This window comes from Piliocolobus tephrosceles, chromosome 9 (genome assembly GCF_002776525.5).
Source record: "Piliocolobus tephrosceles isolate RC106 chromosome 9, ASM277652v3, whole genome shotgun sequence".
NCBI lineage: Eukaryota > Metazoa > Chordata > Mammalia > Primates > Cercopithecidae > Piliocolobus > Piliocolobus tephrosceles.
In genome coordinates, this window is record NC_045442.1 from 83,940,581 (window position 1) to 83,996,377 (window position 55,797).

Genomic DNA, 55,797 nt, shown 5'->3' on the forward strand with positions numbered 1-55,797 from the left:
GGGAATGGTTGGCCTGTGGTGGATGGGTGGCCTGTGATGAATGGGTGGCCTGTAGTGGACAGGTAGTCTGTGGTGGATACATGTTCTGTGATGGATGGGTGTTCTATGGTAAATGGGTGCTCTGTGGTGAATGGGTGGCCTGTGGTGGATGAATGTTCTGTGGTGGATGGGTGCTGTGTGGTGAATGGGTGGCCTGTAGTGGATGGGTGTTCTGTGGTGGATGGGTGATCTGTGGTGAATGGGTGCTGTGTGGTGGATGGGTGCTCTGTGGTAAATGGGTGGCCTGTGATGGATGGGTGGCCTGTGGTGGACGGGTGTTCTATAATGAATGGGTGCTCTGGGGTGGATGAGTGGCCTGTAGTGGACAGGTAGTCTGTGATGGATGCGTGTTCTGTGACAGATGGGTTGCCTGTGGTGAATGGTGGTCTGTGGTGGACTGGCACCCTGTAGGAGAAAGGTATTAACGTGCACTATGCCTGGTAGACAACGCAAATGTCAGTGGCCTGGGCGGCCTCTTCCCAGTGCCCACCATTTGGTGACCGATCTGCCCACTCCTCACTCTCCCTAGCTGGTCCCTCCTCCATGTACCAAAGTGAGGCTAGTGGCCAGGGCTGGTCCCCAGAGAGTTACAGACTCCTCCTTCGGTCCTGCTCAAAGGTGCTGCCCTAAAGTATTGCCAAGAAAGTCCCAGAAGTTTCTGTGATCTGATGAACCTAGCCTCACTGAACACCTCGCTTGCAGCACAGGGCTTCTTTGAGGACAACTAAATCTACAGGTACAAAGATAAGTGAGGGCGGGGGTACCGTGGCTGAGAGAGGTGCAGGTGCAGGAGCAGGGGCAGGAGACCCGGGTCCATCCCCCACAGCCTCTCTCCCCACTTCCAGGCTCTGCACCGTGGGCACATCCACGCACCGCTCTGAGCCTCAGCCTCCACACCTGTGCAAAGGGAATGAGCCGCCCTCCCTGGGGACACTTGTGAGGTTTACAGAGCTCAGAGAAAGGCCTGGCTCAGAACCTGGGATACATGGGGTGTAAGCAACAGGAACTTCTCTGGCTGTTCTTCACAGTAAAGGGACTTTGGGCGGCATCCGTGGGAATGCAGGCTGCCCAGGCCTTCCACCTCTGCTTAGAAAGAAGGCTAGGGAGGGGAGAAGAGAGAACCTGTGCTGGCCTGAGCTGGGCCTGAGCCTGGCCTGTGTGCCTGACAGCCTCCCCATCAGCAGCAGGAGGGGACATACTGCAGGGCTCGGGGAGGGAGCAGAGAGGGGCAGCTCCGGGGCCCGAGCGGGGAGGAGAGGCAGAAAGGAGGCTGACAGAATCTGGGAAATGACAGCAGATGACCACCAGGCAGGCTGGGGTGATGGGGTTGTAAGGGGGTTTAGGATCAGATTAGCAGCTGGGGCACTGGTTCGGCGGCACGCACATCCTGAAGGTAGTGCGTGGAATTCTCCAGATCCCCTGGACCTGGGAGGCCCATGTGGAGAAGCTGGAGACTCTAGAGGTCCTGGATTCTGGTTCCTGGCACACAGCCTCCAAGCCGCACCCCCCTGTGCCAGCTGGAACAGGATCAAGCAGGCTCAGGTGTCTGCTGCACATGCTACTTTTCTGGGACTGCCTAGGAACTGTGTGCTATTTCTGTCCTCCCCAGGGTGTATCTCATTCTAGTGCGGGGACTCTGGACAGCCCAGGTTGGTGGCATCCCCACCCTGGTACTCACACAGGTGGTGCTCTTCAAAGTGATGTCATTAGAAAAGACATTTCTGCCATTGTTCAGGCTGGCTTCAACAAAGACCTCCCTAAAGCACAGAAAGCGAAGACGGTGAGAGCCAGCCCAGGGAGATGCAGTTCTTGCCCTCGGTGAGTGGACAGCATGGGCAATGCTCTCATTCCCCAAAGCACTATGAGGTCTACCTCAGCAACGATGGCCAAGGGGGATGTGGGTCCAGCAGCGAGGGGCCTTGCATGAGATCTCATGTCATTGTGACTGTGTCCTAAGTAACCACGAATGGCTGCTTGGTGTCAACCATTCTGCCTCTTCTGTATTTACAGAGTCCGTTGGCTTAACTCTGAAAGGTGACCTGGAGCAACGGTACCATTCCTCGGGCAATCATCTCCTGCATCTTGCCCTCACAGACCCTAGGATACTGCAGATCTCTAGGACACTGCAGATCCCTAGGACACTGCGGATCCCTGAACACCTTGGGGGCCACCAACAAGGGAGGTGAGCAGTGTGTCCTTAGACCAGCCGCAGACATGTGCTGCCCCAGCAGGGGGACATCCACATTCTGTACGCCTCATGGTGCCCAACCGTGACCCCTGGCCTCCTGCCCTCTAGGGCCTCCTGCCAGGGATTCTTACTGTCCAGGTTGTTTTTAATCTTTGGTCCAGGGCAAGTCATGAAAGTCTTGTCCATACTGATTTTTTTTTTTTTTTTCTAAAAGGAAATGACGTGGGAAGAATGTTGATGCACATGTTCGTCCACTGTCCCTCCCACCTCCGGTCCTCATCACACAGAGCTGACCCCGTGGTCCACGACCGGCATCTGGGCTCTGCTTTCCTATTGCAGAGACCCCTGTGAGCACCCAGCACACCCAGGCCCTGTGCAGCGCTCTGCTGTGTAACAGGAACAGGCAGGCAGAGTCCCTGCTCTCAAGGACTCACCTTTAAGGACTGCGTGGGAGACAGACAACAAAACTAAAAATAGAGAACAAAATAGATGGCAGAGTGCGATGTGCTGTGATGTCCATGAGCAGAGGGAAGGAGAGGCATGGAGGGAAAGGATCAGCCGCTTCGTCACAGGCGACCAGAAACATTCGTGTGATGCTCCACAGTTTCTTCAATCCCATTTCATTTTCTTTTTCTTCCATCATATTTAAGCAAAATTAAATTTATTATGCTGTAGTTGAAAATGTTAATAGCATTTGTCTTTGGGTTTGGGATTTGGGGTAATGTTTTTATTCATTATGTTTTGTCTATGTTTCTTTTTTCTACATTGCATGATTTTTATAATAAAATATAATTAGCACTGTAAAATAATTGTACAAAAGTATACCAAAATATAATATAATTTTATAAATTAAAATTTCATGTATACATAAAAGTAATTTCTATTGTTTTTCTCTTTTTCATGTAGGTCAGGGTTACTATGGGCAAAATGATTAGTTTCCACATGGAACAACTTGTTGGCCTGAACCCAACTGTCAGATTAGCCATGAATTTCTAAACTGTTGACCTCTTCCTTGGTGCTGATAAAGATAACGATCAGGAAAACATGGTTAGGAAACAGATTTACTTTGAGAGATGGAAAGATTGGGATTACTGGGTTAAAAATCCCCAAGAGGTGTGATCTGACTGCAGTATGGCATTTGGGACAGCTCAGGGAGCTCCAGGGGAGGGCAGGTGGCACTGGCACTCTGAGGCCATGGTTCAGGGCCAAGATGGGCAGAGGGCCCAGCAATACCGGGCTGCTGGAAAAAGAGTTTTCAAACAGATTAACTGATTAAACCCATACTTCAGTCACCATATTAAAAAATTTCTTAAATTACAAAGATGTAGCCTAGAAAGACAGAAAACATGAAGCATATAAAAACATCAAGCTTTGTATATGTCTTCTTGCTTCCTTATTTCTAAAATGTTTCACAAATGTTTTCTTCAAAGGAAAATGTAATTAATGACAAAGTCACTCCTCAGTGTATCCGAGTTCCCTGCAATACACAGCTATGCCCAGTCACTTCTGCACAGTCACCAACCAGGAGCAGTGTGGCCGTCTGCAGAGGCACCCAGGACTGTGGCATGGGCTTTCCTATGTGAGACCTCGTGCTGGCCCACCTTGGAGAAAAAACTAGTGCCCTCCAGGAAACCAGTGCACCCACAGGCGGGCAGAGGACGCGTCTGATTGGACTTCCTGGGGATAGGCAGGGCCATGCCTTCCCCAAAAACCATCATCTCAGGGACACGGAAGGCCCCCACTGGGCAGACAGATCTCCTGGGTCTACTCTCCAGGTGTGTGGCACTGGGAAAGCTCTTCCGTCACCCCTGCCCTGGTTATCCACCCATGCAAAGGAAATGCAGTAAGGCTGCTTGGAGAATTCATGGAGACAGTGTGTAAGGCACTTGGCACAACACCTGATATAAGAAGTATTCAATACCCAGTAGCTCTCCTTAGGAAGGGGCTGCTCTGTCCCTAAGTCATTCCCACGAAAGTATACGTCAGTGGAATCTTAATGGCCTGAGACCACCTACACAACTCTGCCACATGAGACTGTGACAATGACAGCCTCTGCCCCATTCTATATACTCAGGGACAGGGGGAGAGAAGGCCGAGAAGCATCCTGCAGGGAGAGGAGTCATTCCAAGTTTGCCAGATGACCTTGAATAAGAGGCCATTGAACATAACATGATCAGATGGAATGAATGTATCAAGGGGTCAAGAGGGAGAATTGAGGGGGATGCAGACAATCCAAATGTACCTCAGGCACTCAGCGGGGAAGAGCACACTCCCTCGGTACCCAGGGCACAGTGTCTGCCTAGACTGGGCGCTTCCTCAGGCCACTCTCCAGTTGCAGAGGTCCCCCGATGCCTGAGTGTTGCCAAACAATAGGAGAGTTTAAAATATTATAAAGTCCATACTTGTGCCAGCTGCTCTACACAGGTGACCTTACTTAGGTTGAGTATCCCTAATCCGAAAATTCAAAATCCAAAGTACTCTGAAATCTGAAACTGTTTGAATGCCACCGTGATGCTCAAAGGAAAACCTCATTGGATCATTTCATATTTCAGAGGAGGCTACTTACCAATGACTTTTGTTTTGCTAAACTTGAATCTGCAAATAACTTGGTCCTGGCTCTTTGCATTATTAAAAATCATATCCATGAATAATCTCATGCTTGGATTCTGTAAGAACAACACTCAAAAGTCCAAGTGAGGAAGAGTGGAGGGCTGCCTCCACTCTGACCTCCCTGCTCCTGTGATCCATCCCCAAAACTGAATTCCCAGGGGGCTTCCCTACAAGGAAGTGGCTGTGTCTGAATGAATATCTGTGTGTCCACTGGACCAAATCCTCAGCTGGTGTCACTGAGGGTCCACAAGGAAGTGGTCGGGCCTTGAGCACACAGGAGGACTCCCACACCCTTCCTAATCCAAGGAACCCAGGAAAGGCACCCTGCCTCAGCCTCCGCACAGGGGCAGTTCAGCTGGAGCTTCCACCCTGAAATCCTACAGCGCTCCCTCAGGCCACAGGGGTCAAGTCCTTGCAGTCCTGAGCAGTGTTGTAGGGCTGACAACTTACCAGAAGGGCAACAGGACACAGATGGAAGTCACCTGTGCTGGGGGAATGGGGCAGTGGGGCCTGGGACTCCCGCACACTGCTTCGTGTGGCCTCCTGGACAGATAAGCAACACTACTGAAGAACGTTTCACAAGTGTGTGCACTTAATGCAACAATTCCACTTATTGTCTCAATCCCAGGGAGCTACTGAGCCACACGCACAGAGAGCTCTGAGGGGATTTTCTGGGGCGATGGTAACATTCCACATCTTCACAGGGTTTGCGGTTACACAGATGCGGTGTGCTCTCGTCAAAACTCATACAGATGACACACTTAAGATTTGTGCGCTGTAAAAAGAGAACTTAACAAATGCTGTTCCCTAGTGAAAGATATACGAACTGAAGGGTTTAGGGATAAAGTACCCTGAGGACTATAAAATACTTTGAATGCATCCAAAAATAAGATGAATTGGTGGAGAGAAAGATAGACAGAGAGAGGAAGGAACACATAGAGACAGGATAAAGCAAGCATGGTCAAGCATTAATTAAAAATCTCCATGACGCAAACAGGCGTGTACATTGCACAATCCTTTCCACTTGGCTGTAAAGTTTGAAAAATTTAATAATGAAAGATTAGAAGAAAGACAAAGAACTAAATAAGAAAATTATACTTGGACGTAGACAACCAGAAGTCATGGTACATCCTGGGTGACAAGTGACTGACGAGAGGGACAGACCAAGCCCTTGGGCTGCAGGGAGTCAGAGGGGCTGGTCATCAGGGAAGGCTTCCAGGATGAGGTGTCCTTTGAGCAGGACTGCCAAGGGCAGGTGGGCTCAGCTCTTCAAGTTGAGGCAGGGCTTGCAGAGTGCCTATGCCTCACCTGGTCCCACCTCTGCACAGGGCGCCCAGAGCAAGGAGTGGCCCCTGGAGAGCCTCACTGCTCCAGGCTGGTTCTGAGCCCAGCAGAGGCCTCTGCCAGGCTGGATATGAGGCCCAGGGCTAAATGGGGGAGTCTGGGCTGCGTGCCTCCCTCCCTGGCCTCCTTCCTGGGCTCCCCGGAGCCCTCGTGGCTTCTTGGTGGCAGCCTGCTGAGAGGTCTCACTGTGTTGCATTTGGGTTCCAGGCTCCTGCCTTGGTCTTTCCCTGCTGTGACTGTCACCCTCCATGTGGGGTGGCTTTGTACAAGTCGGCCAACAGCTGACAGGTCAGGGCTGTGACTGCCAGGTCACATGGGCAGAGGCAGCGGGCCAAGCTGGTGGGCAGGGGGCACCTGTCATCTCAACTCAGTTGCCTCCAGCTGAAGAGTGACGACTCACATCCTCACCTGGGGTTGACAGGGCTGCTGGGACGCCACAGCCTGTGCATGTCCAGGGGACATCATCAGAGGAGCACAGCTGTCACAACTGCTGCACAGCTGAGCGGCTTTAAACCAGAAGCAGCAGAAAGAGACCCCGAGGGGGAGGGGAGCTCTCTGCTCCACCCCCACCCTCAGCTCTGCGTGACGGAGAGGCGTGGTGGGAGACCAGAGCCCAGGACCAATCATGGAAGTGTCAGCGTAGTTCTTGCTTTGGGGTCCTACCAGCTTTCAGCCTTGTGCCAGGCCCAGCACAGCCCAGTGCCTTGGGACTCACGACAGGCCTGACAGCGTCCTTTCTGTTCATGGGAGGCACCTCTGGAGCTCGCTGGAATTGGACTATTTGCTCCTGGTTGTGTGCCCATGGAGAGCAGAGCTCAGATATGGACCATGTGTCTGCCCCCACAGCATATTGCCAGGGTGCTCTGTAGTGAGGAACAGGGAGGCCAGAGTGCAACCGCTGGAGGTCCTGGTGGTCTTGCTAAGGGCCTCGTGCTGTTCCCCTGGAGGGAGTACGCCCAGGGCTCTCTTCCTCTGCAGCAGCTGCAGTTGTACAAATGTCAGCCATGCCCAGCCCCAGCCCATGCAGACAGAGCTCAGGACAGACAGGGGTCATCACAGAAGCCCTCACAGAGCTGTCACCACCCATGCTGGGACCCTGGCTGGCAAGAGGACATTCTCTCCACATCCCAGACAGCACGGATGGGTGCTAGGATTTATCCTTTGGGACCGAGAAGAACCAAGGGTGTTTGTGTGGATGACTTTTTCAGGCTATGGAGGTTTCCTTCTGCTCCCAGGGTGCTGTAGGATGTTGACACCCCCACTTCTTGTTCCTCATGCCCTATTACCTGGTTCCTCTTTCCCGTTTTGTTTATGTGGTAAATTACACAGATATTTCAGCTCCCACACCCACCTGGCATTCCTGAGATGAACCCTGGCTGCTCCTGGTCTATGGGCCAGGTTAGCTGTTATGCATGCCCACACCACATACACACAGATACAACACCCACACCACAAACACACTATACCGCATACAACTAGCACACATATACCACAGACACAACATATATATACTGTACCAGAAACATGCATGATCTACACACCATATACATACCGTACACACCACACACCATACATGATGTGCAACACACACTCACACAGCACATACACACACACAAACCCCACATGCATCCAAACACAACTTCTACAGCACACACCACACCACACCACGCACACACACACCATATACCCCTATGGCCAACACACACACACACACACATCACAAAACACACCACACACACCATATACCCACTATAGCCAACACACACACATCACAAAACACACCACACACATCACATACCGCACATGCAGCACACACCCTTCTTACTACAGCGGGGCCTCCTCAGCTCTCACCTCCTGCACGCACAACGGAGGGCTCCACCCAGACTTCACCTCGAGAAACCTGTGTTCTGATGTGGAATAGAGAGTAGGGTACAAAGGGGCAGGGAGTGTGAGCCTCAGGGCACGGGAGCCAGGCCCCCACCACCTCTCAAATCCACCCCACTCACTCTGTCCACTAGGTCATGCTGTTCAGAAACTCCATGGCCCACTGCAAACACGCGGTCCGGGCTGTGTGCAATTACTGTTATCAGGTGCTGGGGGTGGTTTGGTCCCCTGCCCGGGAGGTGAGGATGCAGCAGGTCACAGGCCCAGGGGCCAGTGTCTTGCCCCCATGCTTTTGGGGCAGCAGAATATCAGGCTCTGAGGGCCACAACCTTCTGTAGCCTGCAGCCCACTATCAGGGAGTGGGGAACTCTTCCACCCTCCCGTTTGGTGTGGTGGGATTTATACAACACGCTGTCAATCACTTTTGCAGTGGCCATGGGTTGGCCCAAATCACTTGGGGCAAGTTAGATGACTGTCCTCTGGGTGGCCCTGGGAAAGCCACCTGGGACGCCTTTCCCCACTCGGCTCCAGAGTGGTGCCTGGTTACCAGTTGAGAATGACCTGGTCTATCTTATAATCAGCCACACCCGGGGTGTAAATGGTGGCCCCCAGGCTCCAAGCCTTTCAGCCTAAGGCAAAGAGGCATTGAGTATTAGTCATCAAAATAGATGGAGCAAAATGCTGGTAACTGAACCCAGCTGGCTTCTTTGAGAGTCTCCTGAAACGCATTTGAAGGCATTAAGTATTAGTCATCAAAATAGGTGGAGCAAAATGCTGGTAACTGTGAACCTGACTGGCTTCTTTGAGAATGTCCTGAAATGCATTTAGCACCAGTGTTCCATCCGTCATAGCAATAATCATGCTTGTTGTCTGCAGAAGAAGCAAGGAGTGATCTGCTCAGCAAAGGCACCAGGAGTGACCTCTAGAAGCTCCAGTACCCCTACAGTTGGCTGGGCCCGCAGCACAGCTCATTCCAAGGCATGACCAGGTACCCCCATTTCATCCTCCAGGGCAGAGGCTACTAAGACCCAAGCACCTGCCACCCAGAGACCCCTAGAGTGATGGGGGGCCTCGGCCTGGTACCCGTTTTACAGAGGAGGGATGGAGAGGGGTAGGGTCCTTCCCATCACTCCGCCTGAACCCTCACCCACTAGCAGCCTGCACCACCTCTGCCTGAGGGCAGCTCCAGCCAGGACTCCACAAGCACAGGCCTGTCCCACAGGCAGGTGGAGGAGCAGCAGGGCTGTCCTGTGGGCAGAGCCTGCTGGCAGCCCTGCTGGCAGCCCTGCTGGCATCTCTGGGTCCAGGAGTTCAGGACTCCAGGTCAGTGGCACCTGGGCAGGGAACCCCATGGCCACCTCAATGCTTTCCCCATGAGCCCCGCCTTTTCCTGACCAGAGCTGCAGCCCTGCAGTGGGGAGGGGAGTCGGGGACTGTGGGCAGTCTTCTGTACCATCTGAGATACGGTCAGGGGATGAAAGTCACTTGGAGGGGAGACGAGGAAGAGAGAAGGAAGACTAAGGTGTGTGCAAGGGGGCAAACCCCTTGGCTCTTCTCTTTTCCTTTTCACACAGCCCAGCTGGAGGGCAAGCACCTCAGGGTTATGAACACCAGGGGTGCACACACAGGACCCCACACAGTTCTCAGTACTCCATGGGGCGGGGGCTTACTATGCTCATTACACCGGGGAGGGACCTGGAGTACAGAACAGGTTGAGCAACTTGCTACAAGAAGCAGGGCAGGAATCTGCACACAGAGCTCTCTGAGGCCCACGCCCAGCTCTGTTCCCCCTGCGGGACCAACAGGGGGAGAGCAGGAGCGCTTACCTCTGGAGTTGACACATTGAATCTGCTAATTTGCTTGTAAGGAAATGAAGACGTTTTAAGAATGCACAGTGAGGCGACCCCAGTAATACTCTAAGAGCCTGAGGAACCAGAACACATTCTGTGAGCTCTAGTGGTCTGTACCATTTTACCTCCTTCCTGCACGACCGTGTACCCGTGAGACTCAAGCTCCTCTGTTAAGGTAAGATGTTCATGGATTGTTTTTCTGAGAAAAATTTAAAAAGGGGACTGAGGTGGACAGGGATGGAATGTTACAAAACAGCTCCTGAGCTCTCCTGGAGCCACTGTCTACTGTGAAGACCTCCCTGAATGGAGGAGGGTACCAGCCACAAGCAGTGTCGTGCTCATTCATTGCTGTGAATTGACTAGAGATATTTTTGTTTTCTCTGTCTCTGATCAGGTAAGCATAGTGGGAGGGAGGGTGTGGGGTTAGGAGCTGCTCAGCTGGTACTCTGGGTATGGCCAGGCTTTCCCTGAGCTCATGCCTGTCTCAGGGCCCTTAGGCTTTGGAGAGCTCATAAAGGTCCAGCATGACCCTTCCATGTGGGAGCATCCCATAGATGTGCAACTACAAATCAGGCCATTCCAATGGGACCAACTTTCTTAACCCAAACCCTAACCCTAACCCCTAACCCTAACCCTAACCCCTAACCCCTAACCCTAACCCCTAACCCTAACCCCTAACCTTAACCCTAACCCCTAACCCTAACCCTAAGGCATGCAACTGAGATTCAGATTCAACCCAAGGGCATGCAACTGAGATTCAGGGACGGGCAATGGGACTGGCATTCCTAATCTTAACTCTAATCCTAATCCTAAACCTAACCCTATGGGCTTCCCTTGTGTTGGACACTCTATCCTTCAATATGCAGGGCTGAGTTTGGAAAAGGTCATCCTGCTAAGACCCCAGCCCTGCACCCAGCACCCACAGCTCCAGATCCCTGACCCTGACTCAATCTCCCCCACTCTCTTTATCCTACCAAAGTAGCAAATCTGCTTAATAAGAGTGCTACGGCTCCTTGACTTTCTGTGCTCCTGAAAGAAAAAGACCAAAGGCTGAGAGAAGCGGCCCCGAAGGGTGTGCAGGCAGCTAAGTACTGCAGGCTGGCTCGGGGATTTGGCCTGTCAGCCTCTGTTAAAGCAGACAGGACTGGTTGGGCCAGGCAGAGCTGGCTCTGGTGGCAGGACTGAGACAGGCTAATCCAATGTGATGGGCTGAGCCAGCACAGCAAGGCTGGCCGAGCATGGACCCCGAAGGCTGACTTCACACTGCGGGCGAAGAGTCACTGCCATGTGGGGGAGCTCTAAGAGCCCTGGCTCAGGAGGGAAGGTGGCCAGGCCCTGCTCAGCCCCTGCTGCCCCTCTTGGCCAACACCCAGAGTCCTTCCTCATGAACTTGCTTTCTTCGCCCTCATGCCCACCTAGGTCTCCCTCTCCCAAACCCACAGCACACGATGCACAAACTCAAGCCTCCCCCCAGCTCAGGGAGCAGCTCTTCATCAAAGCTATAAGTGGGGCCCAGACTCCCATCCAGTCCTCAGGATCCTTGCCTCTCTTCTGCGCTTCACCCTCTCGGTGCCCAGTTCCAGGCATTTGCATCCGAAGTGTTCTTACCTCCTGCCAATCAGGAGCTGTGCAGTGCCTCCTGCTGGGCCTGGGCTCCCCTCTAGGCCAACTCCAGCTGCCTGAGCTTTCTCCTTCTGCCTCCCTCCAGCTCCCCAGCCTGGCCTGGGGCTCAGGACAACACCCATGGGCTCCCCTGTCTGAGACCCACCTGGGGACCAAGCTCTTCTGCACTAAACTCTTCAGCACTCCCCCTGACCCTGACCCTGTCTCCCTCCCATAGAGAGGGCCAGAGCAGAGAGGGCACACAGACAGCAGCGGCCAGCACAGGCAGATGTTTACAGGACACACACACCTGCCCACGGGCCCCTACACTCTGGGAAGGAGGCAGGGCAGAGGAAGGGCAGGGGACAGAGAAGGTCCGGGAGGCCAAGAAAGTCAGGAGCACAGGGAATACAGGTAACAGTGCAACTAGGGGTCAGAGGGTTCAGGGGAACAGGCATTGGGGTCAGGGTGGGTACTGTGAGATGCCCTAGCCAACCTGCCCTGTGTGCTGTCAGGTTCCCAACCAAGGTCTCAGGGACCCCCTCAGCTCCCTGGAGCTCCCTCTGACCCAACCTCTCAGGCCTCCCTTAGGGGCTCAAAGCAGCACTCCCCTGCCTGGGATGAATGTGAGCTGTGGGACGATGCTGCCCTGTGTGGAGTAGGCAATGAAGAACAGCTGCATTCTCAGGTTGGGGAGGAAGCACGTGGCCCTGAGAAGCCAGAGGCACCTGCTGAACAGGACCCAAGCGCAGCCAGGGCAGTGAGGCGCACTCCCCACCTCCCACCCCAACTCTTCCGTCCTGGGGCGCCTTGCTGGACACAGTGAGGTGAGATAAATGCAGTGAAGGACTCTGAGGCCTATGGAGATGAGGGATCCACAAAAGGAAGTCAGGATGGCAACTTGCTGCATCCTCGCAATCCTAACACTCCCCAAAGAAATTCGAACTCACACACACGCACTCACACACACACACCCCACATACGCATACAGACACATGCACGTACACATATGCGCACACATGCATGCATACCACACACACAGTTACACATGCACACACACACACACCCTATGCTGAACAAGTGGGGAGATGCACACACAGCCCTCCCAGCTGGCCTCCTTTCTACTAGAAAATTCTTTGCCTCTTCACCCCATTCCCTCCTTCCCCTCCTCTCCCGCATCCCTCCTTCATCTCAGAGGAGTGACTCTCCCTATTGGCAGCCTTGCACATGGCCTCCCTTTCCTTTCCCTGACCCTCCTTTCTGCTGGCTAACCCTCAGTGGCCCTCAGTGACAGTGATACCATATGTCCCCAACGGAGCTCCCCATGACTCCTGCCCTTGTTGCCCATTCATTTTACCCACAGTCATCAGACTTTTCTTCCTTAAGTGCCACCTTGATCATGCCACTCCCCTGCTCAAGAGCCTTCTCTGGCTCTCCATGGCTCACAGCAGGAAATCTCAGCTCCTTGGCCTGGCACAATGAGCCCCTGTGGCTTTGTCCTCAAGCTGACCTGCCCAGTCCTCTCCCAGCCCTCCCTGAGCTAACCTCATTCCCAGCCAAGCAAGACCACTCACTCCACCACAGGTCCCCTGTGGTGGGAAATCTTTCAGGTTTTGCTGGGAAAATGTGAAGCTTGTGAATTAAATGTTTTGTCTTTTCCATCCTGCAAGACCCAGTTCAAAGACCCACGTCCCTGGAAGCCACCCTTGACTTTGTCTTTAGGAGTTCCTGCTTTTTCCTTTAACCTTCCATGTGAGTTCTTTGTCCCTTTCCTTGAGCCCTCAGCACTGTGTAACCCGGGGTTCTGAGACCGAGTCAGTGATTTACCTGCCTAATGTCCCTTCCCAGCCTGTGATGTCCCCAAGGGCAGACTGTAATATTCCTGGGGCTCACAGGCAGGAGCCAGCCAAGGCTGCAGAGACCCAATGGAACCAGTGAGCGCTGGCCTCATTCCTGCTTCAGAATGCCACCTTGTGCTCTGTGTTCCCCATCGAGGGACTCCCACGTCCACCCCATCTGACAGGATGTGCTTTCTGCCTGCCAGAGGAAAAGCTTCCTGCAGTGCAGGGGAGGCTGCAGCCTTACTTTACATATTTCTCTGCAGTCTCTTCTGTATTGCAGAGCCATAAAGGCCAAGGCAGGAATTCAGGCTGCTGGGCCTGAAAACAAAGGAGACGTGTCAAGGAGTTGAGGCATATCTGTCCGGTGGGCAGGAGTCTGCCCACTCCAGCCTCCTAGCAGTCTCTTAACAAGCTCCTCTGACCTCAGCACAGCTTTGGCTGGGGTACACCCCCAGCAACCATAGTGGATCATCTTGGTGGTGACTTTCATTAGGGTGACCACCCAGACCTGTCTGTCTGGGACCAACAGGCTTTCAGGGATGAGGTGCATTTTTTGGCTAATAGTTGACTATTACCCTAGTCAGCTGACTAGGAGGATAGTTGACTGATTACCCCAGCTGGGGGCCGTGTAGATAAGAACTGTCGGAGGATGTCCCAGCTGAAAAGCCCTGAGCAATTCTGATATGCTGGCTCTCCTTATTCCCACTTACCCGGGGGTTTATCCATCCCCAACCGTCTGTGGTTGGATGGGGCAGAGCTCTTGGGAATCACCATCCATCAGAAGCCCCTTGAGAACAACAGACCCAGACCTGATCTGTCATTCGTCTGTTGGACTCTTGGATTCTTGGGCATCAGACCTGCCTCTTGGGTTGGGGATCCTCTGGCAGCCTGTGTGTGACCTGCTAACCCTATTCATGACACCTCCAGATCCTGCTCACTGCCCCACATTTCCCAGCACCCACAGAAGCAGGTAGTGATGTTCCCTGTGGGAGCCTGGGACTCAGGCAAGGGAGGATGTGCACTTTAGGCCATTTTGCTTCCCAGATTTCTTATCAGCCTGCAAAGCCAAGCCACTCTGGGCATAGAGAGCCTTCTCCAGCAGACATCACTGGAGAGGGAAGAAGCACACCTAGCCACTGCTGTCCTGGCGTCATCATTTCCCCAGCAGCAGGGACAGCCACATGCCCTTATTGTCCTGACTTTCAGATCTTACTGCTAATATTCTCCCACTTAGTCCCCAGACAGAGAGAAAGGAGCCTGAATGGCTCCTTGTGAGACTTCCATCTAGGTGGGGTTCAATCACACCTGCCCTAGCCGCCCAAGATGCAAAGGTCTTTGCAATCCCACAGCTCCGTTGGTATGTACAGCTTTGCAGAAATGGGAAATATTTCAAGTTTTGTAGGGAAAATGTGAGGCCTGTGAATTAAGTGTTTTGTCCAAGGTCTTGGAGATGGCATCAGTTAAAACTAAGGCTGGTGCCTTCATCTGAGTCCTTTCTCTGTATCTGCGATGCTTTATGGTCTTTTGTGTATTATGTGCTCAGGGGAGCCTACCAGGAGGCTCTTTACCCCTCCAGCAAAGACCATGTCTATAAATGTTTACCTCCTGAATATCATGCTTATATGTGGTGGTTCTAATGCATCCAAGAGCAGCCTTCTCCCCTCCACTGTTCTACTGCTTCCTCTTGCCTGCATCTAAATCCACATACTGTGTTTTCATTTTACTGATGAACAACTTGAGGCTCTGACTGGTCAAGCAATTTGTCACAATTTCCATAGCTGTGAGGCGCGTCTGTCTGCTAGGCAGATGTCTGTTCTTCCTCACCTACTCCACTGGGAAGGGGATCAGGGTAGGCACTGACCCCGTCATGGAGGATCTAGGCAGGGCCTTTCATAAGCTCTCCAAAGTCTGAGTGCCCTGAGACAGGCATGAACTCAGAGAAAGCCTGGCCATACCCAGAGTACCAGCCAAGCAGTCCCTAGCCCTACACGTTCCCTCCCACTGTGCTCACCAAATGTGGGATCTGCACACGCAGCTTGCTGAGGCCCACACCCAGAGGCAGATGCACCAACAGAGGCAGGTAGTGACATTCCCTTGTGGGAGCCTGGTCCTCCCTTGCCTGAGGATCTAGCTCCATAGGGAATGTCACTGCTTGCCTCCACTGGGGCAAAAGTAACTACGGTTTCAGACTGAATTTTAGATCATTATAACTAGGCTCAAAGACATCTTTATTATTTAAAATGGAAACCATTACAATCAACACATTTTTGCCAATGAGAAATAAGTTTGTTTATTCCTGCAGTGTAAAAATCCATGCTTTGCGATTGGACAAACTCTTGAAAAGCATTTTCTGCATCCTGCTGGTTGTGAAATCATTTTCCCTGCAAAAAGTTATCGAGATGCTCGAATAAGTGATAGTCAGAGGTCAGGTGAATATGGCGGATGAGGCAAAATTCTGCAGCCCAATTCCTTCAACTTTTGAAGAGCTGGTTGTGCGATGTGCAGTCCAGCATTGTCATGGAGAATTGGGCCCTTTCTGTTGATCAATGCCGGCTGCAGGCATTGCAGTTTTTGGTGCATCACAACCATGAGCTGAGCATACTTCTTAGATGTAGTGGTTTTGCCAGAATTCAGAAAGCTATAGTGTATCAGACCAGCAGCAGACCACCAAACCATGACCATGACTTTTTTTGGCTGCAAGTTTGGCTTTGGAAGTGCTTTGGAGCTTTTTCTTGGTCCAGCCACTGAGGTAGTCATCGCTGGTTGTCATACAAATTCCACTTTTTGTCACATGTCACAAGCAGATTGAGAAATGATTCATTATTGTATAGAATGAGAGAAGATGACACTTCAAAACGACCATTTTTTAAATTTTTGCTCAGCTCATGAGGCACCCACTTATCCAGCTTTTTCACTATTCCAATTTGCGTCAAACGCCAAATGACAGCAGAACAGTTGACGCTGAATTCTTTGGCAACCTCTCGCGTCATTGTAAGATCAGCTTTGATGACTGCTCTTAGTTGGTTGTTGTCTACTTCCAATGGCCAGCCTCTATGCTCCTCATCTTCAAGGCTCTTGTCTCCTTTGCAAAATTACTTGAACCACCACTACTCTGTGCATTCCTTAGCAGTCCCTGGGCCGAATACATTGCTGATGTTGCAAGTTGTCTTGGCTGCTTTATGACCCATTTTGAACTCAAATAAGAAAATCACCCAAATTTGCTTTTTGTCTAACATCAGTTCCAGAGTCTAAAATAAACATAAAATAAACAGCAAGTAATAAGTCATTAGCAAAAAACATAATGTGAGAAATGCACATTAAAATGATGTATAACATAGCCACATTTATTTAAGAATGTATTCCAACATCAAACAGCAAATTTTAAAATGCAAAAATCAGAATTACTTTTGCACCAACCTAATAGCATGGATCTGAACCCAGGTCTAGCTGCAAAAACCATACTTTACCCATTGCACTTAGGGTGTCTAGGTGACACTGTAGTACCCAACAATACTGGAAAACAAAGCACTGGACTCTCAAGACTCATCCACAACACAGACTTTGCCCTTGGCAGCTCCCACACTAACATGCAAGACAATACCTTTTCCTGACTAATGATAACAGTTTCCAATTTCCTTCTCTTTACAGTCTCCTCTCTTTTTCCTTCAGCAAAAAGGATCTTCCAATGAAGGTTTATGGGGAGTGAGAAGCTTCATCCCATTCACCTACTCTGGTAAAATTTCCAGTTTGAGATGATTTTGAAGAAGGGTCTACATTTTAGACCACAGAGGAAGCCAGTGCTCTTGGGTGGTGAAGGGCCACATGAACTGACAGGTCCCTAGAAGGAGGTGACATGGGCTTCTGGCACACAGAACTCTACTTATGGTTAAGTGCCCCAGTCTTTCATGAGAATAGAGAGAATGGGATCACCAAACATTTGAGAACACCTCTACCATTACAATGTGAGACCAAAACATCATAGTGATATAACCACACTGCAGAAATGGAAGTGGGTAGGATTGCATGGTGTAGGAAAACTCAGCTATGAGAAAGCTAAATACTCTTAGCCCATAGGAAGAAGTCAATAGAGAATACATAAGCTGCCAGCAGCAAGAAACAGCAGTCAGTACAAGCATATTTTTAAAAACAAGGATGTAAAATCAGAAGTAAAATCTAAAATACTTGCAAGTGGCTGCTTCTGGGGAGTGGGATCAGAAGTAGGAAAGAGTCAAATCAAGTAGGAGCCTTGGGTTTTGTTTTTTTTTTTTTTTTTTTTTCTGAGCCTTCATAGAGTATTTGATATTTACATTTACCTTCAAGCTTTTCCTTAATTAATGTAAAAATGAAATTACAAGCAAAAACTAGCAGCATGGAATGATGTCAGCAAAATGGTGGCTTGAATGCTCCAAGCCCTTGCTCCCCCATAGAAACATTGAAAGAAAAAAATCAGAATCTGTGTTTGTCAACTTTTCAGGGACTCAGGAAACCACTAATCAAAGATTTACTGCAATATACCAGGTGCCCAACTGAGAAAAAGCTACCTTCAAAATCACAGGAAAGTTTTGTGGTGTTTTTGTTGGGGAAAGGAAGAGAGATCAGACTGTTACTGTACCCTAGAACTTAAAGTATATATATATATATATATATATATATATATAAAAGAATAACAATAAAACAGAAACAGAAAAAAAAAAAAAAGGAAAAGGAAGACATAAGAAACTCCATTTTGATCCGTACTAAGAAAAATTGTTCTGCTTTGAGATGCTATTAATCTGTAACCTTAGCCCCAACCCTGTGCTCACAGAAACATGTGCTGTATTGAATCAACATTTAATGGATTTAGGGCTGTGCAGGATGTGCCTTGTTAACAATTTGTTTGCAGGCAGTATGCTTGGTAAAAGTCATCACCATTCTCCATTCTCGATTAACCAGGGATACAATGCACTGCAGAAAGCCTCAGGGACCTCTGCCCAAGAAAGCCTGGGTATTGTCCAGGTTTCCTCCCACTGAGACAGCCCGAGATATGGCCTTGTGGGAAGGGAAAGACCCAGCCCAACACCGTAAAGGGTCTGTGTTGAGGAGGATTAGTGAAAGAGAAAGGCCTCTTTGCAGTTGAGATAAAAGGAAAGTATCTGTCTCTTGCTCGTCCCTGGGAATGGAATGTCTCAGTGTAAAACCCGACCATACAATCTACTTACTGAGATAGGAGAAAACCTCCCTACGGCTGGAGGTGAGACATGCTGGCAGCAATACTGCTCTGCTACTCTTTACTGCACTGAGATGTTTGTGTAAAGTTAAACATACATCGGGCCTACGTGCACATCTAGGCACAGTAGATTTCCTTAAACTTATTTATGACACAGATTCCTTTACTCACATGTTTTCCTGCTGACGCTCTCCCTACCATTACCCTACAGTCCTGCCACATCCCCCTCACCGAGATAGTAAAGACAGTGATCAATAAATACTGAGGAAACTCAGAGACCAGTGCTGGTGCAGGTCGTCACTTGCTTAGTGCCGGTCCCCTGGACCCACTTTTCTTCCTCTGTACTTTGTCTCTGTGCCTTATTTCTTTTCTCAGTCTCTCATCTCCACCTTGTGAGAAATACCCTCAGGTGTGTAGGGGCACCCTCTTCAGTTTTCACATATCCTTTCCGCAACACTTTCACAGCATATTGGCAGTTTTGGTCTTGAGTAGTGACCCAGTTCCAAGTGGTTGTCTATGAACTAGAGGGAGCAGTGTAGCTCTTACTTACACATTTCTGTGTATATCTGTTCTAACCTGGCTGGAGGACACCAAAAAGACTAGCTCCTTCTACTCTATCTCATATAGCTCAGTGAGAACACAACTAGAAAACATGGTAGGCACTTCTTATAAAAGTGATGACAAATCTACAGGGGACAAAAAACCCCATAGAAGCCTGAGGAAAGAGAGTTTGGGTGAATACACAATAGAGCATCGAAGACCCCCAGGAGAAGCTAGGTGTGACTCTTTGGGAACTAGGATGTTTAGGATAAGTTGTGTACACAGGGGAATTTAGAAAGTCATGGAATGCCCAGGCAAGATGTGTGCTCAGAGAAGTCCACACTTGAAGCTTTCCATAGACTTAGAGCAAATCTAGTTAAGTTGTGAAGGAGTGCCCAGAACAAAACCAATCTGCAAAGACAGGGAAACGTGGCTGTTCTTTCTGTTAAATTTTTTAGTGGTTTTCCTTTTGTCTTAGCTCCTGGCATTCAAATAAACCTGTCAAAACATCACCTGAACATGAACAACGGAAGAAAAAATTTCAGTGATCCTACACAACCAGGAATGGTCTTTGTAAAAATAGTTTGAAAAATTATCAAAATAAACAAACTACTACAGGATTCTACAATTAAAAAGCAAAAAATAAAAACAAAAACAATCCATTAACTTATGGGGAAGTGGGAGGGATATAATTTTTAGAGTTACTACTTTATAATAATCAAACACCCAACTTTCAACAACAACAAAAACAAAAAACACAAGACTTAAAAAGAAGCAGGAAAACATAGCTCATTCAAAGGAACTAAATAAATGGACAAAAACTGCCCCCAAAGAAGCCAATACTTTAGACATACTGGACAAAGACTTGAAACATCTATCTTAGATATGCTCAAAGAGGTGAGGAAAAACAAGAAGAAAGAAAGAAAGAGGCTAGGCATGGTGGCTCACACCTATAATCCTAGCACTTTGGAAGATCAAGATGGGAGAATTGTTAATTGCAGGAGTTTGAGATCAGCCTGGGCAACATAGTCAGACCCCATCTCTAATTAAAAAAAATAAATAACTGGGTTTGGTGGTGCATCCCTCTAGCCCCAGCCACTTGGGAGGCTGAGGAGGGAGGATCGCTTGAGCCTGGGATGTTGAGGCTGCAGTGAACCATGATCATGCCACTGCACTTCAGCCTGGGAGACCGAATGAGACTTTCTCCGAACAAACAAACAAACAAAAAAGAAAGAAAAGAGAAATACAGGAAATCAGGAATTATTGATTTGTTTAAAGAACTGAGATAAAAAAGCTATTAATAAAGAATTCCATGCTCTGCAATACTGTCTTCTAAAAATAAGGAATACATTTGAGACATTAACAAATGAAAGCTGAGGGACTTCATTACCACTTGTCTTATAAGAAATGCTAAAGGGAATCTTTTAGGTGAAAATTCAACGGCACTAGACAATAGCTTGAAGCCATATGAACATAGGTTTCTGGTAAGAATAAATACAGGAGAAAATATAAAAGTCAGTAATATTGTAATCTTGGCTTGTAACTCTATTATTTTTCCATAGAATTTAAAAGGCAAATGCACAAAAATCATTATAAATCGGTTATTGGGCACATAAAGCATTGATAAAGAGGGGCACAAAGCTATACTCAAGTCTGCTGTTTACAATTAAAGTTAAGTTGAAGTTGGTAGCAACTCAAATTAGATAGTTATAACTTTAGGATGTTACATGTAATCACATGTAATAAAAAAGGAAATATCTATAATATGATATAATACAATATACACAAAAGGAAATAAGCAAGGTATCAAAATGTGTCATTGCAAAAAATTACCTAAACACAACTGAAGACAGAAATGGAGAAAATGAGGAATGGAAAATCTAGAAGATATACAGAGAACAAATATAAAATGACAGAAGTAAGTTCTTCTCTAGCAGTAACTCATGCTCTAACTACATGCTGTCCAGAGACTCATTTCAGATCTAAAAGCACAAATATGTTGAAAATTAAAGGATGGAAAAAGACATTACATTCAAATGAAGACCAAAAGAGAGTAAAGATGGTCACACTAATATTAGACAAAATGGAATTTAAGTTAAAAAAAAAACTGGCACAAGAGACAAAGAAGGACTTATATTAATAAAAGGTCAATTCACTAAGAAGATAAAACATATATAAACAGATATGTAGCAAAAATCAGAGCTCTGAAATTTATTAAACAAACATTGACAGAATTAAAGGGAGAAATAGAAAGACTTACGTTAATAGTTGGAGACTTCAGTACCCTACTTTAATCAGGTATAGAATCAGACAGAATGTAAGAAAATATAGAAGTAAGAAAATATAGAAATATGAAAATAGAGGACTTGAACATCTCTTTTAACTAGGTGTACATAACAAACATATACAAAACACTCTGCTCAAAGATAGCAGAACACATGCTTTTCTCAAGTGCACATAGGATATTCTCCCAGATCACATGTACAAGTCTTTAAAAATCTAGAAAGTTTTAAATCATACAGAACATCTTTTCCAATCACAATGGAATAAACTAGAAATCAATACCAGAGGGACAACTAAAAAATTCATCAATATGTAGAAATTAAACAAAATACTCTCAAATAAACAATAGGACAAAGAAGAAATCACAAAGAATATTAGAAAATACAAACGCTTCTTGGCGTACAATGGGGGTATATCCCATTAAACCCACTGCTAAGTCAAAAAGTCATTATTGGAACAATCATAAGTCAGGGACGGTCTGTACCTTGAGATTAATGACTATGAAAACACAACATACTAAAACTTATGAGATGCAAGGAAAGCAGTGCTAAGAGGGCAATTTATAGCTCTAAATGAATAAGTTAGGAAAGCTCTTCAATCAATAAACTGACTTTACATCTTATGTAACTAGAAAACCAAAAGAAAATTATATCCAAACATAGCAAAGGAAAAAAAAAGATTATAGCAGAGATAAATAGAAAAGAGAACAGAAAAATAGAGAATATCAATGAAATCAAAAGTTTGTGTGTGTTTTTGGAAAGGTCAACAAAATTGACAAACTTCTATCTTGGATAACTTAGAATAAAAGAAGGATTACTCAAATTACTAAAATCAGAAAATGAGAGTGGGACTATAACCACCAATTTAACAGAAGTGAAAAAGATTATAGGCACATATAATAAACATCTGTACACCAACAAATGGAATTAAATAGATAAAATATTTTTTATGAATTTGGGCGTTCTTTTAAATCTGGGTGCTTATGAAGAGTATTTTGCTCTTTTTGAATCTGGGTACTCATGAATAATATTTTGCTCTTTATGAATCTGGGTGCTCATAAAGAACATGAGTCAATTTTTATAGACTGTGTGTTTCTAGGAATTATCTCATTTCATCTATTTAATTCTATTTGTTGGTGTACAGATGTTCATAGCATGTCATTATAATCTTTTTTATTACGTTAAATTGGTAGTCATTTTCCCACTCTCATTTTCAGAAATAAGACTGCACACCTACAACCATCTGATCTTCGACAAAACTGTCAAAAACAAGCAAAGGGGAATAAATTCCCTATTTAATAAATGTTACTGGGATAGCTGGCTAACCATATGCAGAAAATTGAAACTGGACCCCTTTCTTACACCTTATACAAATATTAATTCAAGATGGACTAAATACTTAAATGTAAAACCCAAAACTCTAGAAGAAAATCTAGGCGATACCATTTGGACGTAGGCACGGGCAAATATTTCATGATGAAAACACCAAAAATAATTGCAACAGAAGAAAAACTTGACAAAAGAAACTATCATCAGAGTAAACAGACAACCTGCAGAATGGGAGAAAATTTTTGCAACCTATCCATCTTACAAAGGTTAAATATCCAGAGTCCACAAGGAACTTAAACAAATTCACAAGAAAAAAACAACCCTATTAAAAAGTGGGCAAAGGACATGAACAGACACTTCTCAGGAGAAGATATTCATGCAACCAACAAACATATGAAAAAAAGCTCAACATCACTGATCATTAGAGAAATGCAAATCAAAACCACAATGAGATACCATCTCATGCCAGTGAGAATGGTGATTATTTAAAAGTCAAAAAACAATAGATGCTGGCGAGGTTGCAGAGAAAAAGAAATGTTTTTATACTGTCCATGGGAGTGTAAATTAGTTCAACCATTGTGGAAGACAGTGTGGTGATTCCTCAAAGACATACAGGCAGAAATACCATTTGACCCCGCTGGTATTCCAGTACCGGCTGTATGCCCAAAGCTATATACATCATTCTACTTTAAAGTGTCTACTTTAAATGTGTCTACTTTAAAGACACATGCATGTGTATGTTCATTGCAGCACTATTCACAATAACAAAGACATGAAATCGACCTAAATGCTTATCAACGATAGACTGGAAAAAGAATATGTGGTACATATACACTATGGAATAATATGTTGCCATAAAAACAAATGAGATCATGTCCTTTGCAGGGACATGGTTGGAGTTGGAAACTATTATCCTTAGCAAACTAATGCAGGAACAGAAAATCAAACACCACATATTCTCACTTACAAGTGGGAGCTGAATGATAAGAACATATGGACACATGAGGGTGAACAGCACACGCTGGGGCCTGTCGGTGGGGTGAGGGAGGGAGAGGATCAGGAAGAATAACTCATGGATGCCGGGGTTACTACCTAGCTGATGGGATGATCTGTGCAGCAAACTACCACGGCACACATTTACCTGCGTAATAAACCTGCACATCCTGCACGTGTACCCCAGAACTTAAAATAAAAGTTGATGAAAAATGAAAAATAAAAAATTTTTAAAAATTGTGAAAAAATAGAAAATCAGAACAGACCTATAATAGCAAGGAGATTGAATTAGTGATAAAAACCTCTCAACAAAAAAAAAAGTCCAGGACCAGATGACTTCACTGGTAAATTTGGCCAAATATGTAGAGAAAAATCCTTTGCAAACTCTTTCAAAAATCTGTAGGTGCTGGAACACTTCTAAACAAAATCTATAAAGGCCAGCACTGCACTGATACACAAGCCAGACAAAGACACTGTACGAAAACTATACACCCAAATCCCTTATCAATATTAGTGCAAAAATCCTCAACAAAACATGCAAACTGAATTCCATAGCTTATTAAAAGATTTGTATATCCCCAACAATGAAATTTATTTCCATAATTTTAAAATGACTCAACATTAAAAATAAGTATTATACACTTCATTAGTAGAATGAAGAAAACTACATGATCTCCATTGATAAAGAAAAATATTTGATACAATTCAATACCTATTTTGATTAAGACACTCAAATTAAGGGTATAGAAAAGTTCTTCAACATGAAAAAGGCCATATATGAAAACACATAGCTAAAATACTCAAGGGTGAAAGATAAAAAATGTTTCCCTAAGATCAAGAGCAATACAAGGATGTCCATTTGCATTGTGTTCTTTCAACATAGTATGGAAATTCAAGCCAGAGCAATTAGGCAGGAAGTAAAAATAAAAGGCATCCAAAGTGAAAAGAAGAGACAAAATTGTCCCTGTTTATGAATGATATGATCTTACATGTAAAAACCCTAAAGATTCCACAAAAAACTGTTAGAGCCAGTAAACAAATTTAGTAAAGTAGCAAGATACAAAATTGGCATGCAAAAATTAGTTGCATTTCTATAGACTAAAAATAAAAAATCAAGTGAAATTAAGATAATAATTCTATTTACAATAGCACCACACAAATAAAATACTTAGGAATAAATTCAGTGAAGGAGGCAAAAATATATTGAGAACTATGAAACATTGTTAAAAGAATTTAAAGATAGAAATAAATTGAAAGACATTTTATGTTTAAAGATTAGAAGACTTAATGTTGTTAGACTGACAATAATAGCCAAAGACATCTACAGATTCAGTGTAATCTTTACCAAAATCTCAACAGCATTTTTGTTGCAGAAATAGAAAAATCCATATAAAATTCACATGGAATCTCAAGAGATTACAAATACTACCCCTTAGCCCCCCAAAAAATCTTTAAAAGGAGAAAGCAGAGTAATTGTATTTTCTGATTTCAGTATTTATTACAAAGCTACAGCAATCAAAACAGTGTGGTACTGGTCTAAAGACAGACATATAGACCAATGAACAGTATAGAAAGCATAGAAATAAATCTTTATCTATATGGTTGATTGAGTCTTTAAAAATGTTGCCAAGACTATCTAATCTGGAAAAGCACAGTAGTTTCAACAAATGTTGCTGTGAAAACTGCATGTCCGCATGTAAAAGAATGAAATTGGGCCCTTACTATATACCATTGCAGAAATTAATCCAAAATGAATCAAAATGTAAATATATGAGATAAAACTACCAAAATCTTAGTAGAGAACATAGGAGAACACCTTTATGACATTGGATTTGATAATAATTTTTTGGATATAACACCAAAAGCACAGATAATGAAAGAAAAAAGTCAAAAACTGAATTTGTCCATGGCAATTACATTTTTATGCATCAAAGGATAGTATCAAGAAAATGAAAAGACAGTCCACAGAATGGAAAAGAGCATTTACAAATTAAGTATCTGATAAGAGATTGATATCCATAATATATAAAGAACTCCTACACTTCAACAACAAAAATCAAACAAGTCCAACAAAAAATAAGCAAAAGACTTAAGTAGACATTTCTCCAAAGAAGATACACAAACGTCCAATAAGCACGTGAAAAGAGGCTCAACATCACTAGTCATTAGGGAAATGCCAATGAAAACCACAATGAGAAGCAACTTCACATCCATTGGGATGGCTAATATCAAAAAAGAGAAAATAATAAGTGTTGGAGAGACCATAGAAAAATTGTATCCATTGTGCATTGTTGCTAGGAGCGTAAAATGGTGCATCCACTGTGGTAAACAGCTTGGCAGTTCCTCAGAAAGTTAAACATAGAATTACCATATGATCCATGAATTCCACTTGTAAATATGTGTATGCCCAAAAGAAGGGACAGCAGAAACTCAAACAGATATGTGTATGCCAGTTTTCATAGCAGCATTATTCACAATAGCCAGATGGTAGAAGCAACCCAAATGTTCATCAACACATGAATGGGTAAACAAGAAGTGGTACATATACATACAGAGAAATATTATTCAGCCATAAAAACGGATGAAATTTGATAGATGGCATAACATGGCTATACCTTGAAAACCTTTTGCTAAGTGAAATAGGTCAGATAAAAGAAGTCAAATATTGTATGTTTGTATGTATGTATGTATACAATTGTATGTACGTATACAATTATATATTGTATAATTGTATAATATATACAATAACATATACAATTATGTATGTATAATATTGTATGTATGTATACAATTATATATCTTATAATTCCACTTATGTGAGATACCTACAGTGGACAATTCATACATACAGGAAACAGAATAGAGATTATCGGGGTCAGAGGAGGGAGAAATGGGTGGTAATTGTTTAGTGAGTAGAGACTTTCAGTATGTGAGGATGAGAAATTCTGGAGATGCATGGTGGTGATGGGTGCAAAACTGTGAATATACTTAATGTGAAGGATTGCACACTTAAAACTAGTTAAAATGATCAATTTTATGTTGTATATATTTTATCACAATTAATAACTTAAAAAATCTAATAGCATGGATTGTGGATCAGGCAGACACAAGTTAGAAGACCCAAGTCTGAATCTACTGAATGTCTAGGGCATGCTACTTAACCTCTCTGAGCCAGTTTCCTCCTCTCCCCAGGGCTAAACATCTTCCTCAACCCTACTTCATGGCTGGTGGTAAAGATAAGCGGGAAACGTGGGCTGGTGCAGGGGACCCCACAGCGCAGGCCCCACTGCACAGTCACTAGGTCAGCCTGAAATCAGAGACCCAGGCTGAAAGAAGTGAGCAAGGAAGCCAGTAGGTGAGGAAGGCGTGGAGGACTTGTCAGCCTGGAGCAGGAAACATTCCTGAGGAACACAACACTACTAAGCAGGAAAACAAAATGAAATGAAAAGGAAACTTCCTGCATTAATAAGAGGGCAACAAAGTCTATTTATTCTAGATGAGGTCTTTTTTGGGGAAGTATAAAAATGGTGCTTCGTGCAAGGAAGTATCTCTCCAAAAGAGTGGGCTGGCTCAGAAGGATGTATGCTATGCCCCAGGTCACTGGGTTGCGTGAGCAGAAATAAGGGGTCCCTGCCCCAAGCAGGATGGGAAGAGATTGGGCTTGACCAGCTTTGAGGCCCTCACAGTCTCCAGGCCCTAACCATTCCCTGAACTGTTAATCTTGAAATCCAGCAAACAAGGCAGAGCAGAGGGAACACCATTCAGGCAAAACCCACAGCTTCCCCCCACCATCTTCCCATCACCTGCATTTACTGAGGTCGGACCACAAAAGCCCTCTGGGGCCACCACCTAGTTAGGGAGTCCAGTGAGCTGTTGGGGTCCTGAGCAGTTTGGGGAGAGGCCCCTGGAATCTTGTGGGCAGCAACATCTGGTGCAATGGCAGCCTGGGGCAGGCCAATGTGTGGGGCAGCCAGCCAGCACCTGCCGTCCAGTACCTGAGGTTGGGAGCACTGGAGAAGAGAAGAACAACAGGGCTCAGCCAGGACCCAGGGCTCCATCCAGTCCTTACTCTGTGCACAGGCTGGAATACCCAGTGCCTCCCTACCTAGCACATAAGCATGGCTAGCTCCTTGAGGGGTTGGATGTGCTCAGCACCCTGCTTGGCATGTGGCAAGTGCTGAATGTTATTTCACATTCCCCACCTGTGCCCAGAGACCTTCCTCATCCATCCCAGGCCTGAGCTGTGCCCCCACTGGGGTCCCAGGCAGAACACTAGGGGAGGGGTAGGGGACATGTAGCAGGGAGCAGCTGAGAGGACCCTTTGGACCCTCACTACCACTCTGGAAGAATGGACTCAACAATGCTGCCAGCCCCTCATGAAGTCCATCCGTTGTCCAAGTCCAATCAGATGCCCAAGAGGGGAATCACCACCCCGAAGGATCAAGAGGCAAGGCCTGTCCAGGGCATCTGTGCTAAGGATCAAGGGGGCAAGACCTGTCCAGGGCATCTTGGAAGTCCCTAAGCTGAACAGGCAGGAGGGACTTCCAGCAAGCAGGAAGCCCCCGCCATTGTTGGCTTTCCTTAGGAGCTGGTGGGTTGGGGTCTGTGTTCCCCAAGCATCAGCATACAGGGGGAATTATAAAAATCAGAGGGAGTTCAACCTGCGATGCTGGAAACAACCCAGCACAGGAAGCCTGAGTCTTGTCCCACCACCTGCTTCTGGGGACTTCTCCAACCTCCAGGGGTCACCCCTGACCAGGAAGCCAGATAGAAAAATACTTGAGCTACTCATAGTCCAGGATTGTAGTGAGGTTGCCAGAAGGGCAGGGGAAGGTCTTTGGAGACCAGAAAGGGCTTCAAGATTCTCCTGAAGATTACACCACTGCTACTAGTGAATAAGCACAGAGTGTATTTCCACCCAGCAGGAAGAGTGGGAAAGGGAACCAAGACAATTTCTCCAAGGCTTAACACTGGCCCCGTTTCCTACTTTGAGAGCCAGAAGGTGCCTAATGCACCCAGCTTTCCCAAGGCCACCCCAAGACAGACCAAACTGTTCCTGAAAGTGCAGAGACTGTCACGTGGCTCTCCAAGTTGTAGAAGGAGCGCTATTATTGCAGCATTCCAGAATCTTCTCCTTGTGGCCTTAGCTATGGATTGCACTCCAGTCTTGATAGTCTTGGAGGTTTATGGAGACTGGGTGCGGGTGGTGGCAGAAGATTCTCCAGCCAGGGCTGCAGTACTTGAAGCTCCCCAAACTAAGTGGCAGAGAAAGCAGCAGCAACAGCAAGAAGAGTGCCAAGAAGGGCTCACTATGGCAGTAGCTCCCCATTTTCTGGCTGCTCCTGTGACCCCACCTCACTCTTGGGTCCCTGTGCCAGGGCCCAGGTTGGCTAAGCACAGGCTACCTCTGGCCACCTTCTCTGCTGCCTCCCCCTGTGCCCAAGGGCTGCAACCCTCATGCTCTGTCACCAGTGCACACTGAGGTCTTCCACGTGGAAACTGCCCAGGTCACAGAGACTAGGGTCAGCAGCTGGCTCTGGGAGACTTGCCTCCAGCTACCTGCCTGGCTCTCCCCCTACCCTGGGGGCAGAATTCTCTATTATGATTGACAGGAAGGGTGACATGGTGACTGTGACCTGCAGCTCTGCCCAATGTTCTGCATGTTGACAACACCAGGGGGAGTCATAGGATCTATAGAGGGGGTGTAAGACGAAACCTCTATTCCCCTTACAATAGCCCTAACACTGTCCCATAACCCCCCCCCAGATCCTGCCTTTTTGTTTACTGGAAGAGTTAGCCCAGGTGACGTAGGTGAGGACGTCACTGTGCATGAGGAGGTCAAGGACTGGGAGGTGAGAATGTTGGCAGCAAGAGGTCATTTGCATGATACTGAGGTCCCCCTGGGGATGGCAGACCTGGAGGGAGATGGAAACTGCAGTGTTACCAGTGTCCTTTGAATGAAGGACATTCTAGTTCTCTACTGCTGTGCACCAGACCACCCCACACTTAGGGACACAGAACAAGGCCCATTTTATTATACTCACAGGTTCTGAGGGTCAGGCACTCGGGCAGAGTGGGGAGGGCTCCACATGTCTGGAGCCCCCAATGGGAAAGCTTGAGCAGCCTGACATGACTTGAAGGATTGGACACTGGAATTTCTGGAGGCTCCTCCACTCACAAGTGTGGGTTCTAGGCAGGAGAACTCAAAAGCTGGGCTCAGCTGGAACTGTGAATGGAGACTTTGCATGTGGCCTCCTAGTATGACCTGGGCTTCCTCTCAGCATGGTGGCTTAAGGATGTTTGGGCTTTAACAGGTGGCTCAGAGTAAGTATTTTCAGTAAGCAAGTCAGAAATTGTAGCGCCTTTTATGGCACCACCTTGGGAATCACACAGTGTCACTTCCACTGTACTCTATTAATCCAGTCAATGGGATACAAGAGTCAATGGGAGGGAACACAGGCCCCATCTCTAGGGCAGGAGTGTGAATGAGTTCACATTCCAGTGTCAAAACTGCTGTATGACCAGGGCTTTGAACGGCAGAGAGGGTATAGTGGGTGGAAAAACACGAGCACAACCAAGTGGGATTCAGAAGTCAAACTGTTACTATAAAACATTTGTAGAGATACCTTAATCAATTTTATTTTCTCCATTTTTGTATGCACAAGAGTGACCTATAATTTTAGAAAATTTCTAGCAAGTCTATATGTTCTGGCTCTGTGTTCCTACCCAAATCTCATCTTGAATTATAATTCAAATTGTAACCCACATGTGTTGGGGGAGGGACCTCATAGGAGGTGGTTGAATCATGGGGGTGGTGTGCTGTTCTCCTGATAGTGAGTGAGTTCTCATGAGATCTGATGGTTTTGTGAGGGACTTTCCTCCCTTCATTCTGCATTTCTCCCATTATTCTCCTTCCTGCCATCATGTGAAGAAGGACGTGTTTGCCTCCCCTTTTGACATGATTGTAAGTTTCCTGAGGCCTCCCCAGCCACGCTGAACTGTGAGTCAATTAAATCTCTCTTTCCTTTATAAATTGCCCAGTTTTGAGCAGTTCTTTACAGCGTCATGAGAATGGACTAATGCAATAAATTGGTATCAGGTAGTGGGGTGCTGCTGTAAAGATACCAAAAAATATGGAAGTGACTTTGGAACTGGGTAACAGGCAGAGGTTGGAACAGTTTGGAGTGCTCACAAAAAGACAGGCAGGATGATGTGGGAAAGTTTGGAACTTCCTAGAGACTAGTTGAATGACTTTGACCAAAATGCTGGTAGTGATATGTACAATGAAGTCCAGGCTGAGGTGGTCTCAGATGGAGATAAGTAACTTGTTGGGGACTAGGATAAAGGTGTCTCTTGCTATATTTTAACTAAAAGGCTGGTGGCATTTTGCCCCTGCCCTGGAGATCTGTGGAACTTGGAACTTGAGAGAGATGATTTAGGATATCTGGTGGAAGAAATTTCTAAGCAACAAAGGGTTCAAGAGGAAGCAGAGCATAAAAGTTTAGAAAATTTGCAATCTGAAGATGTGATAGAAATGCAAAACCCATTTTCTGGGGGAAATACAAGCCCACTGCAGAAATTTGCATAAATAATGAGGAGATGAATGTTAATCATCAAGACAACGGGGAAAAATGTCTCCAGGTCATCTCAGAGACCTACAGCAGCTCCTCTCATCACAGGCCCAGAGACCTAGGAGATAAAAATGGTTTTGTGGGCCAGGCTCATTGGCCCTCACCTCCACTATGCAGCCTTGGGACACAGTGCTGTGCATCTCAGCTGCTTCAGCTCCTGCCATGGCTAAAAGGGGCCAAGGTAGAGCTTGGGCCATTGTTTCAGAGGGTTCAAGCCCCAAGACTTGGAAGTTTGCACATGGTGTTGGGCCTGTGGGTGCAGAGAAGTCAAGAACTGAGGTTTGGGGCCAGACGTGGTGGCTCGCACCTGTAATCCCAGCACTTTGGGAAGCCAAGGCTGGTGGATCACCTGAGGCCAGGAGTTCAAGACCAGCCTGGACAACATGGTGAAACTCTCTGAACTAAAAATACAAAAATTAGCCTGGCATGGTGGCAGGCGCCTGTAATCCCAGATACTTGGGAGGCTGAAGCAGAGAATCACTTAAACCCAGGAGGTGGAGGTCACAGTGAGCCAAGATCGTGCCACTGCACTCCAGCCTGGGTGACAGAGTGAGACTCCATGTCAGGAAAAGAAAAAAAAAAAAAAAGAATTGAGATTTGGGAATCTCTACCTAGATTTCAGAGGATGTGTGGAAACACCTGGATGACCAGGCAGAAGTTACTGCGAGGGCAGTGCCCTGATGGAACCTCTGTTAGGGCAGTGCAGAAGGGAAAAGTGGGGTTGGAGCTCCTACACAGAGTCCCCATTTGGGCACTGCCTAGTGGAGCTGTGAGAAGAGGACAACTGCCCTTCAAATCCAAGAATGGTAGATCCACTGACAACTCGCACCTTGTGCCTGGAAAAGCCACAGGCACTCAAAGGCAGCCCAAGAAAGCAGCTGGGAGGGGGGCTGCACCCTGCAAAGTCAAAGGGCCAGAGCTGCCCAAGGCCGTGGGAGTCCACATCTTGCACCAGCATGACCTGGGTGTGAGACATGGAGTCAAAGGAGGTCATTTTGGAACTTTAAGGTTTAATGACTGCCTTGTTGGGTTTCAGACTTCATGGGGCTTGTAGTCCCTTTGTTTTGGCCAATTTCTCCCATTTAGAATGGGTGTATTTACCCAATGCCTGTACTTGCATTGTATCTAGGAAATAACTAACTTTCTTTTGAGTTTACAGGTTCATAAGTGAAAGGACTTGCCTTGTCTCAGATGAGACTTTGAACTTGGACTTTCGGGTTAATGCTGGAATGAGTTAAGATTTTGGCAGACTGTTGGAAAGGCATGACTGTGTTTTGAAATATGAGGAAATGAGATTCGGGAGGGACCAGGGGTGGCATAATATGGCCTGCCTCTGTTTCCCCACCCAAATCTCATCTTGAATTGTAGTCCTAATTGTAATACCCATATGTAGGGGGAGGGACTTAGTGGGAGGTGATCGAATCATGAGGGTGGTTGCCCTGTGCTGTTCTCATGGTAGTATAAGTGAGTTCTCAGGCAATCGAATGAGTTTGTGAGGAGCTTTTACTCCCTTCACTCTGCACTTCACTCATTCTTCTCCTTCCTGCCACTCTGTGAAGAAGGACCTGTTTTGCTTCCCTTTCCACCACGATTGTAAGTTTCCCAAGGCCTCCCCAGCCACGCTGAACTGTGAGTCAGTTAAACCTCTTTCCTTTATAAATTACCCAGTCTCAGGCAGTTCTTTATAGCAGTGTGAGAATGGATTAATACAGTCTAAAATATATCTTTCTTTCTATAACTTAAAAATTACAAGTGATGAAAAGCATTGAGTTGGTTGGTTGTCAGTTTTTTCCCCCTCTTTTGGAGTTGTATTTAGCATAATAGAATATCTTAAATTAGTGTTGTTTTATAATCAATGAAATTGGGTGTACTTCTATGCTGTACTAGTATGGGTGTTACTAATATACTGGGGGCATATTAGGGTTCTCTTGCTTCATGCCTTCTGTGACACTTGTTATATTTTAACATTTATGCCTAATGATTAAACATCTCCTTGTGGTCTTAAATTGCATTTTCTAATTACTCTAGAGACTTCCTCCGTTCACACGATTTTGGTCGCTAAACGAACTTTGGTTCCTCCAAAGTGCCTATTCATGTCTGTGTCTATTCTTCGCTTCGGGTGTTCCTCTCTTTTATTAAAAGTATATATATTGGATACTAATCCTTTATCAATTGCTGCAAGTATCTTCTTTCAGTGTGTGGCTTGCTTTTGCACTCCGTTTGTTGTTTTTTAAATCAAAGTATAAGTTCTTGATTTTAATGCACTTGAACTGTCATTTTCCACCACCGCCCGAGTCGCGGAGCCCGCCTTCCTGGCAGAGCGCTGCGTGGTCACAGCTGGGGTCTGGGAGCAGAGGCTGCGGGCGCTCCCGGGAGTTGGGGGGGAGAGCTGGGCGACTTCGGCGTGGGGAGGTGCCGCTCGAGGGGCCGCCAGGCTGCGCGGGGAAGGAGGGCCAGGAGGCCGCGGGGGTCCTCGGCGCAGACTGGAGCCGCAGGCACCGCGCGCAGCCCCCGCCTCGCCGAGGCCCCGCGGGCCCAGGAGCGAGAGGTCTGGCGCCCAGGACCAGAGGGGGTCGGCGGGAGCAGGCGCCGCCTCCAAATGACGCCCTCTCTCTCCCGCAGGCGCTGGCTCCAGACTCTGACCAGCCAGCTGGGGGCGTCTCTGCGGAGCTGAGCCGGGGTAGGGCCGGGCAGCCCAGAGGATCAGAAGGGGGTTTTCTCCCGGGGTTGGGGGTTCTTTGGCCAGCGCCGCCCTCCCACGCCGGGGCCGCCCACCCGCAAGCCCCGCCCCGAAGGCTGGAGCTTCCCTGGGGGTGGGCGAAGCCGAGGCCACGCCCCGAAGGCGGGAGCGGCTTTGGGGAGGGACCTGGCCGCCCTCAGGGCTCCAGCGCCAAGTTCAGAGCCAGGCGCTGTGCTCTTGGCCAGGAGGAGGCTGTGCTGCCCCAGCACCTCTTGCTCCACATCTCCAGAGAGCCCAGGTGAGGCGCGCCCTCCTGTCTGCAGGGACAGAGCCGCGAGCGGGCGCGGGCGGCGGGATCCATCTCACTTCCACTGCCTTTCCCCAGGACAGGGTTGTTGAGTCCTGCCTTTGACTGTGGGGTCCTTTCCTTCCCAATGTCGCCAGCTTCCTCTAGCTCTCTCATGTCGTCTCCGAGTCCCATCCCCGTTTCTGTTCCCTTTCTCCTCTCTCACTTTTTCTCCTCTATCTCTTCTTTATTGTCTTCCTGTTTTCATTTCCTTCCGTGTCAGTCTCTCTCCCTCTCCCTCTTTTCCTCTCTTTCTTTATCCTTCTCCCTCACCTTCCCCCTCTCCCCGCTGTTTTTTCAGCACTCAAGAATTCTGCCTATGATTTTTTTTTCTCCTAGGGTGACTTTCAGGCTGCAGTTGTTTTCATCCCTCCCTCTGCCCCTCCCGGGGTTTATCGTGTATTGCTCTGTTCTTCTCAGCCCAGGCTTGCGCTGGGCAGTAGGGTAAGAACCATGCATCAGCCCCAGATCCTTTCTCCAACAGATTATATCCAAAGATCTGGACGTGTAACCTGTTCACTGCCTTTCCTGGGAAACAAAACAATGCCAAATGATCACATTATAATGAGTTTGTAGAATGAGCTGAAAGAACATACCTGGTTTTAGAGGCAAGGGGTTGATTGAATCCTTTCCTTCACATTTTGCCTTTACTAATAGACACGGACAGCACAGCAGGAAGCTAAGCCTTGCAGAAGCATTTAAGGGGAGTTCCTACCCACACCTGCTTTCTGGGCAGGCTATGCAATGCCAGGTGCAGGGGAGGGAGGGGACAGGATTCAGAGCAGGGTTGTGGGAAGACAGTGGGAGGCTAGAGCTTTGCACCTGAAACATGAGGGCGCCTGGAAATAAGAACTTAACAGTAAATTTCTAAAATATGTAGTTGCCAATGCCACTGATGTACAGAAATGAACTTACTTAATTACTCCTGAGGAAGACATTAGGCATTTTATGGCAGTAATTATGACATTTGAAATTAATGATTTTATGTACATTAAATAGGAGGGCCAAGGGGAAAATATTTCCTGTTAGTATCAAAGATTGTCATAGATGCATATAGGACGAACTCTAAAAAATCAAGCCTCATTCATTTTTGAGGGATAAAATAGAACTATATCGAGGCAATTTTTTGTTTCTTGGTTAAAATGTAATCTTATCAGAGATATGTGATTTAATTTTTAATGATATTTATGACACATAATATTTATGTGTTCAAACACACACAAATACATAATATATGTGCACTAAGTTATGAAAGAGCCCTTGTTTGTTTGTAAAGATCTTAATTACCAATAAAGCTTGAAGCTTTTGCTTCTTGGAAATAATTTAACATGATATTGTAGTTTATTATGACCTTTAATGAAAATTCAACTAATTTACTTTTGATTGATACAGAAATGGAAATTTGGCCATAGATAAATCACACAGAATTAAACAGAAATTAAGTATGATGAAGGTACATTGCAGTGTGTTCAGTGAAAGAATTTGCATGTGCTAGATATTTTGGACAAATTCATAGGTATGTGCGTGGAACTGTGATTTGTGAGGCTCTTTTCTGTTTTAAAAAGTTAAATTGCCTTTTATATCTAATCCCTGATCCCCAATATGTGAGGATTCTGGGGGGAGGGGTAAAAGACTTTGCAAATGATTTAGAATCATCATGTCTGCTTTGCTTGGCAGATCTCTTTTCAGGTATCCAAGAGGTGGCAACTTTTGTTTGAAACATGTAATCACACCAATAATTTTTTTAAAAAAAGATGAATTTCAATATTTTTAAACTGATTGTTCCTCATCAGTGGTCAGTGTCTTTGTAAGAACATCATTGTCTTTTTATCCTTAGATGATGCTATTGTTGGAACCTGGGAATGTCGGAAGGAGTAGCCGAGGTAAAATCATGGACTTTTTCCCTGAAGGCTGCCAGTGGAATTGGGACCACCGTCTCAGGCTCCACCTTTATTCTCTAGTTGTATTAGGAAAAGAGCTGCTGTTCCTTGTGCTCTTGCTACCTGGCATGTACAGAGCCCTGTTGAGTCCTGTCCGTGAGTGCCTGAAAAGAAGATCACTGTTCTTGTTTCACTTATGAAGAGATGGAGGCTCAGAGTATTTGTCTGAGGCAGGTAGTAGCAGGGCTGATTTGGAACACAAGTTGTGCCCTAGAGCCTGAGTGACCAGGGCTAATTCAGTCCCGTTATGTGACTTCCATGTTGCTGCAGGCCTGGCACATGTAACATCTAAAATATCACTCCACACAGCACCAGCCATTGCCGATTGGCATTGTTTGGCAGAACACTGCTCCCTGTTCTGCGTCCTGGCCGTACTCAGTCATATCCATAGCAGACTCTCCATCTGCATAGCAGGGCCCCAGTGAAGCACTGGATCTGCCCTCTGCTTTCACTGGCCCTGCTTCTGCACAGTCTCAGGCATCTGAGTGGGTGCTGAGATTGCATCCACCCCTATGAGGGTCCACAAGGCCAAGTTACGTTGCACTAGAGCCACTCTCTCTGCTTCCATGGGTACTGGCTGTGTCCGTAGTCTCCTGCATTTAGCTTTCCTGGAATGCAGCAGGCATTGCTGCTAGAGGGGTCTAGGCATAGCTGGCCACAGAGCCTGTAGGGGTTGACCAGGAATTGCTCATCTCCCCAGTGCCACCAGTCAGCCTCTGGGAAAGCCTGGATCACCTTCAGTGTTTAATTTCCTCAGTGTACCAGAGCCAGGAGAATTCCTGGAAACAGGTGTATTCCCTTTCTTAGGAAACCCCAGACCTCACAATCCAAATGCAGAAAAGGCCCATAGATGATTGTCCTCTGGAATCTTCCAGAAGGGTCTGGGAAGCTTCTGCAGAGACTAGGAACACCGAAGGATTAGAAGACAGGAGGCATTTTCTGCTGTTGTGTGTTTTAGCTAAAGAGAAAGGCAGATGCAGCAAAGCACTGCATGGGGGAGTTGGGGGTACATGGTGTCTCTGGATAAGATCTGGTGCCTGACCTGCAGCTCAGAACAGCTTGAGGCTGGCTAGTTGGCTTGGGTTAGGGAGTGACTTCAGACATCTCAGGAAAAAGAGGTTATCCAGCTGTTTGCCAAGAGTTCTTTCTTCTGTAGGTGTAGTGGGAAGGAGAAAAATGCCCAGGCTGTTTGGTCATTCATTAAACACCGTTGTGTGCCAGTCCCTGAGAGCTCAGGAGTAATGGGAAGGCCGCCATGGGGTGGACTCTATCCCTTTGCACTCAGTGCAATAAGAAGTGATACCCCTAATGTTTACTGAGACAGGTTTCTTAGCACTTTCTCTATATTCATTCTTCTAATCTTTCCAGCAACCCAGTGAAGAAAACACCAAGGTCACCCTCTTTATAGATCAGAAAACAGAGGCCTGGAGAGGACCCACACCTTGCCCAAGGTCAAAGGTTGGATAGAGCAGAGCTGGCCTCTGATCCTGGAGCCCGTGTACTTAAAATCTATGTGGACGGAAGACTCCAAGGTTACCTGAGACAACCTGGTTAAGGTATAGACAGGTAATGTGGGAGAATGTGGCCAGTGGTTCCTAGATGAGTGAATGATCAGTGTGCGGTCAGGGTCCAGAGGATGGGTGATAAACTGAGAACCGCAAGCTCTTAACACCATGGGGTGTGTGAGGCTTCATCTCCCAGGATGCAGCAACTGCTAAGTTGGGGAATAGGGGACCCTGGTTGATGGCCCAGCTGGGTTGGGAGCCTTGGGGAGATGTGCTCTGTGTTGGTGAGGAAGGCCAGCAATGGCTAGATCCCCTGTAGACTTGGGGAGCTCAGTTTCAGAAAGAGTCAAAGATCATCACTTGATTTCCGTGATTCATGGGATCTGAGGGCTCTGAAAGTGGTGGGTTAGTCCTGGAATGAAATCTGGGTTTTTTCAAGTAGGAAAGACATGGGGTGGCAATGAGAGACATCTGTGTGGCTCAGAAAAATGTCTTGCTGAGGTCAGAGGGACAAGAGCCAAGGAGGACAAGAGGAGCCCTTCCCAGGACACTCACAATGACAGAGTGACAAGGGCCAGTAAAGAGTGTCAGGGGGCGAGAGCCCGGGTGTGAACTGAGCCTTCTGAGGAGAGTTGACGACCACAAAGCATCTTTTCATATCATGTTCAGAGCCAGGAGAATAGGGCTTCATAGATCCATCGCCATCTAGGGCAGCTGGTGTCTGTGAAGGGGAGGAAGGTGCAGCTGCACTGTGCCCACAGTGGTCTGGACAGAGGAGGATCTGCAGGTGCAAAGGGCGGAGGCGGGTCCTCGGAGGAAAGCAGGAGCCAGGCAGCACTGGGCTGCTGTGTGTGTACTCAGGGCCCTGACCAGAGAACGCCCTGGCCAGGGCATGGTGTGACCTGGAATGAGATCCCCCATCTGAGGTGCTGTCTGAGAGGTGTTAAAGATAAAGCCTGGAGGTGGATGAGACTCAAATCTGATGTTGGCCCTGGGAAAGATCCTAGAGTAAGAAAAAGGCTGTGAGTCTGTAGGCAAAGGACAGACGTGCATGAGGAGCTGGAGGGGGCTCCCTGGGAACAAGTCATGCCAGACTCATGTCATTTGCCACCTTGCAGGTGTTCGGTCTGGCCCTTGTTCTGTCGGGGTTCTGGAGGACATCCTGTGCCCTGGCCTGTCTGACCTTACTTCATGCAGTGCTGATGCATGTGACAACAGTGACCCTCGCGGGTCCCGGGTGGGACGAAAGGTCCCCAGATAGTTCCCAGTTTCATCTCCTCATTTTCTCCATCCTCCTGCTCCTTCTTATTAAGATCTGGATGTTAACATTGATGGATTGTGAAGCTGGGTGGGATATTTAATTCGGCAGTTGGCGGTGTCCAGATCCACAATGGTCTCTAAAAGCTGAGATGCTGCCCTGAGTTTATCAGGATGGCATTTGGCAGATTGGAGATAAGTGCACCTGAACTGAGACATGTAGCTTCCCCCATACGATTTTTATGAAAATGAAATGAACAAGGTGCCTTATTTCATTTATTAATACTATTGTTTGTCGTGTAGAACTTATGTAGCCGATAAATGGTGACTCCTATTCTCATACCCTGAAGCATCCTGATAGCAAATGTTCCATCCTGCTGTAAAGGAGATTGACTTCATCCCATGAGTCATACATGGGAAGGTCTCGGATGGACTGGAGAGACAGCTTAGCCCAAGCCCATTTTACAGATGGAAACCTGAGGCTCAGAGAGATTGAGCGCTTTGCTCGGGCTCACAGAGAGGAGTGATGTTTCCGCCTCTGCCTCTTTGGGAGACACTGGCTGACATTAATCTCTGACGTCAGGCACCACCTCTGAGGAATCCACTCAAAAAGGGCATCAGGAGTGGTGCAGAGCCTGCTGCAGCATGTGGTTTGCATCCTCTCCATGCGACAAAGGACCTGGACTTCCAGAAGTCACACTTCTGGAAGTTTGCAGGGCAAGGCAGGGTGGTGATGTTCCACAGGAGCTGGTCAAAAACTTGTGACAAAAGGGCACGCTGAGGTTTTGTGTTCGCTTTTCTTGCTTTCTCTCTGATTTATCCTGTGCTTTCACTCTGTGAGAGAGTTGGCCTCTCTGTCTCATCTCCTTGAGAGCTCCTGCAGGAAGTGACTGGACACAGGTACATCCTTTCATGGGTGGGCAGGAAGCAGGGAGAGGAAGAAGCTGATTTGGCCCAGGTTATATTTATGCATAGCAAGCCATGGAGGCCCCATTGAATAAGGCTCTCATCCACTCCTAGATTCTCCCTGAACCCTGGAATAAATATTTTCTAAGGATGAAAATTCTGGAATGCTGAGTGGGGTCTGGCTTTGCCAGTACCACTCACCAGCGAAGGGGGCACTTGGAAGAACTTGAGTTCTGGTTTCCAGAACTTCAGGGTGGGGCTGGTGAGGGTGGGTAGGGATGAAGTCCTCCCAGCTGGCTGATGCCACTTCCCCATGGGTGGCACCTTCACATGTGGTCACTGCATGTCTTCCCTTCCACACCATGGGCACTTCCAGGGTGAGACTGAAAGCTGGTCCACCCATGGGTGTCCAGTTTGGCATAGGCAGACAGTTCACAAACCTCTGACAGGGGAGCAGAGGAGAAGCGAGTGGATTCATGTGTGGGGAGAACCAAGAGTGAGCACTTCTGGTGAGTGGAGATGAGGTTACACATGCCGTCTCTAGGGGCAGGGCCAGGTGGTGAGGTGACTGCCCCCTAGTGTGCGGGTGGGGGCCAGGCACAGCCAGACCCATCCTGCCTAGCCTGCACGTGCATTGCTCCAACCTTTGTCCTTCTGTGCACCTATGCCTGCAGAGCCCCTGTCCCCAGGTGCCTGAAGTGGCTTGGCACTCCTGAGGGTCAAGAGAGAAAATGAGTATGGCAACTAGCAAGGAAGGAAAACTGCCCTCAACCAGGGTGCAAGCACAGTCGAATTAAGTCAGAGCTGGCAGGCGGAAGTCCTGTGTGCTCTGTGAATGTGGCAGCTGCTGCTAGATGCTGACAGGTGCAGGGGCAGGGCTGAGCCAGCGCCTCTGGGTAGGTGGCAGCCGTATGTGTGTGTGTGTGTGTGTGTGTGTGTTCCATGAGAGAGTCCTGGAGGCATAGCGCTCCAAGCTGAGGTGAGTTGTCACATCCATAGCAATCAGGATTCTTTGGATGCAAACCACAGCGACAGACTCTGGCCAACTTTGTCAAGAAGGAATTAATTAGAAGGTTATGGTGGCAGGTAGATCACAGTGTCAGAGGGAGAACTGGAGAAATAAGCTCAAAAAAGACCAGGATTGAGCTATTCAGAGAGTTCCAGTACCAGGCACACATAAGCAGCTTCTCAAACTGAAACTGGGTTTGGTTAGGAAGGATGCTGAGTAGCATAAAACAGAACCAAGCCATCTGACTGCTCTTGTCATAGAGATTGTGTATTCCTCCTTTCCTGTCAGCTGGTTTAAAAACCTGGGGCAAAGGGGGACCCTGCAGTCCACCCCACTCTTCCTGAGATGCCCTGTGGGGGCTGCAGAGATAGATCAGACACGGGCTGTCTTTTCCCCATGGACCAACAGAGCAAATGAATGACTGTCTCCCCTAAGAGATAAGGTCTGGCTCCCTGTGGCTAGACCATGTGGTCTTACCCGTAAACAGTCCTCACAAACACTCTCGATTTACGTCTAACCCACTCTTGTCACTGCCTGGCATTTGTGTGTGCCGTTCTCTCTGCTCTCTCTTTTCTTTGTATCTGTCTGCCCTTTGGAGGCCTCCTGCCTCTTCCAGGAGGGCCTCTCATTATTCTGGTGCCAAGAATTAGAAAGTATATGGGGTACACGCTGTGGTGTGCTGGTAAGTGTTTAGCAACTGGTTCTCAGGGTGTAGCTCCAACATGAATTTTGGGTGATATTTTAATTTACAATAAAGTGTAAGACGAAAGTGGAACAATGAACATATGTCAGAACTTCACTTGTTTGTCAGTGATCTAAATAACTTCTTTTGTAAATCACATAATAGTTTCAGAATACTGGAAGAATAGTCCCTCAGCTTTTTGTGAGCTATTCACAATATAACAGCTATCGACAAGACAACAATTTCAGTTTAATCTGCATTATTGACAATTTTTTTCCCATTACTTTCTTAAGTCCAGACAATAACAAAACAAGAAATCAAGCCTTGATTTATAGCATTTCCATAAATGATCCCATTCTGACTGATTTCCTGATTTATGGCCACTCACGACATCCCTGGATGTGGTGTGAGGAGGAGTGGACAGTGGCAAGCCCCTGCACCAGCAGGCACAGCGGCGTCCACGGTGTAGGCAACGGGAATGTGTAGTAGAATGCCTAGAAAGTGATGGGTTCTGAGTATGTATTACCTGTGTTTTTAATACAATTTCTATGACTGTAAGTTTGTATAATTTAGTTTTGAATAATGTCTGAGTTAAAACAGCTAACTCAAAACATTCCTGATCATCTCACAAGCCAATGTGAGACGACTCCAGCACACCACTGGTCACATGCCAAGAAAATCAAGTTGCAGGCAGAGAGGAAAACCTTCAGACAGAGTTGCATGGCTGTGTCCTCTCAGTTTCCTCAGGGGGTGAGCTTTAAGTGCCACAGTAACAGATACTGTCATTGGTTCAATCCACAACCATTTCTAACCCCATCTCACTTGGTTTTCCTGCACTGCAGAGGTTGGGAAGCTGAATCCATGTTTCCCAGACTGCTTTGCATCCAGGGTACAGGCCTTTGACATAGATCCCCACAAGCAGCCAGGTACATCACCCAGTCCTGGATGTGCAGTCGAGTCCCATGAGCTGAAGTCTTTGGCAGGCAGGTGATGTCTGTCATTCACAGTGGCAGGGACAGCTGGTCTTGTGGGGTGGCTGTGTGTGGTGGAGTTTGTAGGAGTTTGATCCCTTGTGATAGGTGCTGATACCAGCAGAGTTTCTACTAGACAGTGCCAGAGCATGGTCAGGCTTTTTTTTTTCTGGCTATCCTGACCCTTGGAGAGCACCCAAACTTGGTCTGTGGCTCTCACAGAGATTTAATGAGCTGCATGATACCCTTTAATAAGTTCCTTTCTGTTTAAACTACCTGGGTAGAGGTTGTTGTCTGCAGCTAGGAAGCCCTGATTGCTGGAACCTAAGGGATGTGAGGAATCACTGTGGAGTGTCAAGGTAACCAGGGATCTGCTCCTGGGACCTATTAATCTACCTCTTTTAGAAGGAGTCTGCAGTCCTGTTTGTGTTTGAATATTCATGAACGTTAGAAGAGCAAGTTAGTATGGGTATGACTATGGCTGACAGAAGTATCAGGCTGTTGCACAGATGATTATTAGATCTGCATTTTTTGCCCTTTAGCTTGTCAAAATAACGTCTAAAAAACTAGACTGATCACAAGAGATGCATCATAATGCCACATAAAGATATCACTCGGCGCCTTATGGTATTTAGGACCATAGAGGCCACCTGGTCCAGCCTCCTCATTTTGCAGCTAAGCAAGGTCTTTGAAGGACAGGGACCTGTCCAAGGCCCTCTCCAAACGCTGAAGCTGAGACTTATACCCGAGCGTCTTAACTTTTGCCCACCCCACGCTGTTTCTCTGTCTTAACCAGCAAGCTTGCCTTGTTATTTTGGTTTGTCTTATGTCTAGGTTTGATTTGGCAGCACGTTTCAACATCTGGTGAAGGCATGGGAATAAAACAGTGTAGGTGGGTGGAACACCTAAGAGCAGAATGTTTGGTGTTCTCTTAGGGTATACTGGGCAAGGCCTGCTGGGCCATCCTTCCTCACCATGCTGCCTGCGTTTATTCAGTTAAGAAAGTGGCACAGTTTGTATCTTTGAGAATGCAAGTATTTTAGTTAGGAGAGTGATGTTCCATCTATGGAAGACTTTGCCTGTCTCCATCATAGGCTTGGAGAGGGTGTCCCTTGTCCCAGCAGCATGGCTCTGTATAGTCATTGATTCTTTTGTTTACTTCTCCACGTCCTTCATTTTGTTCCTGTCCCTTGACCACAAAGAAATAAATGAACATTCCTGAGGCACTGACATGGGCCGGGCGAGGTGGGGGCCTCCTTCTGGATATTATTATCCTGTTTAAATGCATTATTTTCCCACTCATTTCACGATTGCCCAATATTGAGAGAAGTTACATTACACAACTGAAGCTCCATAATAAATGCATGGAGGTGAGATTCGAACCCACGTCTTTCCCATTCTACTTTTTGTGCCTTTCTGTTTTATTTTGCTTCTTGGTATTCCTGTGTATTATCAATAGTCTGAAGCTTGGTAATAGATGCAATAGTCATTAGAGTAAAGCAAATACAGTATCGTGCTCTCTGGAGGATAACAGGGACATTTTTGTTTAATTGCTATTTTGATTGTTCTTTAAGAGTGTTCCCGAGGAAGGAAAACAGAGGGAAAGGCCAGCAAAGCTCACTGTGTCTAACTTTTGCCATATGCATGGACCTAATTTCTTATTTGCCAAGCCATACAAGCTTTATTTTTGAGACTCTTTGAGGGTGGCTGAGTTCTGCATACTTGCTGGGGTTGGAAAAATCTGGTGTGATGGGGGTCAGTGGCTCCATGACATGCCAAGGCGGAGTAACCACAGAACTCTGTCTGCCATAGGTGTGGCCTCCTTCCTTCCTCACATCTATGTCAACACCTGGCAGGAGGTCCCTGATTCCAGTGGGGATGAAGCAGCACTCTGCCCATCCCTCGCACCCATCAAGAGCCTTGGACACACAGGAGGTAGAACCCGCAGATGGTGGCTACCAGGGGAGTGTGTCCACCTCTTACTTGGGCCAGGCGTGTGGCAGCTCACTGCGGCAGGCGTCCCGTGGGCGAGGTCGGTGCTCTCCTGATGTCTTTGATATTTTTCTTTATCTGGCCTAGTCTGAAACCAGTACTTTCCCCTGCCTGTGACCCCTGACTTCATTTGCAAAGTTTTCTTATGCACTTTCTGAAATTTTCATGACAGAGAGCCCTGGAGAAATTTGGGGCAGTGATAGAGGTGGAAGAAGGTTTAGAGCTAGGAATCTTTATGCATTTTCTCTGTTTTCTCCTTCTCTTTATTTTTTTTCTTGACCTATGCTTCACACTGGTCTCTGTCTTCTCCATGCTCAGAAAGCAGAGGAGGCTTGAGCTTCCAGCAAAGACCTTGCCACATATTACTGGAGACAGGCCGGTGCATGGCAGGGGTGGGTGGGGAGGGCCAACAGGAGAGTGTCCCTCCCCTGAGCATCACTGGCTCTGTTCTCGGCCAGTTACTCTTTGTCCCCACATTTTAGGTTCTCTTCCTGAATTCAAGCATGGGCAAGGCCAGGGCTGCTATTTCAGGACTGCGTCCAGCCCTGAAGTTTTCTCTGGGCCTCCACAGAGGACCTTCCTGCTCTGAATTCCACATGCATCCTGCAGGCCACACCGCAGGCCACACTACACACTCACCCTACTCTCCAGCCGTTTCCAACTACTTAGAATTCAGTGTAGAGAGTCACCAGTCTTATGTAGACTGGAGCCTCGCACATAGTAGGTGCTTTGTGCATGTTTACTGAGTGAATGAACAGAAAATGAAATGCGTTTTGCCTAAAAGCTGATCTGATCTGATCTGTGTGCCCAGGCACCCTTCTTCCGAAGCTCTCCTTTGGTTCCTGTGGCCCAGGGAATGCTCAGTTCCAGGCTTGGCAGAGGTGAGGTCTCTCTAGGCGGCGTGAAACAGACTGTGAAGCCCCTATGAGAAATAGCCTGCCCGCTGGGCAGGCCCCTCCGCTCCTAGGAGACTCCAGCCAGAACACTCCAGTGTGGGGCCTAGGACTCCTCTTTTCCAAGGGAGAGTAGACAGCAGGGGGAATTCACCTCAGAATTATTTCCTGGAGCAGTTACGAAAGTAGCATCTCTGAAGTCACAGAGGCTTCAGCTCCACTGGGCTGTGAAAATCCCTTACAGAATTCTGACCCCAACCAAGCAGAAAAGGGCACTGCCCCCTTTAAAACAGTTGACTGCAGAACAAAACAAAGTGCTAAAATAAGACTAGTTTGAAAATATTGGAAAGTTAAGGAAAAACTCCCCCAAATTCCAATACTAGCATCATCATAGTATATAGCATATTACATATATAGCATATTATGTGGTATAGTGTGTATACATCCTATGTATACTATATGTTATATAGTGTACGTACATAGTATAAATTATTTTTCACATACATATTGCTTTGGTATGTTTTCTTTCATGTTTCTGTTTATTTGGTAGATAGGCTTTTTTCCTGTTTTGTTTTACAACATGTTTATATCTGACACTAACATTGTATTATAAATGTTTTTTCCCATACTATTGTGTAGTCTTTATAGCCACACTTAAAACATGAATCATTCATTTCTAAAAACAGTCAGGTCCATTTTATTTTGGCTTCTGGATCCTACCCCTCCCCGAGCACTCTCCCACTGCAGAACTGTGTTAGGCTCATTTCCCCAGAGAGCCCTCAGGTTCTCCACACTGCAGGCCCCATGCAAGCTTCTTGTGAACCCTGGGCAGGCCCTTCTGGGTCCTCAGAGCTCAGTTTAGATGCCACCATTGCCTGTTTGCAACACTGGCGCATGTGCAGGTCCCTGTGTTCTGTACAACTGAACTCAGACTGCCTCATCACCACCGTCACTACCGCACCTCGCACAGGACCTGCATGCTGGATGCTCTCAGTGAATGCTTGCGGAATGAACGGAAGAGGGAATCAATGAACAAATGACCTGGTGGTCGTTTTCTGTGTTTCCTCCTGGGGTTTTTCCTTTGGTGTATGCATTTTGTGTGTGTGCGCATAGAATAGGTAACACCAAATCTATAATCTTTTTGTCCTTTTGCCTCCTCAGCATTTGATCATAAGCATAGTGAGCATCACTGTCCAAGGCTGCACAGTGCTTCGTCTTGCATATGCGTCCTGCTTTGTTCGCCATGTCTCTGGAGTTACTCATTTACTTGCTTGTTGCTTTCACCACTATAAACCACCACTATAAACCACGATCAGCATTTGATCATAAGCATAGCGAGCATCACTGTCCAAGGCTGCACAGTGCTTCGCATTGCGTATGCGTCCTGCTTTGTTCACCATGTCTCTGGAGTTAGCATTTACTTGCTTGTTGCTTTCACTACTATAAACCATACTTCATTTCCTTCTCCTGTTAGGCAGATCTGACCCCTCAGCCTTCTTCTCCCAGCCATGGTCAGACTGTTAGTCCAGCGCCTGAGGGAAGGTACTTTTGGAGTTCCAGGCCCTTGTGTGACCCCCACCCTTAAGGTGACTCTTGGCACCCACAGGCCAACCCACGGGCTGGTGGGCTATTCCCTAAGGAAAAACTGGGTGGGTTCTCACTGGGGTTAGAACTAGGGTCAAGGGGAGATAAGGAAATGGGAAGAGGCTGGATGCCCTTGGTGGGGCTTCATAGTTTGATCTTACTTCAGAGTTGGAAAGCAAAGCACACCCTTCAGCCACAGCTAGTAGTTTCCCCACCTGTGCCTGAGCTGTGGACTGGGCAGGGCCAAGTGCCTGGCAGGGAGCACAGGGTAGGAGCAGGAGGTGGAGAAGCTAGGAGGCAGGCTGCAGTTGGCTCGTCGCCCTTCTCACCATGCGGCTGTCTCCTCCCTTGGCCCTGTGGGAATATGGAGGGCTCACATTCTCCTCTCTGTGCAGGAGCAGGTCATAGGCCACACTCTTTGGGAGGACAAAGTTGACTTCTTTCTAACAGTTGTTGTCCTGTCATTCATTCACTCATTCATTCAGCAAAGACTTCCTGAGCTCCTGTCCTGTTGCATGCATGATTAAGTACTGCAGATGTGAAGGTCAATTGACATATTTGGGTTCTTAGAGTTTGCCTTCTAGCAGACCACAAACAAGTAAATACAATGTTGCACGTGGTGCATGCAGGCCTTTGGTGCCCAGGACAGTGGTGGCATGGAGGAGGGAGTGTTGTCTGTATCTGGGAGCACTGGGAAGCCTCAAAGGGAGGCTGTGCCTGAGGTGCATTTTGGAATGAGTTCACAGGTATGATGGGAATAAAGCTGTCCACATGTACTTGGGAGTTGGGGGAAGAGTGGGGACATATGACTCTGACAAGAAGCATGGCTCTGAGAAAATCGGAGACCGTGCAGAAGCTGACAGGGAATGTGATGTGGACAAAGGGGTCGCCAGGCCGGGAGGCAGGGCTGGTAACCCGAGGAGCGATGGGTTGACATTAGGGTCAGGACAGAGAGGGCTGCGTGAGGAGCAAAGACCATGAAGTCCATGATCCTCCAACACAGCGGCCCTAATGCTGCGGCCTCCCTGTGCCCTCAACACTCAGCCAGGGCCAGAGGGAGCTTGAGCATGGAGCAGGGGCTAAGGGCACGTGGCTTCCTCATGATGGAGTCTACTTGTTGACAGATGACCCAGAAACTTCTGGAGGACCCGCAAGGCCCTAACGCAGTCCCCAGAGCAGGTTCTTTCCATTCACCTCCAGACCGTCCATTTCATGCCTGGGTAATCCCCAGGAACCACTTCTGACAGGGGAATCCTACATTTCTCTCTACTGAGCTGTAGGGGCTGCTGCCCATGGGCATTTTCAGCAGAGACCCCTGTCCCCACTCTGCCTCAGGGAGGCGGGCCCTGGAGGACGGTGCCATCCATGCTCCTTGTCTCCTTAGAGGTGGTGTGGTCAGCACACCCATCCCACAGACCGCGGAGGAGGCCTGAGCATCAGGGTCCTGTCTGATGCCAGCTCATGATGCGCTGTGCCTGAGTGATGGATGCCCATCTCACTGCCTGTCACTTCCTCTCTCTGCAGGGCCCTGTGGCCGAGTGTGTCCAGCCCAGTGTCACAGGGAGCTTCCACATCTCATGGCTCCTTGCTGGGCCAAGCCCTCCAGAACCCCAAACCCCCAAAGACTGATGGCTGCCAGAGCGGCCACCGTGCTTATCCTGTGGCCCCGGCCCTGGTGATCACCATGGCAGCTGGGAAGTGGGTCCCGTTGAGCCCATCGGCTGAAAACAGATGGCGACTTAGCGAACCTGAGCTGGGCCGGGGCCACAAGCCAGTGCTGCTGGAGAAGACAAACCGCCTGGGCCCTGAGGCTGCTGTGGGCAGGGCGGGCCGGGATGTGGGCAGTGTGGAGCTGGCACTGTTGGCAGCCCCAGGCAAGCCCCGACCTGGCAAGCCACTGCCCCTGAAGGCACGTGGGGAGCAGAGGCAGAGCGCCTTCACAGAGCTGCCGAGGATGAAGGACCGGCAGGTGGATGCTCAGGCCCAGAAGGGGGAGCACGATGACCCCACAGGCCAGCCTGGCGCCCTGCAGCTGACCCAGGACATCCCCAGAGGCCCAGCCGGCAGCAAAGTCTTCTCTGTGTGGCCCAGCAGAGCACGAGGTGAGCAGAGAAGCGCCTTTAGCAAACCAACCAAGCGACCAGCAGAGGGGCCTGGGCCAACCTCAGTCTTCCCTGCAGGGGAATGTGCAGACACCCTGGGGGAACTGTCTGGACTCCTCAACACCGCAGACCTCGCTTGTTGGGGTCGACTTTCAACTCCCAAGCTTTTGGTTGGTGATTTCTGGAACTTGCAAGCATTACCACAGAATGCTCCACTCTGCAGCACTTTCCTGGGTGCCCCCACACTGTGGCTGGAGCATACCCAGGCCCAGGTACCCCCACCCTTGTCATCCTCCACCACTTCCTGGGCCCTCCTGCCACCCACCCTCACCTCCCTGGGCTTGTCCACCCAGAACTGGTGTGCAAAGTGCAACCTGTCCTTCCGCCTGACGTCCGACCTGGTCTTCCACATGCGGTCCCACCACAAAAAGGAGCATGCAGGGCCTGATACACATTCTCAGAAGCAGAGAGAAGAGGCCCTCGCCTGCCCTGTGTGCCAGGAGCACTTCCGGGAGCGCCACCACCTCTCCAGGCACATGACTTCTCACAGCTAACAGGTGGCTGCAGAGTGACCTGCTGGGTGCAGCAGGCAGCCTTTGGCAGAAGGGGGCTCCCTGGGCCTGCCTTGAGGGGGATGTCATGGTCCTTTGCAGAGCTGCCACCTTTGACATTCATAGATAAACAGCTCAGGCATAATTTGAAAAAGCCACACCTGCATGATGTGTTTTGAAGGAAATGAAGTCCTGAAATAAAGTGATGGGCTTTGCAAATCCAGGGTAAAGGCCCTAACAGGCACAGAGAGCGGGGGTGACTCCTGGCACACATCACGGGCTTTGGAGGCACACAAGCCTGGATTCGAATCTGGGCTCTTTCACATACCAGCTGTGACCCCGGACAAAGAGCTTTAACCTGCTGAGTCCCCATTTTCTTGTCTGTGAAATGGAGATGATAACACTGTGTGTTAGGCTGGCATTCAGGTCACATGAAAGGTGTGCGGAAAGTGGCCAGCATTCTGCCTGCAGACCCTGAGCACTGAGTCAACGAGGTTTGTGATGATGTCTGTACTAGTCAGCTATTATTATTAACAAGATCTCCATGGCATACAAGCTAAAGCATCTGCCTCAGTCGTGAGTCTGTGGGTTGGCTCAGGTTAAGCTGAGCTTGGCTGGGCTTGGCAGCGAGTCTCAGATTTGATCAAGTCATGTTCGTTTTCTTCTTCGGCTGGTGGGCTACCCAGAGCGAGCATGCTTCTTTCGCGGTTATGCCAAGAACACAAGAGGGTGAGTCTAACAAGCACACCTGAAGCCTCTGCTTGGGTCACATTGCCAACGTCCTCTCAGCCCATACAAGTGGCAGAACCAGACCCAATACTGAGGAGTGGGAAAGCGTAGGCTGCCCTTGATGAAGCTGTGACATGGGAGTGAGCATCCATCCCCTCCACAGGAGGGTGAAGAATTGGGATCGTAATTCCAGCCAACACCTGGTCCATAGTTCTTTACATTGCGAGTATATGAGTAGAGGGAAATAGAACCCCCTCCCCACCACCTACACACATGCCCTTTTACCTTCCAAGAATAGGACATGTGCAAAAACTAGGCTTCCAGATTGTGAAGCTGGGGAGCATTCTAGGTACCATTTATTATCTACTGCATTTCGGTCAGTAGCTATTGTAGGTACCCGCATTGGCCCTTGTTCCTAAGGATGTGAGGAGCCCAGGCTGTGCTCTTTGACATTGCACAGGTCAGTCTGCATGAAAGCCCTTTGTGGGGAGGCCAGTGTCGTTTTTGCACTGGTTTCCACCTCACTGTCAGATATTGTTCTTTTGATGTGCAGTTTCCAGCCCTCCAATGAGCCCCCAGCACAGAGCTCAGGCTTGTGGCTGGGAATAAGCCAGGGTGAGCAGTGGGGAATCTCAGCCAGCCTCCCAGACTACACCTCTTCTCTTGCTCTCCTCTGTCCACCCTTCCAGGCAGTGGCACTTCCACCTGGCTGCTCTGATGTCCTCGCTGCCTCCATTCCTGCCTCTCACCATGCACCCATCCATTGTCCACACACACACAACCAGATCATCTTCTGAACGTGTAACTCAGATGATGCCTCCAACTCTGTGGCTGCCCTTCACACTTACAGGCCTAAGGACGCAGCAGGCCCCAGCAGGACCTGTCAGCTGCTTCACAAACAAGTCCTTGCCTGTTGTTAATTGCAAACACTCATTTCACGTCCCCGTGTGCCACGCAATAGCATAAGCACTGGAAGAATACAGATGTTATAGTGAGTCCTATAATAGCCCTGGGAGGCAAGAGCTGTTTCCTTTCCATTTCTACAATGAGTCAATTGCAGGTGATGCTGTAACACTTCCAGTGTTTCTGACACTCCCCTGAAGCTATGCCTGCTACCTTCATGGGCTGAGCTTGCCCTTATGAGGCCCATAGGTGGCAGTGGGCAGAGGCCACCCCGCTATACCACCTCGCTGCTGTTCTGCTGTCTGCTCCCGTGTTCTGACCGCAGCTCTCATGCCGTTTCTCAAGCCTGGGCTTCATTCAGCATTTTCTCTCTAGCTCTTCGTGGTGCCGCTCCTGCTGTGGTTCCACAGGGCTTCTTCTCACAGGTCAGCTCCTTAGAGAAGTCTCCCAGATTCCCTGTAAAGCAGCCCTGCAGCCTCTGTCACTCCCATCCACATCACCCTGTTGCTTCCTTCACAGCATGTCTCACCATCTGCAACCATCTTTCTGTTTGTCGTCTTGTTGATTTGCTGCGGCCACACTGTCAGCTCCTTGGGGGCAGAGATTGGTTTGTTTACTGTGCATCCCTGGTGCCCAGAACAGGGCATGGCATACTGTTGGTGCATAATAAATATTGTGGAAATAATTTCTGTGTGAGAAGCTGGGTCTGAATATGTGTGCAATCTTCCTTTGGCTGTGGAGGGTCACAGGAGGCTGCCATGCAGCTGGAAGCCTCCATGTGTACTGAGCTTCCTTCACCTACGCTGTCTCCCTGGCCTGGCAAGGGATTGAGTGAGCGGGTCCATTTCCATTCATTTATTCAGCAACCCTGGGCACTTTGAGCTGAGCCTCAAAGACAAGTATGTGCTGGTGATTTGGTGATGCAGGCAGGGGAGCAGTGGCTGAGGAGAAAGATCAGTCCAGAGTCTGCAATTGTGCCAGGGTGTGAGGAGGAGATGGAGGGGCAGGGTAGGAGGGCCTCACAGGAGAGCAGTTTGGACCGAGGGGACTGAGGGCTTGGCTCTGAGAGGCACTTTGGGGGTGCTCTCCAGCTGCAGTGGGGAGTGTGGCCTGGAGGAGGGAGCCTGGACCCCGTGAGCTCATTGTCTTCCACATCTAGAAGAGGGAAGGGTGCTCCCTACAGATGCCAATAAAGCATCATCATTCCCATAGGGACACTGGGAGGTCCCTTGCTCAGTAAGACAAGGAAAGCTCAGCCTTGCCGGCCCCTTTAGGTGCTGTGTGGGGGTATCATTTACACACAGAGAGGCTGAGCACAGAAGGCAGCTGAAGCTACGGGAGCCTCCCTGTGTGCTGTCTTGGGTGAGGCAGGAAAGGGCAACTCAAGGTCTCGGCATGAGACCCCACACTATGCACTTGACACGCAGCAGCCGGGAGGCAGATTGTTATTAATAATTCCCACCTACTGCAGATGACATTAAACTCCAAGAGGTCAAGGACATTCCTAAGACCATGGGCTCAGGAGCATCAGTGCAAGAATAAGACTCCAGGACCCCAGATTGAGCTTTTCATGTCCTTTTCAGCCTGCCACCTGTCTGCCCAGTCCAGTGTGGTCATGTGGCATTGTGGATGGTTCAGGAACTGAGACAGCAGCACACGTAGGCTCCCTGTCTCAAATTTCAACTCATACCTGCTACTTGTAAACACACACACACTTTCCTATCTCCCTTCTCTCCAGCACTTTCACTATCTTGCATACTAAGTCTTTCACTGATTTATCTTGCTTACCGTGTCCCCTGTCGCTAGAATGTAAGCTCTGTGAGGGATTTTTGGTGGGTTTTCTTACCTACAGCATTGCTGGCATCTAGATAAATGTAGGCACATAGTAGGTGTTCAACAGACATTTGTCGAATGAATGAATGAGTGAGATGCCTGGTTCTGGCCTGGTACTTGCCACATCTCAAATCAGCTTCTCAGGAGGGTTTTAGGATCTATCAAACACTGGGCACAATTGTCCTTCTCTGGCTTAATTGATTGGTTTGTAATTTCTGTGAAATCTCTTTGAAAGGCAGAAATACGCCAAGATATGCAGACACTTAGAACTGAAGGGACTTTAGGTTTCTAGACCACCCCCTCCCTGTACAACACTGGACTTTGAGGTCCACAGACATGAGCTGATATGCTCAGCGTTGCAGGGCAAATGGTGGTGAGGTCAAGGTTAGAACCACTGAGAAGTCTGGACCTTGCCCCATCCACAATCTATGAGGAACCTCGGCTACACCAAGTGACAGTTTATTTACATTGCACGTGAATAGAACGGCCTCACGTGCAATTATTACTAACCTTGACCAGTTACACCATTCCCAAGCAGGATAGGCATTTAGGAAAACTTGAAGCTATAGAAAACAATACACTATCTTCCCCCAACTCTGATTTTTAACTTGGATTTAATTTTGGTAAAAATGGATGTAGATCCAAATCGCTCACAGTCATTTAAATGGACAAATTCAAAAGTGATTTGTGGAAGTGATGGGTTTACAGCTTGTTAATATTGTGGTCCCTAATTATCACCAGGCTGGGTTCCCAGAGTCTGGGAGTCAAATTCTCTCTTAGGCCTTCTTCGTTTCTGCCCTCCTGTATCTACTGGAGAGTAGACATGTTAAATCATGGTTTTGCCCAAGCTCTCTCTAGCACTTCTATGGTCTGAATGTTTGTGTCTCCCAAAATTTATTTAAAGTCCTAACCCCTGAGGTAATGGTATTAGGAGGTGGGGCTTTTGGGAGGTTGGAATGAGTGCTCTTACAAAAGAGGCTGGGTGCAGTGGCTCACACCTGTAATCCCAGCACTTTGGGAGGCCGAGGCAGGCAGATTATGAGGTCAGGAGTTCGAGACCAGGCTGGCCAATATGGTGAAACCCCGTCTCTAGTAAAAATACACACACACACACACATACACACACACAATTAGCTGGGTGTGGTGGCGAGCACCTGTAATCCTAGGTACTTGGGAGCCTGAGGCAGAAGAATTGCTTGAACCCGGGAAGTGGAGGTTGCAGTGAGCCAAGATTGCACTGCTGCACTCCAGCCTGGGTGACAGAGGAAGACGCCATCTTGGAAAAAGAAAGAAAGAAAGAAAGAAAGAAAGAAAAAGAGAGAAAGAAAGAAACCCCAGTGGCTGAGCACAGTGGCTCATGCCTATAATCCTAGCACTTTGGGGGCTGAGATGGGAAGATTGCTCAAGGACAGGAGTTTGAGACCAGCCTGGGCAACATGGTGAGACACCCCACTCTACAAAAAATACAAGAATTAGCTGAATAAGGTGGTATGTGTGCCTATAGTCCCAGCTACTCATAGGAGGCTGAGATGGGTGGGGTGGGTGGGGGAGTTACTTGAACTCAGAAGTTTAAGGCTGCAGTGAGTTATGATTGTGCCACTGCATTCCAGCCTGGGCAACACAGTGAGACCCTGTTTCTAAAAAATAAAAATAAACCACAGAGACCTAGTTCCCTGCTTCCATCTTGTGAGAATGCAGCTTAAAGTTGCCATCTCCCAGCTAGGAAGATGGTACCAAACGCCAAAGCTGCTGGCACCTTGATCTGGGACTTCCGAGCCTCTAGAACTGTGAGCAATAAATTTCTGTTGTTAATAAGTCACCCAGTTTATGGTGTTTTGTTATAGCAGCCCGAATGGACTAGGCAGTCACCAGTTAAGAGTTGGCATGAGATGTTGCCACAATATATCACATCAGCAGGTATTGATTTTGCAATCCTGGGTAAGAATTACTGCATTCCTTAAATTCTCTATGTCTAATTGAATCAGCTCAGCACCCCATCCTGTGGTCCTGGTGAGATACTCACCCTGTCACTGTTGAATTCCTAACCTGCCTCTCAAGCTCACAAAAGCTCCTCAATGCCCCACCTCAAGATTGTACCCTGTCACTTGGTGCCCCAGGGTGTCCCCTTGCTGTTCTGGCCAGCTTTGCCTCTATCCTCCACTCTCCTAGGATCTAGAGCCTTGGTGGCTTTCTGGTAAAGCTGTTGGTAGGCATGTGACCCAAAGACACTGAGTCGATGAGCAGAAAGTCTTGGCTGACCTCGCGGAACAGAGGAGGTTTTATCTACAGTAGCTGGAAACATGGCAAATTCTATCTTAATAAATTTTTTTTTTTTTTTTGAGGCGGAGTCTTGTTCTGTCGCCCGGGCTGGAGTGCAGTGGCCGGATCTCAGCTCACTGCAAGCTCCGCCTCCCGGGTTCATGCCATTCTCCTGCCTCAGCCTCCGGAGTAGCTGGGACTACAGGCGCCCACCTCGCCCGGCTAGTTTTTTGTATTTTTAGTAGAGACGGGGTTTCACCGGGTTAGCCAGGATGGTCTCGATCTCCTGACCTCCTGATCCGCCCGTCTCTACTAA

The 55,797-nt window shown here is 47.8% G+C and overlaps 1 protein-coding gene and 1 long non-coding RNA gene across 6 annotated transcripts; both read left to right on the plus strand.

Moving 5' to 3' along the window:
- The first annotated feature begins 1,815 nt into the window (after nucleotides 1–1,815).
- On the plus strand, nucleotides 1,816–2,909 carry LOC111554535. The gene is made up of 3 exons (XR_002735270.1): nucleotides 1,816–1,857; nucleotides 2,050–2,221; nucleotides 2,442–2,909. It is a non-coding gene; the product is annotated as an uncharacterized LOC111554535 (long non-coding RNA).
- A 31,302-nt stretch (nucleotides 2,910–34,211) lies between these two features.
- Nucleotides 34,212–52,074, plus strand: ZNF488 (zinc finger protein 488). Of its 5 annotated transcripts, none has more exons than XM_023230171.2 (3): nucleotides 34,246–34,317; nucleotides 36,203–36,248; nucleotides 48,629–52,074. In XM_023230171.2, the coding sequence occupies exon 3, from the start codon at nucleotides 48,789–48,791 to the stop codon at nucleotides 49,758–49,760; it is 972 nt and encodes a 323-aa protein (XP_023085939.1). In that variant the 5' UTR covers nucleotides 34,246–34,317; nucleotides 36,203–36,248; nucleotides 48,629–48,788; the 3' UTR covers nucleotides 49,761–52,074. The 5 variants fall into 5 exon arrangements, with proteins under 5 accessions (XP_023085938.1, XP_023085939.1, XP_023085941.1 ...); XM_023230173.2 differs by lacking the exon at nucleotides 36,203–36,248 and adding an exon at nucleotides 37,682–37,861; XM_023230172.2 differs by lacking the exon at nucleotides 36,203–36,248 and adding an exon at nucleotides 34,705–34,809 and having other exon boundaries at nucleotides 34,252–34,317.
- The last annotated feature ends 3,723 nt before the right edge of the window (nucleotides 52,075–55,797 follow it).

What these genes read in the sequence shown, in the direction of transcription:
- ZNF488 (XM_023230169.2), top strand. Translation starts at nt 39,013, where the DNA reads ATGCATGTGACAACAGTGACCCTCGCGGGTCCCGG. An exon ending in GTGACCCTCGCGGGTCCCGG is followed by an intron (nt 39,048 to 48,628) that starts GTGGGACGAAAG and finishes CTCTCTCTGCAG; the next exon opens with GGCCCTGTGGCCGAGTGTGT.